The sequence below is a fragment of the Armigeres subalbatus genome, chromosome 1 (genome assembly GCF_024139115.2).
Source record: "Armigeres subalbatus isolate Guangzhou_Male chromosome 1, GZ_Asu_2, whole genome shotgun sequence".
Classification (NCBI taxonomy): Eukaryota; Metazoa; Arthropoda; class Insecta; order Diptera; family Culicidae; genus Armigeres; species Armigeres subalbatus.
The window spans coordinates 309,218,533-309,270,658 of NC_085139.1; the positions used below are offsets into that span (position 1 = coordinate 309,218,533).

Genomic DNA, 52,126 nt, shown 5'->3' on the forward strand with positions numbered 1-52,126 from the left:
AAATTTAGCTTGGAGTGGCTTGTTCAGAGCCGGGATAAAACGCATTACTCCTGTAATCTTTTTACCGTTTTTATTCATTGTAGTATGATTGAAGTTGGTCGTTCTTAACATTGAACACTATTTTCATGCAATATTTCATTTTATCATGTAATATTCCTTCGCTTCACTCATAAACAATCAATTCGTCCGAAAAGTAAATCTCCAAGGTGATGAAACATTAAACGATCAATTTATATTTAATTGCGTCTACGCCCGACCGGCGCATTTTGTTCCCTAATTCGATATGAAAGTATCCCTCGTTTATTTTGACAGTTATCCTTGAACAGACATCCTTTCCACTACCACAGTCTCACCCTCGCAGTCGCAAAACATCACCAGTTCTACCCCACGGACCGCACGAAATTTCCCACTGCGAAAGGGAAAAGCAACCCTTCGCAGCACATGCTCACGCACACAGCCAACCGCAAGCATAACCGCCGATGACACAATCACCACCAACAGCAAGTCGCAATACTTCCCACTGGCCGTACCGTGCGCATTCCACCCATTTCCCATACACTTTTCATACACAACCACAGGACAGGAGGAAAAACTTGAATTTCCTTCGAGCGACTCCATTTTCTCGTTTTCTCGCGACTCCTCACGTACGACGAGGCTCCTCCAGTGCGACGACGACGGTTCGGGGAGGAAAGAAAGTACCTGCAACACCGTTCGCGATTGTTCGGAGTCTGAATTTTCCAACCTCCCGCAAACTGGGAAAAGGAGTTCAGCGAAAAGTAATTGAACGACGATGGTGATGGTGATTGAGTGTTTTGGCAGCACCATCAGAAGCACTGGACGAAGAAACAGCAGCAGAGAACTTTGCACCCCCCTCGGTGACGGTCGGTTCTAGTGCCCGGAAGCAGGCGACGGAAGCAAGAAAATGAATCCAGGTAGGCCGAGTAGTGGCAGAATCGCCTCCACCGAAGTACAGTAGAGTGTGCACCCCGCTTGCTTGGTTTGCGACCGGACGAGCGAGCATTAAATGGTGGGAAGGAAATTATGGTGCGCATTCAATGGCCTCCAACGAGTGCAAAGACGGAGGGTCCTGCTCCCCCTCTCGAGTGAGCGAGTGTTTTCCAAGGGGTTGTGGTATCAATTTCGTGGAAAAAGAGGACGAAAAGTGGTGTTTTTGAATATGTGAAAAATGAAATGAAATTTTGTTTGCAAAAGTAGTCATCCAAGAAATCGGTGAATGATTTCAAGGTGATTTTTTTTTCTTCCTGCTTAAAATCCTACCCGGGGGAGTAAGATCAGTCGAAGGCAAATCCAGTGTGCGTGCGATTATGAGTGGAAAATTATGGCTCGCGAGTGGGGCATGGGGGAGGAAACAGGAAATTATGTAAATCCCAACAAGCACCGAACAGAGGGAGGACGAATCATCAACAATTCAATGCACCTGAGGAAAAGTTCATTGCTACAGTGTTACATTGCTTACTACCATCGTCAGGCAGGCGGGCGGGCAGGCAGACAGGCAGGCACACATGCAGGCAATCAGTCCTGGCAGTAATTCAGTGGTAGTGCAGTGCACCTTCGTAGTTCGTAAACCACCAGCACGGGGCAAAAATGGTGGCCAAAACAAGTTGATGAATGAAGTGCCTGCTTTGTGTGTGCGCTTGTAGCCCTTTTATGGGGGACGATTTTCGAAAAATGGTGACAAGTTTGTTTTTGTTTTCTTTTTTTTTGCGATTAGTGTCTTTCGGTAGTCGATGGCAGGATGGACGATAGTTTGGATACGCAATATCATACCGTTTCTCAAAATAGTTAATGGTTGTAGGATGAACGGAGAGAATGTCGGTGGGTAGTCTACTCATGTGTACTAAAGGAAGAAGAAGTGAAAATAAACTGCGGATTATGGGATTCTATTTGTACAGGATAAGCCTTTATTTAGGACATGTGTGGAAGAACGTGGTCTGCTGTATTGCTTATTATTACCGCATTTTAGTTCTATGTGTATAGGGCCTCCGATGAGACAAATATGCGGTGATAAGTGGTGAATGTTTTTCAAGTGAGGGATTTAATATTGGTAACTATGGAGAAAAATGATCAAAGCAAGCCTGGGCTTTTGTCATTCTTACGGTGTGCAGAAACGAACATCTTTTTATCAGAACGCGTTTTTTTACAGAACATATAAAGACAAAAATTATAATAAACTAATTGGTTTTCATATAAAATTACTTATGAATAACAAATAGTAAATAGTTGAAATTGAATCTGGGTATCTAAAGTTAACATGAATTTTATTCGAATTCTTCTCGGAGTTCATCAATTTGAAAACATCGTAGAGCGAATTTTCTTTGAAATTGGTTCTATTTTTTTTTTACTAAAAATCAACCAAAGCCCTTTCGTAGGTATACATTTGAAATCTGTTTGGAAAACCTCATCAAATAGCACATATTAGTAATTGCAAAAAGTTTGATCGTTTTCCAAAACTCGATCTGATTTATTTAAAGGCTTATTTGGTTCCCTTTTACTAAAATTCATCCAAATTGCACCTTTAACCCTATCTTCTTCTTCTTCAATGGCTCTACATTCCAACTGGAACTTGGCCTAGCTGTTCAACTTAGTATTCTATTAGCGAAAATTGCCTAGACCGGCACCGGGAGTCGAACCCAGCCACCCTCAGCATGGTCTTGCTTTGTAGCCGCGCGTCTTACCGCACGGCTAAGGAATCGTGTTGATAGTTGTGTTTTTTAACTTGTCTTTATTTTAGGGCTCAAGCGCCATTAGGCATAACGGAGCCGTTATATCTTTGATTTTTAGTTAAAATCATGATTTGCGTCTTAATATTAGTTTCGGGGAGCCGAGAAACACGCGGCTTGGTCGAGCTTGAGGGGTACAAGAAATAAAAAAAAGGGAATGGGATAGGGCCTAGGTAGCGTTGTTGCGATGTTCTCACTGCTGATTGACAGGGGACAAACTGTAATGATACAAACAAACTTTTTTTTCCTGGCGGAGCGGGTGGGGACGAGGTGGACATGACCTTACAATAGACAGGGGGGTCAGACAAAAACATTGATTCGTTTTAAGAAGTTATGCACGATGGCCATGTACTCTAGATCAAGCTTACCCAGCACATCTCTAAAGTCTCATCTGGTTTCCTTCGGGTCGGCAACGGAGTTGGGACAACTCCAACGTCGTAATTGGGACAGAGAGTCTATTCGCTCTAATGCATAGTGTATAACCGCTAACTCTGCGACATATACGGAACAAGGGTTTTGAAGTTTAAGAGCGGCGCTATGAAAATCATTGAAAACACCAAAACCTTGCAAAAATTGGCGGTATGCACTGCGATCGGTGCGGATCTGGTATTTCACAGATCTTTTGACTCATGGTTAGATCAAAAACTACAGAAGAATTGGAGGAATCTAAGAAGCAACCACGATTGGGAACATTCGCAGAATGGCCAATCTCCAGGCTCATGTAACAGCAGTACAATGTCATAAATTTGGAATGGAAGTTTCGTTCGATTAGCTTCTCAAAATTCTGAATTACCAATGGGTTTAAGACCTCAAACCGAATGAGGAGCCTGAACGACAATTCCGCGAATCGATCTGATAAAGGGAGTACTCCCGCAAGTACCTTCAAACTCATTGTATGCGTCGAGTTCATACAGCCTGAAGCGATACGGAGACAACGATATTTCGCGGCGGATTGGAAACAATACCACCGTATTCGATGACTGACAGGATCGTTGTACGATAAAGCTTTATCATTTATCTTCCGGGTGGGCTCCTCACCATGCTCCGGTTACAGTCCGCATGAAGTTGATTCGTTGTTGGCATTTCTGATACAGATGTCTAATGTGCTTTCCCCAGCTGCCTTTCGAGTTGAACCAGACCCCTAAATATTTATATGAAATGCCTTGAGTGATTTTCTTACCCTCAAGCTCCAATTTTGCCGGCTTATGCTTCCTAGAAAAGACAATCAGCTCAGTTTTCTCCGGAGAGAATTCGATACCTAGCTGAATAGCCCAAGTAGACAAATTGTATAAAGTATATTGCAACAGTCCTTGCCGCTGTTCCTGTAAAGGAGACGACGAAGTCATCCGCAAGCTGTCTAAGCGTGCAATTTGCCATGAGACCAGACATCCATCGATATATCTGACTAAAAAGTTGTAAAGAAGGGGGCTTAGGCATGAGCCCTGGTTGAGACCCATGTAACTAATTCTTGAAGCTGTCGAGTTTCCATGAGAAAAGCTCATATGTTTCTCAAACAACTAGTTATACAAATAGTTGTTCAATATTGGTGAAAGCCCACACTCGTGGAGTTTGTCTGAAAGGACATCAACGCAAACTGAGTCAAAAGCCCCCTTAATGTCCAAGAAAACTGAACCCATTTGCGCTTTTTGAGAATAGGCCATTTGGATCTCTGTAGTAAGCAACGCAAGACAGTCGTTCGTTCCCTTTGCCTCTGCGGAATCCAAATTGAGTATTTGATAAGCATATGCGGTATTTCGAAAAATTTCGTTTCAGGTGGTTCGAAACGAAATTCCGGAATTTTAGCATGGCGAAATCTGATTTCTTGATTTCGTTTCGTTTCGTAGAATTACAAAAATTTCGCTAGAAAAAACTAGCTTCTAACGAAATTTAACGGAATTCCGCGGAATTTCGAAACAAATTTAAACTTAAACCATACTTTATGTTATGAAAAATGTTGGCTGTGCCGCTGAACAAAATCGTAAAGTTGTTTTCAAAACTTTTAGGTTATACAATATTCCTACATAACTACTACATAACCCCATTTTTAGTCGACAAATTCGTATGTAGTTTTCTTCTATATGAATGCGGAAACGATCGTGTGGATGCTGGTCATGGGACGGCAGCTAGTCACGCGAAGTGAAAAAAATCTACCTCGTGTAGCTGAAATTTGTTTAACCAGTGTGCAATCGATCGTGTTGATGCTGATCACGCCAGCTAGTGTGGGAGAACGCGAAGTGATAAAACTAATGTCTGCATTGAAGTGCACAACACTATTTAGTGCGGAATCGATCGTGTTGTAGAAGATTATTAAACGAAGCACATTGATCTTGCGTTGGATTGATTTGAAACACAGTTTTCGTCTTCATGTTTTCAAAATAACTTCGTTTACAATAAATATTTTGTCGCTTACCAAGGGGTTTCACGCGAATTACCTTCTCAACTAACCAACGATTCCTTTCCCGTAGCGCTCACGGAGATGCAGAGCATTCATCGGTCTCTTATAACAATGAGTGTTAAACTAATTTTCCTCTCCAAATCCAAAATTGACTATAAGCACGTGACCAGCATCATTATTGGTCATGAATTGGAAACTCCGAAGTAAGCATACAATAAGAATAACTTTTTTATATCCCAAGAATATTATTTAATTGGTGAGCTGTGCATATTTGCTGTTTCTCGGCCAATCATGATTAGCAACTACGATGTGTACAGTTAATCAAGCTAATAAGCTCTTCTTTGACTATTTGCACTAAATGTAAGGAACATTGCAGATTTGTGGGCATTTCTAGATCTTCGCATGGAATTTGCAAAAAAAAATCCAGAACGGGTTCAAAGATCATTAAAATAGCTGAAAGTTCTTTATTTATTGTCGGCGTAGCACCAACTTAGAATTCGGAAGTCCGGACTTCCGAACCGAACTTTCTTCCGAAGTTTTATCTGTCAAACTAATGGATGCGTTGTTTAGCGCATCTTTAGGGGAATCCAGCGCACCACTTCCGAAGTTGGGAAAGTTGCCTGTATCTGGAGAAAAATCCAACTTCGGTATAAAAAGCGGTATAAATTTATTCCGGATACACAATAAGATTGCTTTCAGCTCATACTGACCATTACAGCTGTTCTTATATGCCAAGGACACACAGACAATAGCTCAGTTTATCGAGTTGATTGTATATAAGACTATGGGTCTTTTTTTTTTTTTTTTTTTTTTTTTTTTTTACAAGGGAGAATGCATTTACACACTAACCCAGTACACGTGCATTGTAGTTGCCTCGTTTCCCCCAGGAACTACCTCGCAGTACTACTTCTGGGGGGACGGCAGTACTAAGCGTACTCACTCATTATCGCTCACACAGGCACTCGTCCCATGCGAGACTGACTTGGGTGCTCGCACCCCATTCACTCCATTTGAGTCTTACTTGGATGCTCTCCCGGACGCTCCGCTGCCATGCCTCGAGGTGTCAATAGCGGTAACTGCCTGGGCCTACAGATATTGCGCTACGACACTCTGCCTCAGCACGAGCAGATCAATCACACCACTGCCGAAGCAGACCATACGCTACCCTGCCGAAGCAGGGACACTCCCCATGCACCACATGTGCACAACTGTAGGTGTGTGGGTACAACCCACTGCTACCCTGCCGCCGAAGCAGCTTCTCCAAAGACCATTCGCTCCATGTGACCCTTTTTCGGCTGCTCACTCTAACACTCCACTGCAATGCCTCGAGGTGTCGATGGGATACCTCGACTCCTGCCTCAGCATGTGCAGTCCATACTCAGACTTCTGCTGCGCTTTGAGGTGACAATAGCGGCGGAGACACGCTATGACACTCCTGCCTCAGCACAACCAGATCACTCACTCCCTGCCGAAGCAGCTCACGCGCTACCCTACCGAAGTAGGTACACTCCACAACTTATTCTAACACTCCACTGCCATGCCTCGAGGTGTCGATAGCGGTATGTGGGGACTAATCAACGATACTACGCTACGACACTCTTACCTTAGCATGTGCAGTCCATACTCAGACTTCTGCTGCGCTTCGAGGTGGCCATAGCGGCGGCGACTCGCTATGACACTCCTGCCTCAGCACAACAGATCACTCACTCCCTGCCGAAGCAGCTCACGCACTACCCTACCGAAGTAGGGACACTCCACATGCCAGTTGGCACTCCCTCCCTGGGCTTGTGCTTTTGAAGCGGCACACAGTCGCTTTGATAGAGTCCGCTTACGGGCACTTGTGGTTTTTTGGGAGGGATTTTAGCAGAGCCCACTGCTAAATCCCACCACGCCCTAGGCAGTTCTCCCTGACTCGCAGACAGCTGGGGAGGGGTCGTCAAGCCCTTGGACATGGTCCATGCTGTCCCTACTGTCCCTGCTGCCCCCAAGACTATGGGTCTGTGAAATTCAATCTGAAATACATATCTTTGTGCATTTTAGAAAGGTGTACAGGATTATTCTATTGAGCAAATGTATGCTACATTAGAGTGATTCAAATTTTAACTTTTTTGCTCCCCTATGCTTAAACGATGGCGTTTGCTATTTTAATAATCGTCCTAATTTGGATGTAATTTGACTGAGCACAAGCAGTTTGAAGCTTATATGAAAATTACTATGAAAACAGTAACTTTTGTAGAAAACCGTTCCCCATCATTGCCCATTAAGCTCTAAAAATGTATGAATACGTTAGCAACATAGGAAATTTAACAAGGGAAAATATCGTCGTTGTTGCTAAACGATTTGATGCTGGCAACAAAAGTTATTAGGGAAATACTGAATTGTGGGAAATTCAATTTAACACGTAAAAGAATAACATCAATAATAATAATGAGCATTTCTGTTTTCTTTATAATTTTGCTCAAAAAAGTCAGATTGCTTCGCAACAACAACTGACTTTCAGCTTAGGATCTATTCTACGATAGCGATGTGTTAAATATATTCAAATATATTCTGGGCTGCTTCACGAAACGATCCTTTACATAAGTGGCAATTCTCTTAGTAATTTTCATATAACCTTCAAATGGCACGTGCACAATCAAATTACATCCAAATCAGTTAAAAATTTGGGAGGACTATTGAAATAGCAAAAACAATCGTTTAAGCACAGGGGAGCGAAAAAGTCAAAATTTTAATCACTCTAATGCTACATATATACAGTATATGTGGACGAAGAATAAGAAGGAATACATTTTGGCTGATACGCTCTTTTCAAATGTAGGTCTTGTAAATTCTCTATCTGCGTATACGCCTGGCAGATGTGGATACATTGATGCATTCATTTTATAATTTTGACTAAGTCAGTACTTAGTCCACGCTGACAAGACAATATGAAGTATGCTTCAGCATAATTACATAATTCTTAAGTGAACTAAGGTTTTAAACGAAATTTGAATCCGTATATGAAAAATCCTTTCTTTATTTTCATATACTTACCGATATAAAACTGATATAAAATTGGACAAATTCGGGAGCACACACTCCACGATGAATTCCTTTGAAAGCGGCACAAATGCTGGGGTATTGTCTTATCGCCAATGGTATATACGGCGAGAATGTGGTGATTTATCACAGATTGCCTTTTCTGTTATTGTAACTCTTTTGGTCGCAAAACAGTTATTCGACTTCAAAAAGGGAAAGCAGAATTGCGTACATAATGTAAAACCAATTTAATAAAAATTCCGCGGAAAAAAAAATTTCGTTTCGTTTCGAAAAATTTCGAATTAAATGAACCTTGATTTCGTATCGTTTCGAAGTATCGAAAGAAATCTTTATTTTCGTTTCGTTTCGATCCGAATCAACATAGACATTTTAAATATCGTTTCGTTTCGTTAGGAAAAAGTGTGATATCGCATACCCTTAGTATTTGATAGAAAACCGTTCGATTCAACCCATTTGTCGAGCCGATTAAGAATCATCTTCTCAAACAGCTTCCGTATACACGACAACATCGCGATACGAATTGTGATCCGACACAGGTTTCTCCGGTTTCTTTAGGGCGATCACTCTTTCGTTTCACATTCTTTTCCCGACGGTCCAAAGAGTTGTCATCGACGTTTCTCGCGATAGGTCATCGACGAAATGGCGCCAGTACCCTCGTTTCTTGGCATTCACGAGGCTCTTGAATTTTCGTTCAAGAGAGATATACCGATCATAATTATCCCGTGATCCACGTCTCCGATAATCCTTAAACGCGTCGGATTTTTCGCGATATACTATAGTACACTCGTCATCCCACCAAAGAGGAGATGGAGGACGTCGACGAGCTTTGAAAGTTCGATGTTGGTTTACGGTTACGTACGAAATCGGTATTCCAACGGAGGGAGTACGTCGACCAGGTCTTCTCCATCGATGATCACTTCAGCATATTTTCCCACGTCAATGTGCTTCGTGAGGTCGTATGCATTGTCAATCTGATGAGTCTGTCGCCATCCATTAGTAATTGAGATTCCAATAGGCAAGTGATCACTACCATGGGGATCCTGAATTACTTTCCACGTGCAATGCAATATTAGTGAACTCGAACAGATTGAGAGGTCAATTCTACTTTCGAGTCCTGAAGGATCCACTCGTGTTGCTTCTCCGTTATTCAAATATGTCAAATTGAAGTAGTCACACATGTCATAAATAAAGGATGAACGGTTGTCATCGGTCAGTTTCCCCCAGGCTGTGGCGTGTGAGTTAAAATCTCCTAGGATCAACCGTGGCTCAGGCATTGCTAATCAAATTGCCGTAAGGTCTCTGTGTCGAACAGAAGCATTTTGTTTGATATACACAGAGGCTATGCTTAAGCTTTTGCCTCGTATGGTGACATGGCATGCGACTACTTCAGTGTCTGTCATCGGTGGAAGATCAATTCTATAAAAGGAGTGGAGCTTGTTGATCCCCAAGAGCACCCCTCTATATCCATCGCCTCGATCTCGGCGAATAATATTGAAATCGTGGAAAGAAAGATTTTTATCTGAAGTAAGCCATGTTCCACTAAGAGCAAATGTATCACAAGATAAAGTGTGAACTAAATATTCAAACGCAGCTAAATTTTTCATGATGCTCCTACAATTCCACTGCAGAACTTCAATCTTATGCCCGACCTCGTTGGTTGAATTAGCCATCGAGGGATAAAATCGAATCAAGAACAGGCCATTTTGATGCCAGTTGCTTCAATAAGGGCTACTACTAAAACAAAAGTTTAATGAAATGGACGCAGTGGTTCATCCCGAACAAAAAGGGCTTCACCAGTGAGATTTTCTTATTGATAATGTTTCTCACTCCAATGTATTGAAGATAAAATCCACAATCCCAGAGAGAGTCATTTTGTCTGAGACCTCAACTTGGTTATGTTGAGGTACTCGCTGACTTTTTTGTTGCTGTAAACTTTCTGGGCGAAAAACTGGAACAGCTGGGGTTTTAGATGTTCCTGGAAGTGACGGAAACCGATAACGAACAACGATAAAAGAGAGGCAAAAACTGTTCCGAATCATAACAAGCCATGATAACAAATTTATCAAACTTGTATACAAGTGCGAAAAAACAGAATCGGATAGGTAGCCCCCACAGAAAAATGGTGATTCTCGCTTTGTTTTCGCTCCTTTCGTGTTGGTTATTGCACAGGTGTGTAGAACAAGTTGAAATCGCCAGAGCCAGTTCTCCCCGTATTTTGGAGCTTTCTGAAAGAAATTTATCATGGGGTATAGCGTCCCGAATCAGTTCTCTATCATGACAGCTTGCGAAAAAAGTTTCTCGCGGTATGCTACATATCGTATATGTATACAGAGATGATAAGTGAGAGACTTGCTTTTTCTCTTTAGGGTTCAATCCTCGTATACGAATGCAAAAATGGTAACTTGGCTTCGAAACCTCGCAGTTAATAAATGTGGAAGTGCTTAATAAACACTAAGCTGCGAGGCGGATCTGTCCCAGTGTGGGGATGTAATGCCAATAAGAAGAAGAAGAAGTCTGGTCCTTGACAAGGGCATCAAAGAGAGCAAAAAAGCCTACACGCTTAAAATCAATAACACAGAGATGTGTTTGCTTCACACAAAACGGACCAAATGCAGAACAATCTAGGGGATGAGCGACAGTTACACAGGCACAAAAATGCCTCGTACGGTCGTGATAACGGTCCTTTTCAACATGTAAACGTTTGTACAGATTCCTTGTTTCATGAGGAACCAAATACTGTTGAAAATATTGAAATCCTAGCTTCAATAAACCCAAACGAGCTATTTTTGTGGCTGTGAAGCAAACATATCTCTGTGTTATTGATTTTAAGCGTGTACTTCAACAAACTGTGTCAAAATGCCAACGCGAACCCATGGGCAGGGCTGCCATATATACAGATTTATCTGTATTTTACAGATTTTTAAACGCCAATACAGACTTGATACAGATTACATATTTTATACAGATTTTTCAAAAAAAGTACAAATTTGTACAGATTTTTAGATATTTTAAATATCATTGTCCCTATAAAAATCACATACGAGATCTAATTAAACATTTTAAAATTCTAATTATTGTGAGAATAGGTAAGCGAGGTTTTCTGGAAAACTATTACCACTGTCTGCGATGATTCACCAAATGTATTTGACTGATGGCGAATTGCCACGATTGCATTGATTAATATTTTGGTAGTTCTCCGTTGTGCTTTATTTAAAGTCTACTTCGATACAGTACTGTTATATCTGATGAAATTGATTGGGCCTCACAAAAGAACTCTAAATATATGTTTAAGGAGTTTCGGATATGTGAGTTTTTAAGCTAGATAAATGTTTCTTGAGTACATTCCGTCACCATATCAGGCCAGGTATATCGAATTGACTGCTTGGTATCTATCAGTATTTTTCCAACTTCGCTAGTCCCCCATTTCGGTTTTCAACTTGACTAGCGATATAATTATTAAACAAATTAAGATGTTTCACAGTCACACTGGAAAATTGTATTGCCATTGTGATATATTCTTCTTTCATAATGTCACACAATTGGTAGAGGTAAATAGAAAGATTTAAAACATATGTATGTATGAAATACATAAGAAATTTATTCCTACCTGTGTTATGAACATCAGTTGATTGGGCATCCATAAATGGCAAAATATGGCAGTTGCGAAATCAAATTTGATAATCGTTATTAAGACATGGACAAAAAATCATTGTTTCCTAATTTCGGTAAAATTTTTGCAGAGGTCGAATGATAATTGAGATGTGAAATTCAAAAGACGACATGAATTTCGGAAAAGATTGTGCTGCTTCTACATGATAATGCAAGGACCCCCCTTAAAAGATTCCAACGGATTCCTGGGATATTCAATTTTGTTTACCTTCTTTTGAAGAACTCGATGAAAATGTTATCTAAATACAATCACCAGAATCGCTATTTCACATAATTTATTTAAAAAAAATCTATATTTCCCAAATACAGACAATACAGATTTTTTACACATGCCAATACAGATTTACGAAAAAATCATCTGACAGCCCTGGGTTGACACCTATCGGGTGGAAATAGCCAAAACAAGAGGAACTCTGGCACATCTCGAGCAATGTCTAACGATGCTGTAGGTGATGATTGAAGTTTTATTTCCGCACTCCAGCTTTACCCGCCGGCGGCCAGTGGTAAGGGCAAGCGCAGCCAAATCACACGACCCGAATAAAACATCTGGTCTAGACAAGATCCTGGAAATAGCGTGGAAGGAAACCATAATAGAAAATCCGGACATATTTAGGTCAGCGTTTGGTTCTCTTAACGGAGCCTGACAAGCCACAAATCTGTCTTAAATATAGGGTAGGGAAGCTACTGGAGAAGTTAAGGTTCCCCCAGACCTAAGCGATTTCATCGCCGCGACACGGCGACAACTAGATTCTATTGTTGGCTCGCTGCAGGGAATGATCCATTTACGCTTCCATACCAACGGCGACAGAATCGCAGTCGCCAAGCGATTGAATCGCGTTGCTATTAACGCCTGGCGTGTGTTTGTGGGTACATTTATTTTAAAACGGGCTATCGCCCTACGTCGAACATGCAAGCGGTTGCATACCAGCAATTCGACTTTCGTATAGGAAGATCCACACTGAACGCCGTTAAGTTAATGATTTCCACTGTCGAAGTCGCCATCGAAAGCAAGTGCATTGGTATACTGATTTGGTTCGTTGCTGTTAGTGTGCGGAGACAGCAGGGACTATGTCCAAGGGCTTGACGAACCTTCCTTAGGACAACTACGAGTTGTGGTGTCTGCCAAGGATGTGGTGGGGGTTGACAGTGGGCTCTGTTAAACTTCTATAAAAAGCTGCATGTATCCGTAAGTAGGCTCCGCCAAAGCGATCGTGTACCGCTCAAAGCGCACAAGCCCAAGTCCTGGTGTTAGGTGGGATGCTAAACAGACCTGACACGATGGCCCTCCGACGAGACAGGAGCTTTGCGCAAACTCAATAAGCCGCCTTTAAAAGCAATTATTACGAACGACATAGAAGATAATACGACTCGATACAATCGGCAACGACCTAGACGACGTATAAAGGATCCCGATTGGAAGCTTGGAACATGGAACTGCAAGTTGCTAGGTTTTGCAGTTTGCGACAGGATGATCTACGATGAATTACATCCCCGCAGCTTCGACGTCGTGGCGCTGCAAGAGATTTGCTGGACAGGACAGAAAGTGTTGAAAAGCGGTCATCGAGCGGCTACCTTCTACCAAAGCTGTGGCACCACCCAACGAGCTGGGAACGGGCTTCATAGTGCTGGGTAAGATGCGCCAACGCGTGAGTGGGTGGCAGCCAGTCAACGCAAGGATGTGCAAGCTGAGGATTAAAGGCCGTTTCTTCAACTATAGCATCATCAACGTACTGCACACACGAAGGAAGACCCAACGACGAGAAAGAAGCGTTCTACGCACAGCTGGAGCAGACATACGATGGATGCCCACTGCGGGACGTCAAAATCGTCATCGGTGATATGAACGCACAGGTAGGAAGGGAGGAAATGTATAGACCGGTCATCGGACCGGATAGTCTGCACACCGTATCGAATGATAACGGCTAACGATGCATAAACTTCGCAGCCTCCCGCGGAATGGTAGTCCGAAGCACTTTCTTCCATCGCAAGAATATCCACAAGGCCACATGGAAATCACCTAAGCAAGAAACGGAAAACCAATTCAACCACGTTCTAATCGACGGTAAATTCTTCTCCGACATCACGAACGTATGCACTTGCCGCAGTTCGAATATTGAATCCGACCACTACCTCGTTGCAGTATGTCTGCGCTCAAAACTCTCGACGGTGTACAATTGTTTGGTGATTCTGCTTTATAATTACATGAGTATGTATTTCTTGAGACAATTATACTGCATAAACAATGCCCAGGGTGCTGATAACACTAGTCAACATTGTTTTACTCCCTTCAACCATTCCTAGTGTACTTGAAAGATTTTTCTTCGCTGAATTCAGTCATGTATTCAGATTTTTTGTAACACGTCCAGTTTTTGAGAAAAACGGGTTTAAATTCACAAAACTACGTATTCTTATGGGAATTTGGTTTCTCTGTTCTGTAAAGCTGGTTTTCGGTTTATAACTTTGAAAAAAAGGTTTGAATTATATAGAAGAAATCGTACAAGATCTAAGCAAGTTGTTGAATCTTATTTGACACGTTCAATTGTTGTGGAAAACGGAATTCACAAAAGTACGTATTTTCATAGGAATTTATTATCTCTCCTATGCAAAGTTGAATTTCGGCTCCTCACTTTTAGAATAAAGTTTGAATTTTGTAGAATGGGCCTTGTAGAATGCATGTGGGTTGTTGGATTTCATTTGGCACGTACATTTGTTGTGAAAAACGGAATTTCATTCACAAAAGTACGTATTTTCATAGAAATTTGTTTTCTCTCCTCTACAAAGCTGAATTTCGGCTCCTCACTTTTAGAATAAAGTTTGAATTTTGTAGAATGGGCCTTGTAGAATGCATGTGGGTTGTTGGATTTCATTTGGCACGTACAATTGTTGTGAAAAACGGAATTGAATTCACTAAAGTACGTCTTTTCATAGAAATTTGTTTTCTCTCCTCTACAAAACTGAATTTCGGCTCCTCACTTTTAGAATAAAGTTTGAATTTTGTAGAATGGGCCTTGTAGAATGCATGTGGCTTGTTGGATTTCCAAATTACCAAATTTCTATGAAAATACGTACTTTTGTGAATGAAAATCCGTTTTTCACAACAAATGTACGTGCCAAAAGAAATCCAACAGCCCACATGCATTCTACAAGGCCCATTCTACAAAATTCAAACTTTATTCTAAAAGTGAGGAGCCGAAATTCAGCTTTGCAGAGGAGAGAAACCAAATTTCTATGAAAAGACGTACTTTTGTGAATGAAATTTCGTTTTTCACAACAAATGTACGTGCCAAATGAAATCCAACAACCCACATGCATTCTACAAGGCCCATTCTACAAAATTCAAACTTTATTCTAAAAGTGAGGAGCCAAAATTCAGCTTTGCAGGGGAGAGAAACCAAATTTCTATGAAAATACGTACTTTCATGAATTAAAATGCGTTTTTCTCAAAAACTGGACGTGTTACAGCAAATCTGAATACGTACCTGAATTCAGCGTAAAAAAATCTATTGAGTACATTAAAAATGGTCGAAGGGAGCGAAAAAAAGTTCAATTTTGTTGGATAGTGTAATATGTTACATCCGAAAATATCCTGGACAGGACCGAGAAGCAAACTCGCCATCTTCGGATTGGCAATGCGACGGTATTGTTCGCTAGGCCAACTGTATAAGGTGTTTATTTCCTATTTCCAATGCTTATTTCCCAAAATTGACCTTTCAACAAGTGCCCAAGTTCACCTGTCAACTAATTCCAATCATTTCAAATATGGACCAGGAAATACAAAACTACAAACTTAATTTTTTTTACCGGGATCTCAGCAAAATGTTGAACTTTTACCGAGATTCGCACAGCCGTTCCCCAGCAAACATGTTTTTTGCCGAGATTTCTGTCAAAGTTGCTGAAAATCAGCAAATAATTTGCCGAAAATCAGCTAACAAACGACATTTGTGTCGGAATATCAGTGTTTCATTTTGCTGGCGCACGGCTGTGCGGATTTTTGCCGAGCTGCAGAAATAAAAACTAAGTGTGTAGTATAAAAATGCCAATCATGAAGTTTGATATACCGCATGATAAAATTTGCGTATTTTCCAAAATTTATCCTCGAATAATTATCGATTCCAATCGGTTTAAATAGTACAAAATTACCGTAGAATGACATAATTTTTGAAATCATGAAGTTTGATACGCCGCATAATGGGGTTTGCTTATTTCCCAAAATTGACCCTTGAACCGGTTCATGGTAAAATCATTTACCGGTTCCAATCAGTTCAAAACAAAACTACTATAGAATGCTATTACTTTTGAAATCATGAAGTTTGATATGCCGCATGATGGGGTTTGCTTATTTTTCAAAATTGTCTCTCGAACCGGTATTCGGTAAATCAGTTTACCGGTTCCAATCGGTTTAAATACGGTCCAGGAAGTACAAAAGTACCATAGTATGTCATAACTTTTGAAATCATGAAGTTTAATGGGTCGCATGATGGTATTCGCCTATTTCCGTAAAGTGACCCCATAACAGGTTCCGATGGAACGTCCGGATTCCGGAATACAGGCCATATTTCGGACCGATCAAATTCCTGATCAAATTTAGTATAGCCGGAGACGAGCCAGCCTCGGGCTGAAAGTACAAAAGACAAAGAAAAAAAATAAGGAAAAAACTCAAAGGTGCAGCCCAATCGGGTTGTACGCAAAGGTGACGTAGGACTACGTAGCTATTCGAAATTGGTAGTATTTGCCATAATAATGTGAGTCGTTTTATTAACATTGAGCAAACTGCTCGGAGGCCAACTGATTCAAGAAGTCGAATAGTTGTTCCCAGTTGGATGGACTTTGAGTCTCTAACCGTGGAATTAACATGACTCATTGGCCGCTGAAGCCACTCGACTGGCTTTCAGTCGGGGACATCACAATTCTTAATTTGCCACGAACGCTTACATCGCGGGAGAAAACCAAACGTTATTATTATTATTTATTCAGACTAAGGCCGAAGTGGCCTGTGCGGTATATAAGAGTCTTCTCCATTCGGCTCGGTCCATGGCTACACGTCGCCAACCGCGCAGTCTACGGAGGGTCCGCAAGTCATCTTCCACCTGATCGATCCACCTTGCCCGCTGCGCACCTCGCCTTCTTGTGCCCGTCGGATCGTTGTCGAGAACCATTTTCACCGGGTTACTGTCCGACATTCTGGCTACGTGCCCGGCCCATCGCAGTCGTCCGATTTTCGCGGTGTGAACGATGGATGGTTCTCCCAACAGCTGATGCAATTCGTGGTTCATTCGCCTCCTCCACGTACCGTCCGCCATCTGCACCCCACCATAGATGGTACGCAGCACTTTCCTTTCGAAAACTCCAAGTGCGCGTTGGTCCTCCACGAGCATCGTCCAGGTCTCGTGTCCGTAGAGGACTACCGGTCTAATTAGCGTTTTGTAGATTGTCAGTTTGGTACGGCGGCGAACTCTATTCGATCGGAGCGTCTTGCGGAGTCCAAAGTACGTACGATTTCCAGCCACTATGCGTATCCGAATTTCTCTGCTGGTGTCATTTTCGGCAGTCACCAGTGAGCCCAAGTACACAAATTCTTCTACCACCTCGATTTCGTCACCACCGATGCAAACTCGCGGTGGGTGGCTCATTGTCTTCTCTTGAACCTCTGCCTATCATGTACTTCGTCTTCGACGTGTTGATGACTAGTCCGATCCGCTTAGCTTCCCTCTTCAGTCTGATGTAGGCTTCCTCCATCTTCTCAAAGTTACGTGCCATAATATCTATGTCGTCGGCGAAGCCAAATAGCTGGACGGACTTATTGAAAATTATACCACTCGTGTTAATCCCTGCTCTTCGTATTACCCCTTCCAAAGCGATGTTGAATAGCAAACACGAAAGACCATCACCTTGCCGTAACCCTCTGCGGGTTTCGAAGGGACTCGAGAATGCCCCTGAAACTCGAACTACGCACATCACCCGATCCATCGTCGCTTTGATCAACCGTGTCAGTTTATCCGGAAAACCGTGTTCGTGCATTAGCTGCCATAGCTGGTCCCGATCGATTGTATCATATGCGGCTTTGAAGTCGATGAATAGATGATGTGTGGGCACGTTGTTTTCGCGGCATTTCTGCAGTACTTGGCGAATGGCAAACACCTGGTCCGTGGTGGAGCGTTCGCCCAGAAAACCCGCCTGGTACTGCCCCACGAACTCCCTTGCAGTTGGTGCTAGTCGACGGCATAAAATTTGGGAGAGTACCTTATAGGCGGCGTTCAGCAATGTGATTGCGCGGTAGTTGCTACAATCCAGCTTATCGCCCTTTTTGTAGATGGGACACACGACACCTTCCATCCACTCCTGCGGCAAAACTTCCTCCTCCCAAATCTTGGTAATGACCCAGTGCAGCGCTCTAGCCAGTGTCTCACCACCGTGTTTAAATAGCTCTCCTGGTAGTTGGTCAACCCCAGGGCTTTGTTGTTCTTGAGCCGGCCAATCTCCTCCTGGATTTCCTGGAGATCCGGAGCCGGTAGAATTATGTCCTGCGCGCGTTCTCCCAGGTCCATCACCATACCGCCATCTTCGTCTGCCACATCGCCATTCAGGTGTTCTTCGTAGTGCTGCCGCCACCTTTGGATCACCTCACGCTCGTTCGTAAGAAGGTTCCCGTTTATGTCCTTACACATATCGGGCTGTGGCACGTGGCCCTTACGTGAACGGGTTAACTTCTCATAGAACTTTCGTGTGTTATTAGCGCGGTACAGTTGCTCCGTTTCTTCACGGTCTCGATCTTCCTGCTGGCGCTTTTTCCTCCGGAAAATCGAGTTTTGTCTGTTCCGCGCCTGTTTATATCGTGCCTCGTTCGCCCTCGTGCGGTGTTGCAGCAATCTCGCCCATGCTGCATTCTTCTCTTCCACTAACTGCTCACATTCGCCGTCATACCAGTCGTTTCTCTGATCCGGGGGCACCGTGCCAAGTGCAGCGGTTGCGGTGCTACCAATGGCGGATCGAATATCTCTCCAGCCATCTTCAAGAGATGCTGCGCCTAGCTGCTCTTCCGTTGGAAGTGCCACTTCCAGCTGCTGCGCGTATTCTTGGGCTAGTCTACCGTCTTGTAGCCGCCCAGTATTAAGCCGCGGCGTCCGACTTCGACGCGTGTTGTACACCGACGAGAGTTTTGAGCGCAGGCATACTGCAACGAGGTAGTGGTCGGATCCAATATTCGCACTGCGGTAAGTGCGGACGTTCGTGATGTCGGAGAAGAATTTACCGTCGATTAGAACGTGGTCGATTTGGTTTTCCGTTTCTTGGTTAGGTGATCTTCATGTGGCCTTGTGAATATTTTTGCGGGGAAAGAAGGTGCTTCGGACTACCATTCCGCGGGAGGCTGCGAAGTTTATGCATCGTTGGCCGTTGTCATTCGATACGGTGTGCAGACTACCCGGTCCGATGACCGGTCTATACATTTCCTCCCTTCCTACCTGTGCGTTCATGTTACCGATGACGATTTTAACGTCCCGCAGTGGGCATCCATCGTATGTCTGCTCCAGCTGTGCGTAGAACGCTTCTTTCTCGTCGTCGGGTCTCCCTTCGTGTGGGCAGTGCACGTTGATGATGCTATAGTTGAAGAAACGGCCTTTAATCCTCATCTTGCACATCCTTGCGTTGATTGGCTGCCACCCAATCACGCGTTGGCGCATCTTACCCAGCACTATGAAGCCGGTTCCCAGCTCGTTGGTGGTGCCACAGCTTTGGTAGAAGGTAGCCGCTCGATGCCCGCTTTTCCACACTTTCTGTTCTGTCCAGCAAATCTCCTGCAGCGCCACGACGTCGAAGTTGCGGGGATGTAATTCATCGTAGATCATCCTGTCGCAACCTGCGAAACCTAGCGACTTGCAATTCCATGTTCCAAGCTTCCAATCGTGATCCTGTATTCGTCGCCTAGGTCTTTGCCGATTATATCGAGTCGCATTATCTCTTATATTGTTCGTAATGATTGGTTTTCTAGGCGGCTTATTGGGCCTGCGCAAAGCTCCTGTCTCGTCGGAGGGCCGTCGTGTCAGGGCTGTTTAGCGTCCCACCTAACACCAGGACTTGGGCTTGTGCGCTTTGAGCGGCACACGGTCGCTTTGGTGGAGCCTACTTGCGGATACATGCAGCTTTTTATAGAGGTTTAACAGGGCCCACTGTCAAACCCCACCACATCCTAGGCAAGCCCCACAACTCGCAGATGGCCTGGGGAGGGATCGTCAAGCCCTTGGACATAGTCCCTGCTGCCCGCAAACGTTGCAAATAAATATATTTGCATTTGGTTTCACACCACTTCTGATTCTGCTTATTTCTCCTTTATTTCGTCCAGACCAAAAAGTTCTTCATACAAAAGAAGGTTGATCCGATTATCCGAAATAATCTTTCTTCAAAGTACAAAACTCAATCGTAAATAGCGAATTTGATAGCGCGTCGGAGGGAGATGATGCAGTAAATTTGAATGGATGGGATCACTAACAGCAACCAAGCTACCACGCCAAACCCGATGCCACCGAAACAGTCCATTAACGCAATTAACTCTTTCTTTCCATAAAATGTTGGTCCTGAGAAGAACCAATTTTCTTTTCCCAATGCGCCTTTCCAATAACTAACTGCATCCAATCGCTTGTCGACACCTTGCGTTGCAACTGTCCGACCGCCACTTGATGATTTTTCGCTCAGCCTCCAAAATTTTAAATACATTTTCAGCATTGCCACACTGCCACCCACTCCTTCGTGCTGCTGTGTCCGCTTCGCTTCGATCGGGATTCCGCAGACAACGGACCGTTCGGAGAATGACAAATTCTAAGAATCTTATGGAATTTTCTCGTAAGATTCTGATTTTGGTTATGAGATCAATAGTAAATAGCGAATTTTATAGCGCGTCGGAGGGAGATAATGCAGTTAATTTGAATGGATGGAATCACTAACAGCAACCAAACTACCACGCCAAACCCGATGCCACCGAAACAGTCCATTTTCGCAATTAACTCTTTCTTTTCATAAAATGTTGGTCCTGAGAAGAACCAATTTTCTTTTCCCAATGTTCATAAAATGTTTCCAACTAACTGACACCACAAAAAAATTTCAGCATCGGCACTGGCGGTGCGAGATTGCCACAGTGCTATTTTTATGGTTAACCTTTTCTTCATATGAAATTCCGGTTCGTTGAGGTTGAATGATCTGCAGCAACACATCGAGCACCACCACCAATGCCATGGATTTTCTTTGAAAATGTTATTAGCGCCTCCGTGATCCTGTGTTCGCTCCGCTGCGATCGCTTTGAAATCTGCTCTGCGTAAAATCTTGTTCTAACTGAGGATTAGATCCAAACCCGCAAGTGATTGAATTTTGATGTCTGTGCTAGTGATTCATGTACGTGATTGGTTAGTTTACCTATTTTTAAACTTTTCATCAATTATCGATAATAAATAGTTAAAAATCAGTATATTCAAATAAATACAAAGAAGCGTTGACTCATCCTTGATCGAATGGTCCAAAAAAATTGAAAATCCATCGAGAAACGGCTTAGATATTGAAGTTTAAAGTCTATCATATTTTTGTGACGGAAATTTCCGAAAGAATTAATTTTCTTTTGGAAGTTTTCCCATATACAAATTATGTAAGTATTTCCGAAGAAATTTCCGTAGGAATTCCGACCAAATTTACAAAAGATTTTTCTTTGGAATTTCTGAAATTCCTAAAATTTCCTATAAATATATTTGAAGGAATATCTTGATGCATTTTCAAAAGAATTTCTGGAGGAAATTACGAAGGAATTGACCTTTCCCGTCGAAAAAAATTATTCGCTCAATCGATTCATCAATCGAACAAAAACCAAAGAAGCGCTGCACGTGTGAACCGGCCTGAAAAATTCACCCGATGTTCGTTCAAAATCAGGCCAATTAAAAAAAAGGTAATTTTTCGATTTTAAAAATCATTAGAAGCTTCAAAAAATATGGTTTCCTTGGGAAAGTTAACCGTAAATAAGCCAAATAATCGACTGAGACAATAAAACGAGATACAATTCTTGGAGGCATGTACAATGAATTTCGAAAACTTCTTAAGGAATTCGTTTGCAAATTCCTGAACGAATTCCGTCGGTAATTCGGGATCCGAGGGAATAGAATATCTGGAAGAATTTCTGAAAGTATTGCTTAAGAAATCTCTGAAGGAAATTCCGGAGGAGTTTCTAAAAGAATTCTTGGACAAATTTTTGAAGAAATTTTCGAAAGAATTTCTTAAAGAATTTCTGAAGGTATTTCTTTGTTGCGGAGTATTTTTGAAGAAATTCCCTGAGGATCCCTATGGACTGCAATTTCGATATTTTTGGGTTTTTTGTATTTAGCATGAAGTCTTAATTTCAGATTTCCGATACGGTTGTTTAAAAAGATTCATAAAAGAATGCTTAAGTGAAATTCCGTATAAATTTCTAAAGAAATCTCCGCAGGTCTACATGAATTTCTGTATGAGTTGCTTAAAAAGATCCGGAAGCATGACCGAAGAATTTACTATAAGAATTTTTGAAGGAATTCCAAGAATTTCTTCCTAAAGTTTCTGAAGGGATTTTTTGAGAAAGTTCTGAAGGAATTCTTGAAATATATTGCGAAGAAATTCTTAAATCAATTTCCGAAGAAATTTCTAAAGGAATTTTCAAAGGTATTCCTGTAGAAATTTTGGTAAGATTTCTCCTAAAAGAATTTCCTGAAACAATTTCTAATTTCTGAAGGAACTTCCTAATAAATTTCCAAAGAATTTATTAAAAAATTATAGAAAGAATTCGTAAAGGTATTTTCGAACGAGTTTTTGAAATTTTCTTATCGTAATCCTTCAATTAACTTTTGGAATTCCAATTTATTTTCCAAGTAATTTACGGAAATACCTGTAGAGAAAAAACCTTTAGCAATTCCTTTGTAAGTTTTTCGGAATTCCTACAGAAAACCTGTCAGCATTTTTTCATAAATACCTATCATTCGTTAAGAAAATTGTTTCAGGAAAACTTTCCAAAATTCCTTTAGGAGAATTCCTTTTATGAATTTTTTTATGAATTCCTTTGAAAACTGCTTAAGAAATTCCTGCGGAAATTGCATCAAGAACTCCTTCATTTGTTAAAGAATTGCATCGGAAACTATTTCAGGATTTTCACAAACAAATCCTTCCAATAATTTCTTAAGAAATCCCTTCCAAAGCTCTGGGAAGAAAATCTTGGAAATTAATTCAAAAACTTTTGGGGATCATTCGGAATTACTTCAAGAGTTCCTTCGAAAGTTTCTTCATGAAATTCCTTGGATATACCATTAGAAAACACTTCTGAAAATTCTTTTAGGATTTCATATTTCTTTTTTACATAAATTTCTATAGAAAATCTTCCAACAAAACTCCGGAATTATTCCAGCAGGAATTTTGTATAGTTTTGCCAGAAGCCAAAGGAAGTTTCGTAGGACGATGTATTTCCGGACAAATTTACGAAGGCCTTTCTAGAGGATAATCCGAAAGAATCCCAGGATGAATGTCAAAAGGAATTAATCGCGCAATTTGGAGTGGAAAGAATATCTGAAGAATTTACAGAAGAAATAAAAAAGGAGAAACCTCAGAATGAATTCTCGAAGAAATTTCCGAAGGGAAAATCTGACATAGTCCACAAAGATTTTTTAAAGGAATTTCTGAAGGAATTCTTATAGGAATTTACGATGGAATTACGAGAAATGCCTATTGAAATTTATAAAAAAAAAGGTAAAAAAAAATCTTTCGAAAATAACTCCAAGAATTCCTTGGGAAGTTTTCTTCTCCAGGATTAATCAAAATTGGTGGAAAATTAGTTTTTTTGACAGAACAATTTTGGCGTTTTTGAAAAAAAATCAGGGAATATCTGATTTGGTGGGTCACGTGCCCCATCGTAGCTCAGTTTAACTCCGCCAGTGCCTATATTCGAGCCTCCCCTTAGACGTTGTTTACTTTAAAAAAATATATTAGAGGCCAACTAATAACCAACCGACTAGTCCAAAGGTCTATGGATATTTTTGATCTGGAGCAAACCTAGAATATTTCTTCATTTTCACGTCAACATATCAAAGGATTTGTCCCAGCTTTGACCTTTTCCAGTTTATCAGGGACTTCGGGAACCAAAAAAATATTCCAAAATCATGAAATTAAATTCTCATATAACGTGGATCGGATTAGTTCCACAGTCACCGAGGGACTTGCGGAACCGCAATGTTTTACAGTGGTCAGGACCATCTACATTTCAAATCGATGGTTTTGAGTAATTTAGCTTTTCGCAGTGGATGGTTCAGGTACTACATCCATAAACAACTGGTTGACCGAACTCCGAAGGGCCCCCTAATCTAATGATTTTTTCTTTTTTTTCTGTGGCTCTACATTTCCACTGGAACTTGCCCTGTTTGTCAACTGTAACTGGAGACTGGAGTGATGCAAGCAGTTACATACGTAGATACGTTACATACGCCCTAGTTTAACATTGTTGTATTTAATCACAACCATATTTGGATACTTTTCTTGACCCTCATGAGCTACAAATGGTGAGACGACATCCGAAAAGGAGCGTCAAACATAACTCTGGCTAATAACTCACATGTTTCAATACTCATCACGCTTTCATGGCTCTGCCATATCAAAACGACCTTGTGCTGCTCAAAGCGCTTCAGCCCAAGTCCTGGTGTTGGGTGGGACTTCAAACAAATTTGACCCGACTGATCGAGCGTCATGCTAATCCAACGAATGTCTGTTCTGGAATCTAGCGGCTGAGTATGAAATGATACTCCCGGAAACTATATCTGATGCGGCAGCTGACACTGTTCCCGAATCATCAATTTTTTTTTTCGAGAATCCGACAATGAAAGAATACGGACTGATTTTACGGCAACGAATCTTAGCGAGAAGCCCCTGGCGATGACGATTTCGATTATCGTTACTTCAGAAGTGGATTTTATTGACCATAATAGTTATGTCCAGAATAGCCTTCAAATACCGACAGACCCACCAGAGTTCTTGATCCGAGTAGGTCCAAAAGTAATTTCCAATATTGACCAATTCAGTCAAAATTTCGCTACTATTGAGAATTTTACCCTATGTCAAGTCATTCCTTAAACCACGGATGATAGATTTGGGCGGTTTCAAATCGATAGATCAATTTCATGGTTGGAGTTGGTTGGAGTGGTTGGAGTGTGCGTAGACCCATGAAAAAATCCTCTTTGTTTTTCACGTAAATTTGTGGGAGCACAGATTCGTAAAATTTCAAGAGTTTCTTGTACACCGCTGAATATTAATTTTTATTCGATGTATTTTAAAACCACTAAACATTTTAATTTTTTTTCGTTTATGTAAAATTCAAATTGTTCTGTGAAATATTGTTAACAATTTGAAATACTTTACGTTTGATTTTTCTTGGCAAGAAAAGAGCGCTCCATGGAAGTTTTGCCAAGGGCACTGAGAATCTTTGATATGACTCGACATCCGCCATTGGAGCATGGTTGTTAAAGTAAATAACAATAAACGATAATTGGTGGTTCAAATTATGAAGGGCTCTAAAATATTGATGCGTCTGTATTTGGCTAATACAATCCCAACAATCTCAGAGACATTTATTCATTACTAATTTCCCTTTTCTCTTTATTGCAGAAACATGAAAAACTAGTCAAAACAGAAGCATCAGCGATCTACCAAAAATAAAATAAGCGAAACAAACCAAAAAACAAGAAGACATAGCGAGTGAGACCGAGCTCGGTGTCGCAATCGACCAAAAACGTGTAACATGGAGCAATGCAATAATGATCGTCCCTGTGTGATCAGCAGCGGGAACTTTTTCCCCAATGGAGCGCCGAATCAGCAGAATACCCACAACAATAACAACAACAATAACAACATCAACCAACACAAGCAACGGCAGCATCAGCACCAGCACCCGCACCACTCTCCGCCTCCGATCAGCAAGCATCTGACGCAAAAGCATGACCCGAACCTGCACAGTCCGGCCAACGATCAGTCGTCGCTGGGTGAGATCGAGGTGATTCTGGTCCAGCAGCACAAGCAGGATGCCCTCTCGGTGATCATCCACCCGCAGGAGGGCATGCAGCAGATCAACATGTGCTTGAGTGGGTCCGGCAATCCCGGCTCGGTGGACTCGATCATGTCGTCGGACTTCCAGACCCTGTCGCCGATGCACGACCGGGACTCGCCGGTCAGCATCAGTGCGAACACGTCGTACGCCACGTTGACCCCGTTGCAACCCCTGCCACCCATATCGACCATGTCGGACAAGTTCGCCTACTCCATAGGGGGTAACATCTGCGAGCCGTTTCCCGGCATGAACAGCAGTTCCGTCGGGGTGAACATCGAGATTAACTCCTGCTACAATCTGGAAAAGCTGGGCGTGATCCATTCGCCCGTGCACATCAACTCGGTTCAGGAACTCTCTCCGACGGATCTCCATCATCACGGGTTAGACAAAAATCACGTCCTAAAGGACGCAAAGCTGGATCACCATTTGGATAAGGACGTGGATGTGGCGGACGGTAAGAACGAGTGTATCCTGGTACGTGCCTCTCCGATTCCTTCGAATCTCAGCTCAGTGGACGATCGCTTTCTGACGTCGGCGGCGAAGCCGGATCTTGGCCGACATAAGGACGACACCGACCATTTCGCCAGTACAGTGCAATATCTGGACCATCCGAGTGATTCGGATGTCCTCCACGGTGGGGGCGTGAGTGGACCCGGCGGGGCCGGGTCCGGCGTCAAAGACCACCACCATTCGACCGTTTTTCTCAACAAGTCTTTCAGTTCAAAAGCAAACATAAGCGACCTTAATCTGTGTAAAGAAATTGTTATAGATGATGTTTACGAAGAGTCCGACCTGGACCACGTCAAGCTGGAGGAGAAAAAGTTAGAAGATTCGCTAACCGGGGGCCACCACTCGTCGCTGTCGAACGGGGGCGGCAAGTGCGGCAGCGGTTCGATGGGGGACGTGGGCTGCATGAACGGTGACGTCGAGGAGATCAACACCAAGGAGCTGGCCCATCGGATCAGTTCGGAGCTCAAACGGTACAGCATCCCGCAGGCAATCTTCGCACAGCGAGTCCTCTGTCGGTCGCAGGGCACGCTCTCCGATCTGCTCCGGAATCCGAAACCGTGGTCGAAGCTCAAGTCCGGCCGGGAGACGTTTCGGCGCATGTACAAATGGATCCAGGAGCCCGAGTACCAGAGGATGTCCGCCCTCAGGCTAGCAGGTATTGCGAGCGTTCCTTGATTACGGTCTTTTTCGATGTCGTGAAGTAGTGATACCGCACTCCCGATTTTGGCACACCGTTTTATTTATTTTTTTGTTCTAGAGCAAGCTATTCTGTGATTTCAATACTGTGATTAAAGAATTGATTTTATAATTTATTTTGTTGTTTTTATTTTAGATGCTAAGTTTAATTATAAGTAGGACTAGGCGAGAGTTTTATGTTTTCGTTGCTTTTCGTGTAAGTAGATATCTGTGTTGTTTCTGATTTCACATTGAACTGAAGCCATCTAACCCAAGTAATGTTTCCTTGTCTCTTTTCTCTTTTCAAGCAACTCAATCGGCAAAACCAGGTTAATTGATACTCGAATTCCTTCATAAAACAAATATCATCTCATAACTAACAAACTAACCATACTAACATCAAAACATATTTTTTCTACATTTTCACGCATCCAAATCGCGACTAACCTAAAGCAGTGAACGCTAAGAAGCACGAGGAACCGGAACCAAGTGTAATGATGGGACACTCGAAGAAACCGCGGCTAGTATTTACGGATCTGCAAAGAAGGACGCTTCAGGCGATATTCAAAGTATGCTTTACTAATGCTAGTGCCTAAAACATTTACTAATTTCGGTTTATGGTCTTTTTAATGTGATTTGTTTTGTGTTAAATGGGATGCGTAAAGTTCCAATCAAATAGGGGAACAGACGGCTTTGGCAGGTTTTGTTCTATTATTGGCAGGGGGTTTTTATCGACCGAATTTTATTAAATTTGGCCACAATATGCTTTGATATGCAAAGAATGTTTAGGCCAAATTTGAACAAAATCAGTCATAAAAAACCCCCCTGAAAATAATAGAACAAAACCAGCCAAAGCCGTTATTCCCCCTACACTATAAGAGCTTGTTTGATTTTCTTCGCAAATTTTTCCAAGAGAAAAATAGGCTTGTTATGTAGATTTTTTGATATAGGGGGAATGATTGTATTGAACCGGTATCGGATAAATTCTTGGTGAAGGATCTCCGGTTATCAATGTGTTTGGAGCGTCGTGATGTTCTTCAAAAATCGACACATACTTTATGGAAAAATCCATGTATTTTGAAATATGCATATCATGTGTCGGCACATACCAAATTGCATACAAATTCACACATGGATACGATGACCCACATAGATACTATGTATGAACGCTCATGTAATGCATGCGGGCGCATGAAATATATGTGTCGAAAATATGGAATGCATTTGGCAACCCCCATTGCAAAAATCCATGTGTAAACTCATGAATATAATGCGGAGTTTTTTGTGAGTGTATATTAAATTAATGTACCTCGAATTGGTTCAACCCGAAGGCTTCCAGAGTCTTCCATATACACAGTAACTGTCTGCAGGCCCCTGCACGCAAAAAAAGCGTTCCCGAATTCGTGAACCAGCAAAAATACATTCATTTCATTTATTCAGACTAAGGCCGAAGTGGCCTGTGCGCTATATAAGAGTCTTCTCCATTCGGCTCGGTCCATGGCTACACGTCGCCAACCACGCGTAATCTACGGAGGGTCCGCAAGTCATCTTCCACCTGATCGATCCACCTTGCCCGCTGCGCACCTCGCCTTCTTGTGCCCGTCGGATCGTTGTCGAGAACCATTTTCACCGGGTTACTGTCCGACATTCTGGCTACGTGCCCAGACCACCGCAGTCTTCCGATTTTCGCGGTGTGAACGATGGATGGTTCTCCCAGCAGCTGATGCAACTCGTGGTTCTTTCGCCTCCTCCACGTACCGTTCGCCATCTGCACCCCACCATAGATGGTACACAGCACTTTCCTTTCGAAAACTCCAAGTGCGCGTTGATCCTCCACAAGCATCGTTCAGTCGTGTCCGTAGAGAACTACCGGTCTAATAAGCATTTTGTAGATAGTCAATTTGGTACGGCGGCGAACTATATTCGATCGTCTTGCAGAGTCTAAAGTATGTACGATTTCCAGCCACTATGCGTCTCCGAATTTCTCTGCTGGTATCATTTTCGGTAGTCACCAGTGAGCCCAAGTACACAAATTCTTCTACCACCTCGATTTCGTCACCACCGATGCAAACTCGAGGTGAGTGGCTCACATTGTCTTCTCTTGAACCTCTTCCTATCATGTACTTCGTCTTCAGCGTGTTGATGACTAGTCCGATCCGCTTGGCTTCCTTCTTCAGTCTGATGTAAGCTTCCTCCATCTTCTCAAAGTTACGTGCCATAATATCTATGTCGGCGTCGAAGCCAAATAGCTGGACCGACTTATTGAAATTTGTACCACTCGTGTTAATCCATGCTCTTCGTATTACCCCTTCCAAAGCGATGTTGAATAGTAGACACGGAAGACCATCACCTTGCTGTAGCCCTCTGCGGGTTTCGAAGGGACTCGAGAATGCCCCTGAAACTCGAACTACGCACATCACCCAATCCATCGTCGCTTTGGTCAACCGTGTCAGTTTATCCTGAATTCCGTATTCGTGCATTAGTTGCCATAGATGGTCCCGATCGATTGTATCCAATGGGGCTTTGAAGTCGATGAATAGATGATGTGTTGGCACGTTGTATTCGTGGCATTTCTGCAGTACTTGGCGAATGGCGAACACCTGATCCGTGGTGGAGCGTTCGCCCATAAAACCCGCCTGGTACTGCCCCACGGACTCCCTTGCAATTGGTGCTAGTCGACGGCATAAAATTTGGGAGAATACCTTGTAGGCGGCGTTCAGCAATGTGATTGCGCGGTAGTTGCTACAATCTAGCTTATCGCTCTTTTTGTAGATGGGACACACTACACCTTCCATCCACTTCTGCGGCAAAACTTCCTCCTCCCAAATCTTGGTAATGACCCAGTTCAGCGCTCTAGCCAGTGCCTCACCACCGTGTTTAAATAGCTCTCCTGCTAGTTGGTCAACCCCAGGGGCTTTGTTGTTCTTCAGCCGGCCAATCTCCTCCTGGATTTCCTGGAGATCCAGAGCCGGTAGAATTATGTCCTGCGCGCGTTCCCCCAGGTCCATCACCATACCGCCGTTCCCCCAGGTCCGTCTGCCACATCGCCATTCAAGTGCTCTTCGTAGTGCTGCCGTCACCTTTGGATCACCTCACGCTCGTTCGTAAGAAGGTTCCCGTTTATGTCCTTACAGACCTCGGGCTGTGGCACGTGGTCCTTACGTGAACGGTTCAACTTCTCATAGAACTTTCGTGCGTTATTAGCGCGGTACAGTTTCTCCGTCTCTTCACGGTCTCAATCTTCCTGCTGGCGCTTTTTCCTCCGGAAAATCGAGTTTTGTCTGTTCCGCGCCCGTTTGTATCGTACCTCGTTCGCCCTCGTGTGGTGTTGCAGCAATCTCGCCCATGCTGCATTCTTCTCCTCAACTAACTGCTCACATTCGCCGTCATACCAGTCGTTTCTCTGATCCTGAGCCACCGTGCCTAGTGCAGCGGTTGCGGTGCTTCCAATGGCGGATCGAATATCTCTCCAGCCATCTTCAAGAGATGCTGCGCCTAGCTGCTCTTCCGTTGGGTGTGCCACTTCCAGCTGCTGCGCGTAGTCTTGGGCTAGTCTACCGTCTTGTAGCCGCCCAATGTTAAGCCGCGGCGGACGACTCCGACGCGTGTTGATCACCGTCGGGAGTTTTGAGCGCAGACATACTGCGACGAGGTAGTGGTCGGATTCAATATTCGCACTGCGGTAAGTGCGGACGTTCGTGATGTCGGAGAAGAATTTACCGTCGATTAGAACGTGGTCGATTTGGTTTTCCGTTTCTTGGCTAGGTGATCTCCATGTGGCCTTGTGGATATTTTTGCTGGGAAAGAAGGTGCTTCGGACTACCATTTCGCGAGAGTCTGAGAAGTTTATGCATCGTTGGCCGTTGTCGTTCGATACGGTATGCAGTCTATCCGGTCCGATGGCCGGTCTATACATTTCCTCCCTTCCTACCTGAGCGTTCATGTCACCGATGACGATTTTGACTTCCCGCAGTGGGCATCCATCGTATGTCTGCTCCAGCTGTGCATAGAACGCTTTTTTCTCGTCGTCGGGTCTCCCTTCGTGTGGGCTGTGCACGTTGATAATGCTATAGTTGAAGAATCGGACTTTTATCCACAGCTTGCACATCGTTGGTTTGATTGGCGGCCACCCAAATCACGCTTTGGCGCATCTTGGTGGTGCCACAGCTTTGATAGAAGGTAGCCGCTCGATGCATGCTTTTCCACACTTTCTGTCCTGTACAGCAGATTTCCGTATCATGGCTGTTTAGCGTTCCACTTAACACCAGGACTTGAGCTTGTGCGCTTTGAGCGGCACATGGTCGCTTTGGCGAAACCTGCTTTCGGATACATGTAGCTTTTTATAGTGGTTTAACAGGGCCCACTGTCAAATCACACCACATCTTTGGCAGGCCCTGCAAATGTATTTGTTTAAAATGCATTTTTTCCTACAATTTTCAAAATTTTGATTTTGCTTAATTTTGTAACTACCAATGACGCCCATGCGTCTGTGGCATGGACGTCCTCACGTCCCGAGCCAACTCACCTCTTTTAATCTCTCAGGGTCGGCACAACGTGCTGGGGAAAACTCACCTGTTTCACTTTCTGTTCTCAACCTGGAAAAACTCTCTTTTAGCGCTCGCAATAAACTATGAACAAATAAGATCATGCAACAAACCCAGCAAATAAACTAAATTCTATTCAGTAAGCAATTGCTAATTTTTTGATCAATTTCACGATTTATTTAAGCAAAAACTGTAGGTTCACTCACTGCTTAACCGATTCTAGATTTCTTGCTGTCCTGAACCTGCCTGTCACGGAACTCGTTCTGATGGCTGTTTTCCATAGAATTGCTCGAGCGCTTCACCCTCGTCATGGCTGCAATCTTTCCGATCACGGAATGTGGTTTTCTGGTCGTATGGTGACGTACGACCTGGCCGTATGGTAACGGACGACCTTTTCGACTTCGCTATGAGCGACATCACTTTCGGCAGCACTAGTCACTGTAGTCTTTATTGAAAGAAATTGAATCTAGCTCGCGAATCACGACACCTTGCCTAGCCGGTTCTAGAACGAATTTTAATTCGTGTCGATTTAAGCTTCTAACCGGGAGGCGACCTTTCAATCACTTTCTGGCCTCACGTTGGCGATATTAGGAGAGCCAGTATGCCACTAAGTGGCCACTAGAAGCACTTATTACACTCTTAGCATCCTTGCGAGTTAGATTGGGAATTGACACTCCAAAAAGATTTTATAACACAGGCGATAATTTCACCGATGGTATCCTATTTCACAGGTTCAACCACTGTTTATTATAAGACTTATGCTGCCGATTCCAAGAATCCAAAAGAGACACGATTTTGGGGGGTTGGATCCTTATATAGGCGATAGGTAACAGCTTTCGATATATCGCAGGTTAACAGATTTTCCTATCTCATTCCACCCATTACATCGCATGGTGTGCCACGTGATTCTGTGGCTAACACATACCTTCGCGCCTTTCCGTTGGGCAGATGTGCTGGTAATGTCGTGCAGTGGAGCCAGTTGCCTTCGTAATGGTGTTCCGAATGCCCTATTGGCGGCAGAGAATCTAGTACTTCCTTCAAAATTTGAATTAGGGTTATGCCCGGTAAAAATCGTTTACTCATTAATGGGTACTTTTTGTCTGCTATCTCTTTCTCTCTGCTGAAAAATTTACCCATTTCGGGAGAATAAGTGGATTTACTCATTTAAATGAGTAGATCCACTTATACTACCAAAACGGGTAAATTTTCCAGCAGAGTGAAAGAGATAGCAAAGATAAAATACCCATTAATGAGTAAACGTGTTTCTCCGTATGGATGCTTTTAGCAAAAATTTAATTAGGCTATATAATTCAAATAAAGTTTTTGCGTAACATTTACATTTACATGAAACATTTCATTGGCAAAACTCTCACCAAAATTAAGTTCAAACAGTTGGAACACGCTTCAAGTGTTACAATTTTTGACGTCCTTTGCACCAGTTGTCGCACTAGTGGTCCTTATTTGGCCAGTCCCATAAGAAAACAATGCGATTTGTCAAATAAGGAACCAAAATTAAGAATAGTGCCACAACTGGTGCATGCGTTCCCTAGCGGCATACATGTTCCACATAGGTTACTGCAACTCATATGTGACCGGGATCAGTCACAATCAAGTTGCTGTAACCATTTTTGTCTGACTTGTGCTGCTCGGGTTCCTATTATGAGTTAATAAATTTTGATGATTATAACAAATTTTATTGTTGTTTTTACAGCTGTTCTAAGGAGCAGGAAGTAAAACCTTTCGCTTTACATATAAAGTCCACCCACACGCCTTTTACTTATTTAAAAAAAAAATAGTTGTTCTTATGTATGGCGACAATTGGTACACACACCCTATATGTTTTCTTTCTCCAACGTTTCGAAATTACAAACATAGTAGAACATTAACACATTACCGAAATTTTGGTTGTTTTTGCCTTTCTCGTACAACAAAGTTGTACCAGAAGGCTATAATTTCACTCCAAAAATGTGTATGTGTGTAGCCCATAGGGTAAGACGGTATAATGCGCCCCACCTGGCCAAAACGCCCCCCTTTGATTTCCAGAAAACTATAACTAACCAAAGGTCAAATTCAGTTGGTACCTATAAATATTTGTAAAACCATCATCCTATGTGAATATGGGAATATTTTTGTATTACATATTGAAAATATTTGCAAAATACAAAAAGTCACAGTTTTGATGTAACTTTTAATGTTTGTTTGCTGAACATTCTGGAGCGATGCTAGTCTACTGTCCGCAAAACTTGCACTGGAACACTTAGTTGGGCAACAAAATAACTTTTCTCAGTAGTTAATATAATATAAAATTGCTTCCATCTTCAAAAATGTAACGTTTTCCAAAAACATGTATCACTGGTCAAAACGCCCCAGTGTAGGCAGTACAGTATGCCCTTACGAACTGGACACTAGCGCGGCGAGCTTGCATCAGTTGCTTCCAAATTATATGGAAACTATTGAAATGTAATTCCAACCTGCTTAAGGTGAAGGTGGGTTGAGTACCAAAACAATGCTTTGATAGTATTGGTACAGTAAAAACTTTCATATACTGTAGTAGTATTGGTGTCGTATTTATAAAAAACAAAGAATATTAGTAGGGTGGTTCAAAAAACGACCCAGCACCATCACGCTCACTCGATTCCGTCCCATGTTCCGAGTGTCCTAAAAAAACCGATTTGAACAAAAACTGGTTGAGCGCAAGCCGGTTCAAGTTTGTATGAAAACTAGAATGGGAAACTAAACCTTTTATTACACTGATTACGGCGCTTTCCCTCCAAACGCTGGCGAAAAGAGAACCCACATTGCTGAAAGCAACATTCCAGAGACTTCAGTGAACGAAAACCGCACCGCAGGAAAGATCCATTGATTACGAAACGCAAATATAGCATTTTATACTCACCCTTATGTCACACTTTTTGTATGAAGTATCTGCCCCTGGTACGATAGTGTAGACTAGACTAGACTAGAAGTATCTGCTCCTGGTGCGATAGATATCACAGACAAATTCTGGATATTTTGTTGAATTGCACGTTTCACTGATGCCTTCTGAGAAGCCTAATTATCATGCGAAAGAATCGCAACCTCGATTAAAATCGACTCCCAACTATTGGAACGACCATTCAATATGGAATGTCTATGGAGTTGAAGCTCTTAAATATTTCATCCCGTCATATGGTCTCCCCCCTCGCCATCGCCCAATGACGGAGTGCCAGAATCAGAATAATGTTAAATTCAACCTCGCCATATCAACTGTCATACAAACCTGAAACGACCTGCGCACGGTAAGCCTATTCAAACCAGCCCAAACCCAAATTATAAATCATAATAAACTGAGCGTGGCGAAGCAAAATTATTTTTTGAGCCACCCTACTTATTAGTTTGCTGCTGCCGGTGCCGGTGCACCGCGGTGTTTACATTCGCTCCGCGATCAGTTTTTAATCGTTTTTTTCGGGCAAATCTAGCAGTTTATACTAAGTTTTCTGTTCAAATAAGTGACTGATTTCAAAAAGTGGTGTTTAATTTGCATTCTATCAACATTTCGGGCTGCTCATGTGCGGAGAAGTGAGTAAAAACTTGATTTTTCCAATGCCCTTTGAGAAGAAGTGAAGTGCAGTGATGAACCCAACAAATCGCGGACGGCTATTAAATTGGCACGAAACTGCTAATTTTTGCTATAATTCGAGCCGGAATACATAGGATTCATTGAAGAAACATGTTCATTATCACGGGAAGTAAGGAAATATGCTGTGAACAGGTTAGTAATTTGAATAATTAACTTTTGTTCGATGCTGTTCGATGCATTCGAATGTTGGTGGGAGAGGAGTGCGGGAGGTGTGGGGTTGGCCCGTGGAAGGTCCGGTGCCATATTGGCTGCCATCGTGGTACTCTTCCAACTATGTCCTTAAATGGACTTATGTTGGTTTTTTAATGTCAAGCGCATAAGAATTTGTAACCTTTTTATTATGTGATTGATAAAATACTAATGAAGGGCTATGAAACGTCTTTGGTTAAGGTGGGGCGCATTACCCAGGCACTTTTTAAAATCAATTTTTTACGAGTTTTCAAAAAAGTTTTATTACGTGTTATCTGTAATATTTTTAAATGACTACTCACGAGCAATGCATTTGCGACTTCCTGGACTACCAAATAACACAAAGTTTGCATGAATTGCGTTGAAAAGTAAAAAGTTATCAAGGAGTTGCTTTAGGGGGGGCATATTATACCGTCTTACCCTAAATATTTTTTTTGTTAAACGCGTTTCATATAGAAGGGCTTGACAGATTCGAGAGCAACTGGTTTCATTCGACGGAGCAAATTTCCTAGTTGGACACTATTGTTTTTGTTTTAAAATAAATCATGCAGTTTGGATTATATTTTTATTTTTTTATCAATGAAAACACAAATGCACATTGAATCATTAATCATTTTAGCCGTGGCGCAACCCACGGTAGCCCACGGTAAGTAATTTTTAAGCAACGTACTAGAATTGCACCAAATCTTTTTACCGCCGAGATGTGGGCAATAAGCACTGCATTTACAACATTAATTCGAATTCAACATATTGAATCGAGAAAGGCATCATCAATTTGGGTTTTTGGGATAAATTTGGGTTTTTCGTCAAGTATAGTTTTATAACTTTTAACCGTCATTCCTTGTTTCGTCTATAAATATTGATTATTAGTTTTTAGATAAATATTTTCTTATAATTTAACTCACTTTTCGTCCTTTTTTCCGAAAAACTTTGAAATAAAATTTTAAATTTGTTAGAATTTGGACCGCTAATTACTATTATTGCGCGCTGCAAATCTCTCAACTTCATCGGGAGCACACGCATACTCGCCGATGTGCTCAAGGATCGTGGATTCGGCATCGTAGCGCTGCAGGAGGTTTGTTGGAAGGGATCAATGGTGCGAACGTTTAGAGGTAATCATACTATCTACCAGAGCTGCGGCAAAACACACGAGCTGGGAACAGCTTTCATAGTGATGGGCGATATGCAAAGGCGCGTGATCGGGTGGTGGCCGATCAATGAAAGAATGTACAGGTTGAGGATCAAAGGCCGGTTCTTCAACTTCAGCATAATCAACGTCCATAGCCCACACTCCGGAAGCACTGATGATGATAAGGACGCATTCTACGCGCAGCGTGGAACGTACAACAGCTGCCCAAGCCACGACGTCAAAATCATCATAGGAGATTTGAACGCTCAGGTTGACCAAGAGGAGGAGTTAAGACCGACTATTGGAAAGTTCAGCGCTCACCGGCTGACGAACGAAAACGGCCTACGACTAATTGATTCCGCCGCCTCCAAGAATATGGCCATTCGCAGCACCTACTTCCAAAACAGCGTTCCGTATCGGTACACCTAGAGTTCACCACTGCCGACAGAATCACAAATCGACCACGTTCTGATTGATGAACGGCACTTCTCCGACATCATCGACGTTAGGACATATTGGTGCGCTAATATCGACTTTGACCACTATCTGGTGATGGTTAATTTACGCCCAAAACTATCCGTCATCAACAATGTTCGGTACCGACGACCGCCGCGGTACGACCTAGAGCGACTGAAGCAACCTGATGTCGCCACTGCATACGCGCAGCATCTCGAGGCAGCGTTGTCGGAAGAGGGTGAGTTCGATGGGCCCCTCTTGAGGACTGCTGGAATATAGTTAAAGTGGCCATTAACGACGCAGCGGAGAACGACGTCGGGTATATGGGACGAAGTCGACGGATGCCATCCAACAGCTAAACACTAATATATCAGCTGGTAAGGATGGTGTCGGAGCTGAGCTCATTAAGATGGGCCCGGAAAAGCTAGCCACTTGCCTGCACAAATTGATTGTCAGAATCTGGGAAAACGAACAGCTACCGGAGGAGTGGAAGAAAGGGGTTATATGCCCCATCTACAAGAAAGACGACAAGCTGGAGTGTGAGAACTTTCGAGCGATCACCATCCTTAATGCCGCCTACAAAGTGATATCCCAGATCATCTTCCGTCGTCTGTCACCAATAGTGAATGAGTTCGTGGGAAGTTATCAAGCCGGCTTCGTTGACGGCCGCTCGACAACAGACCAGATGTTTACTGTAAGGCAAATCCTTCAAAAATGCCGTGAATACCAGGTCCCAACGCATCATCTGTTCGTTGATTTCAAAGCGGCATATGACAGTATAGACCGGGTAGAGCTATGGAAAATTATGGACGAGAACAGCTTCCCTGGGAGCTTACCAGACTGATCAAAGCAACGGTGGATGGTGTGCAAAACTGTGTGAAGATTTCTGGCGAACACCGCGTCGGGAACTAAGACAAGGTGATGGACTTTCGTGCCTGTTGTTCAACATTGCGCTGCGCTAGAAGGTGTCGTGCGGAGAGCCGGGTGTAACAGCCGGGGTACGATTTTCAACAGATCCAGTCAATTTATTTGTTTCGCGGATGACATGGACATTGTCGGCCGAATATTTGCAAAGGTAGACCCGCCTGAAACGTGAAGCAACAAAAGTTGGACTGGCGTTGAATGCTTTAAAGACAAAGTACATGCTTGTGGGCGGAACCGAGCGCGACAGGGCCCGCCTGGGAAGCAGTGTTACGATAGACGGGGATACCTTCGAGGTGGTCGAGGAATTCGTCTACTCGGATCCTTGGTAACGGCTGATAACAATGTTAGTCGTGAAATACGAAGGCGCATCACCTGTGAAAGTCGGCCTACTACGGGCTCCAGAAGAAACTGCGGTCAAAAAAGATTCGCCACCGCACCAAATGTGTCATGTTCTTCTTCTTCTTTCTTCTTATTGGCATTACATCCCCACACTGGGACAGAGCCGCCCTGCAGCTTAGTGTTCATTAAGCTCTTCCACAGTTATTAACTGCGAGGTTTCTAAGCCAGGTTACCATTTTTGCATTCGTATATCATGAGGCTAGCACGATGATACTTTTATGCCCAGAGAAGTCGAGACAATTTCCAATCCGAAAATTGCCTAGACTGGCACCGGGAAACGAACCCAGCCACCCTCAGCATGGTCTTGCTTTGTAGCCGCGCGTCTTACAGCGTGGCTAAGGAAGGCCCCTAAATGTGTCATGTACAAGACGCAAATAAGATCGGTTGTCCTCTACGGAAATGAAACATGGACAATGCTCGAGGAGGAATTGCAAGCACTCGGAGTATTCGAGAGACGGGTGCTTAGGACCATCTTTGGCGGTGTGCAAGAAGACTGTGTGTGACGGCGAAGAATGAACCACGAGCTCGCCCAACTCTACGGCCAGTATCCAGAAGGTAGCTAAAGCCGGAAGAGTACGATGGGCAGGACATGTTGCAAGAATGTCGGACAGCAACCCAGCAAAGATGGTGTTCGCTTCCGATTCCGATTGGCGAGCGTGGGGCGTATTCGAGGATGGAGAGATGGAGAGATTGTGGCGTCAAATTGTTGATTCAGTGTTATCTGTTTAGATGTAGACTAAATAAATGAATGAATGAATAAATGATTATTCTTTATCATACAACTTCATAACTTGATTATCATAAAATGATAAGATGTGAGAACAAAGGAACTTGCGGTTGATTTGATACAGGCATACCTCGATAGTACGTACACCTCCGTAATTTTAGTGTACGTACTATCGAAGCAAAAAAACACCGAACAAAAAAAAATTTGTTTGTCTTTCTCTTTATTTGGAAGTGGTATAATGTTTATAAAACCGCTCGGAAGCCAAAATTTGGATAGACGGCTCTGTATTCTAAGCAAATTTATATTTGATATAGCACACGACGGACCAGCATTACTCAGCATTACTTACTTATTCTTGAAATGGTGCCTGTGAGGCTATTGTTCTTATGAAATATTGTATGTTAATACTTCGGGACATTCATAAATTACGTGATATTCGTGACGTTTTAAAGATATGTTACACATCATGCATAATTATGCATGTTATTACAAAAAGTGACGATTGGGGCTGGATCACAACATTTTTACGTGACGTATTTTATGGATTCCACCTATAGATTTTATGTAAATGAAAAGCTTTAAGGTTGTCCTGAACTGTCACTGTCATTGCGATTCTATTGGCTTTCTTACCAAAGCGACAAACTGTCAGCTATAGCAACAAATGCATCGCGTTGATTTGGAGGAACCTTCATTATAATTCGTAATTATATGGGGGAACGGTTCGGCACTTCATCCCATAGCTCCTATTTCCATCCCATCACAAACAAAGCAAAGAAAAGGAATTTGGTTTGGTACTTATTTTTGTGATTTTTTTCACCAGTGAGCACGCATGTTTGCAAAAAGAAGCGACGAGATTGGTTCTGTATTTCTTTGTTTTGCGATGAGATGAATATATGTTCAGTGAGATAGAAAACGGAACAGTTCCCCTACATAAGTACATTACACTAAGATGAGTATAAAGATAACAAAAAAACTGATTTCTAACTTTCTAAGTTATTTTAATTTTCTCGTCTGTAGAATCTTTTATGCCTTTCTCGTATAACAATGTGTAACGAAAAAGCTAAAAACTTTTTTTTTATAGGAGGTCTCGAGGGCCGACTTTTTATATACTTGATCGGTATCGGCTTGATAAATTGAGGTGCTGTCTGTCGATAAAGTATTTAAATCTAAATCATTGGATGTTGATCTACTCATAAACTGCAACTAGCGTGGATCTCTGGACAAAAAGTGCGGCATTGGATAATTTTTGGCAACATGGCCACTATTCAACACATTCTCGGCCAAACATAAAGATACCTTTTTCTGAAAATGTGGGGTTGTTCTTTGAAAACTAAGGAATTACTCCAAGAACATCCTCTGAAATTCTACTAGAATTTTTTTCGTATTTCAGATTGAAATTATTTTAAAACTTTATTTGAAATTTGTTTTGGCATTCATAAATATTTTCCTCTGAAAATTCCTTAGGAAATTCATTATTTTCAAATTTCTCCTAGATTTGTTTTAGATATTCTGCCAGGATTTTTTTTCCGAGAATATCTCCAGGAAATCGAAACTCAAACTCAAACCAAGAAATCCATCGTGAATTTTTTTTTTCAAAAATAACTTTAGGAAATTTTTTAGGAAATTCTTTCGGATACTCCTATTCTTCCCGAAAAAAAAACTTCCCGGAGCACTTCTTGAAGGAAATTTCTGCAGAATAATTTGAGAAAATTCTGTGGGAATTTTAAAAGAGATTCCTGAAAAAGTTCTTGAAGTAATTTCCGGGGAAATTATTGGCGGATTTTTTGGGAGAATACATGGAGGAATTTCTGGAATAAAAAGTTGCAGAGTTTCTCGAAGAATTTTCGGAGTTATTGTTTTAAGATTTTGCTGCGAATTCCTGGAAAAAATTCTCAGAAGATACTGAAGGGCATTATGGATGATTTTTCATAGAAATTTTAAGCGAAGTATCGTAAAAATTTTGAGAATGGCTGCAGGATCTTCCGGGAGAATCCCTTAAATAATTTCGAGAGGAATTTCAAGGTGAATTTTTGTAAGTAATTCCGAAAGAGTTTTGACCAGTAGTGGAAATCTGTAAACCTTGATCACAAAACAAGAGTAGGGCATGCAAAATACTCGCGAACACTTGTTTTGCCTTTTCTTGTCTACCTACTACTCGCAGAGGAAACAGAAAAGCGAACCCCGAAAAATGTTCGTGGAGCTTCGTGAGTCATTCGGGTTAATTTGCAAAATGTCATAAACCAACCTCGGAACATGATTCTCACGGATGTTCGAGCAAGAACACATTTGTTCATTGTTATTGTGTTTATGTTAAGTGAAATTTATCCATTTTATTCGAAGTAACCACAAATACTCGCGATCGTGATTTTTACTCGCGAAAAAAATACTGCCCTGCTTTTTGTCTTTGCTCTGCCCGTACTCGCGAACAAAGCAAGCGCTAGAAAAAATGCAGGCAGTAGGTTCGCGCGAGTATGGCATTTCTGGTAGGCCCAATTACACTCTTTTCTTACTCGTGAAGCGAGTATTTCCAGCACTGGTTTTGACGAAATTTATATTTTGTAGCCAGATGAATTGCAAGGAATTTCCAAAAGAATTCCCGGAGAAAAAAAACGGGAACAATTTTCCGGGAGAGTTCTTGGAGGAATTTCCGGAAGAATTCCTGGAGCGTGAGTATCAAGGGCTTCCACGTGAGTTTCTGAAGAAATCAATGACAATTTCCGGAAACACCTCGAAGTAATTAATGGAGAGATCTTGATGGAATTTCTGGAGTAACTCCAGAGAGAATACCCGGAGGAGTTTACATGGAAATTTCTGAATGATTTTCTGGTGGAAGTTCTGGTAAAGGGGATGTGGAAATTTCTAAGAGAATTCCTAAGAGAATTTCTGAAGAAATTACCAAGAAAATATTGGAATTTAGTGGGTATTTTTAGAAGGATTAACGGAGAAATATTTGGCTATAACTTAAGATGGATGTTCATAAAAATTCGCGAAGAAAATCCTAGAGGAACTTCCGGAGGAATTTCTGGAGGAACTTCCAAAGGAATTCCTGGAAAAACTTACAGAGAAGTATCTGGAAAAACTCCCGTAGGAATTCCCGGAGAAACTTTCGGAGGAATTCCTGGAGGAACATGCAGATAAATTCTGGAAAACTTGTAATACACGAAATTGATTTACGCTGACTTACGCCGCCGCCAATCACCACCACGCCACTGCCACTGGCAGAAAATGATCTATCACGCCTCACCGTCGATAAAATTTTAATCGACGCACAGGTCTAGATGATGATGATGATGATGATGGTCCCGCCACATACCCCTACAAAGGTTTGAGCTGGACGAGTTATCTTTAAGATAATTAAATAAGATCAATGTAATCGGTTTTGCAAACAAACGATCCGATTGTATATACAGATATAAAATCCAAAATAAAATTCCATACTGTACAGCAAAAATAAATTGGTAAAATGAACTAAAGAACTACACCTAGAATTTTTGTAAACAACAGTAGTGATACATGGAGCTCATCAAAAGCTAAACTTGTGAAACCTCTCGCACAGATTTCAAAAGCTCCGCCAAACATCGCGTTCTTTTCACAAACCAATATCGCAATCTAAAACTCACATGTATCTGAACATGGATCATTAGGTTCGACAACCAAACGCCAAAACCTGTGTAATCGCTCCATCGATAACAAATGTTTCGGGACATTCGCGAGTACAAAATAATCTACCAGAAGGCTTACTACTAATTCAAGAGCATGATTCAACAGTTCGAAATATGCAAGTTTTAAATAAATTCAAAATCATTCATATCTGTAATCCGCGCGCGATGCTCAAACTTTTGTAGACTACACAAAGAAAGGTTCAAAAATAAACTACGTCAATAAATTAAAATCCATCATCATCATCGAGGCGAACGTTATAGCTTATTAATGCCTCAATAAATAATAAAAATAAAAATGGTCCATAAAAATCATCCGTTGTTAAAAACTTCGTCAAGATACATGTGCTAACGGGTAAAAATTGCCGGGTAGCTGTTCAAAAGGCAGCTTTGACGTGTGAAATACATTGTCTCTTAAACTGTGTTAGCGTGACTGCACGTTTGATGTGTGAAGGCATCGAATTGAAAACATTTATACCTTTAAAAACAAAGAGTTTTGTGAAGCGCCATACAGAAAATAGGGTGTTCTCACATTATCCGCGTGTCTAGTATTATAACTATGAATATCACTTCCTCTTTCAATTCGATCACACAAATATCGAGGCAGTAAACCGTTTATTACTTTAAAAATGAACACCATAGTCAAGTACACTATTCTTTGCTTCACTGACAGCCATTGTAAGGCGTCCAACAGGAAAGTTGAGGAAGTGATAGAATATCAAGTTAAATAATGTGTGGAATTTTCGACCAAGGTATCCCAGGAAGAACCCTTGGGAGAAACTACTGTTCCAGGATAAACTTCTTCGGAAATCCCAGTAAGACGTCCCAGAAGAAATTTTCGACCAAAAATTTTCCTCGTTTTAGTAACGCTGCTAACTTGTTTCTCAAAAAAAATTGTTACCGACAAGTGGACAGAATGGAACGAAACTTAATGTAAACTTAATTAAATAATAAAATATCTTACCGAAAATTCAATTTTATGAATCACCATTCCCATGATGGAATTAATTTACTCATCGTGAAATATTTTTTGGTCTATCAGGTGAACTAATGCAGGGGGACTAACGAACTGGAACTAATTTCCTTGATAGATAAAATAATTCGTAAAAATAATAATTGAGCAAGTGGATAGCTATAGCTATTATAATCTGCTTTCTAAGAAAATAATACCCATAAAATTTCAATTATTGCTGATACCAGTCTTATGCCGATGACATACTCACGCGAGTGCGTGTGCGAACGCGTACAAGACAAAAGAATTCCTCTTGCTGATATTCTGCTTTATGAGGATTTGGACGCGCTCAGCATCGCTCAGCTGTTTCAAATGTCCATTAAATTTTTTAAAATGATAGTATAATATGTGTTACGTAAGACTGGCAAACATTTATGACACGCTGCTTTTTCAAAGTCTTGCTACTAATTTCGTTATAAGCTCACGATGGTGTTTGAATCAGTTGTGAAATTATTACGTAACATATGAAGGACCCCCACATGTGCCATGATCAGAAAATTGAGCATGTGCCATGATACAGAAAATTTACGAAAAAAAAAAGTTTTTTGTACGTACTAGGTAAAATGTACGTATAATCGAGGGTACGCACTATCGAGGTATGCCTGTACTACCATCATGACTAGGTGGTTTCTTTTTTAAAACACACGTAATGGTTCAAATTTGGATCAGAATAAAACGTGGTTATTTTCTTAACGAAGGATTGTTTTGTAGAATATTTAAATCGATGTGCCGTTTTAATTAAATAAATAACCCATACAGTTTATTTTCACTGCACGTAATGATTTATGGGTTTAACGGGTTTGTTAACTGCAGAAAATCGACGATGCATATTCTTAAAGTAACCTCGGTACGATAATTTCAACTGCAACATCATTTTGCGTGAGGGAAGTCGAGAAACTTTCCAACACAAAGTTTCATATTACGGTAGCCTCACACCTCGGGAATTTGGTTCGCGGTTTTTTTTTTCTCGCGTGTTTTACATATTATACTATGTTGGGCACGAATTATTCGAAATTTAGCACGGATAATCACAATCCCGGACCCATTTAAGATACACGGGCCGCGAGGACTAAAATCCGGCGGAAAGTTTTCCCAAGATGTAAGGTTATTTTTACCTCAAAGAAAGCCTCTCGTTAGTCCGGCTAATTCAGATTTTTCCAGAATAAAAAGTACAAACACTCATTTAAATATATTATCCTGTCTGTTTTCAAATGGCTGTGGGTTTATTTTGGTTCATTTGTATTGATTTGACAATCGGATTAACTAGAGAAATATTTCGCGGGGGTTTACTATAAATTAAAAATAATAAGGATGAATGACCCATTTTGCATTAGATTTTTATAAGCTATTTTGAAAAGCAACATCTCCCGTGCCCATTTATCCAATAACGTTGCTTTCCTCCTCTGTATTTCCAGCCCAGTTCACCCATTAATACTTCACATAACATATTCTATCTGCGAAATCCTTATAAATTTCCAAGTTATACGACATTTAAGCGCTATCGATGAAAATGAACCGTCGGTAAAATTTCCGCCATTTGATTTGTTTTGGCAATCGCTCCTTCAACCTTCCTTCAGTCGATCATCTTAGAGTTATTAGCATCTTTCCTAATACTAATTCTAGTTTGGGACGATTTTTGTCACGGTATTTAGTTCTGGGCATTACCTTCGTTATCGCTTTTTTCATGAAATGATTCAGATAATCACAAGTTTGGTAGAACCAATTAAACTTATTAAACCAAAATTTCGGGGTATAGTGGTATCGTACTACAGATGTCAAGTTGTTCCCGGGTTGGTACCCCTAAAAATACTTGTTTCGAATAATCCAGCAACAAACCGCGTTGTAGTTTTAGCATCCAGCCCCGTAGTGCTTGAATATATACGAGCCTATACCAAAATAACTAATGAGTAATGCAATTGTGTTATAATAAATAATAAAAACCCAGATTAATCCACCTAGCGGTGATGGTGCCTTTCTCGTTTCTTTCGAGTGAGAAATTTCTACGCACTTTCGGTGAAAAAAAAATCATAAGGGTTGTGTACAAGACACGACCGCCCGACGTAAACCTGAGCTCGAGCTGAGCGAGCATGATTCAAGGTCAGATCTATCTATACTATATGTAAACAGTAGAGTAGAAAGCGAAAGGGACCAAGCCTTAATCACTTTAGAGGAAGGAAGTTTTTGATGGGTGGGATTAGTGGATTTTTGGGTATTTTGGAGGGATTTCGCGTGCTTTGCCGTTTGGGTGGAAAATTGTGGTCGGATAGGTCGGACTCGCTTTTAATATTTCCGCGTGTTTTGATGGACTCGCCCTGAGTCTCGCCGGGCATACAAATATTGCTGCTTCACAAGCAAACGATTTAATCGTCTGCTTGGCGCTAAAGTGAAGTCAGTCGAAGGAAACCAGAATCGAATCCAACCGATCTTGAACCGTTTCAACCGTCACACACTCACCAAAGGGCGTGGCTACAGGTTCAACTTTATTGATTACAAAAAGCAGCTCTTCCGCGCGCGCGAGCCATTTCGTTCGAGATGTCGCGAAGAGCAGACCGTGGTACCACCTTCAGCATTGGCGGAGCTGCTACCGGAAATTTTATTCCCGGCGATGGTGTGGCTCGCGTGGTCGTCGTCATTAACATTAGCAGCGCTCAGATTAAATTTTCTTGTATGAAGTAGGACGAATGACCGCTTTGGCAGGTTTTGTTCTTTTAATGGGGGGGCGCAATATTCTTTGATATGCAAAGAATGTTTAGGCCAAATTTGAGCATAATAACCTGGTAACAGAAAAACCCTTGACAATAATAGAACAAAACCTGCCAAAGCCGTAATTTCCCCTACTAACGATTGGCTACCATCAATGAAAGTAGCTCTTATGTCACAACTTGAGGCGAGATGAATTTTGATCAAAGTAAAATTAATTGCTTGGTAATGGCAGATTGTTTTCCGTCCGTAGTAGAATCACGAGATCACGATTCAGAGAAAGACATAATTTTGACGCGCGCTCGCGATTCTACATACATACAGAAAACATACGATGATTCAACTCATCCATGAGTTTTTAGGTGCTGAGTTGGGCTTGATTTGAATAGTCCATCCATGAGTTTTTACCACAACAGACCAAACCACAGGCGTTATCGCTGGAACCGCGCTGGTCCGTTCTCCGTGACATCCAGAATGAAAATGACGCGCGCACGCGAAACATGGGGCTTTTTATACACAGGGAAAACGAAGCAGTGGATCAAAAGGCCCGTACCATACTGCAATCTGATGTCCGTGTTGGGGATTTATGAACGGAATTGAATATTTCACCCGTTTTGGAAAGAAATAACATTTTCAATAGTATAACGTTTGTAATCAATAGTATCAATAGAATTGGCAAATTGCTGGAGAGTTTCCGAATCTATTGATAAGCAAATCTTTAAAATCCATAGAAAGATAAAGACGCTATTAGCGTTTGAAATCTATCCTAATTTCGTGACGGTCTCGAATTTGGAAATTTCGGTTTTACACCCTGTATCTGAGTCTTCCCCTTAGACGTAGTTTACGTCAGAAGTATTTTGACCATAACTTTTGAGCCTATAGTCCGATCCGGCCAATTTTCAACAGGAAACAATGGGACCGAATTCTGCATCGAATGGAACTTCTTGCGAGCAAATCGGCTGAGGGCAGGCTTGTAAAATGTCATCTGCATGTCATTTGACTAATTTGGTAATAACTTTCTTCAGAAGTAAAATTCACATCATAATTTTAGCTGTACTCATAACGGTTGAGTAGGGCTATATTTTTGTTCAAGGGTACGTGGCTCTAAATATAACATCTAATGCTGGAGACTGAAAACTGTCCAAAATGTCACGTGTCATTCGACATAATGTCATTTGAATGACATTTTGCCTCCCACGCCCCAGATTACATATTTACAGCAATGTCTTGTCAGACAAAGTTGTAGGCACATTTAAGCGCTATAAGTTCGTCATACATCAATAATCAACAGCTAACTTCTGAAAAAAGGTCTAGAAAAATTATACAAACGATTGCAAATGACATTTTACAACACTGTGAGGGTACATATGTGACTAAAATGAGTGAGATTTTGAAAAATGTATTTTGGCCATAACTCCGAATCCCATAGTCCGATTCCGCCAATTTTCAACACGAAACAATGGGACAAGATTCGTCGAATGCAATTTGTTGCGAGAAAATCCCTTAAAGAAAAGTGCCTTAAAAATGAGTGAGAATTTTGTACGTGTTTCTCATGTAAAAAAATGAATTTTGGCCGTAACTTCGAAACCCATAGTCCGATTGGGCAAATTTTCAATACGAAACAATTGGGCAAGATTCTACGTTGAATGAAACTTGTTGCAAGTAAATCAGCTAAAAGTAAGTGCCTAAAAAGTGAGTGAGAATTTTTCTTATAAAAATACATATTTTGGTCAGAATTCCGAAGCCCATAGTCCGATTCGGCCAATTTTCAATACGAAACAATGGGACAAGATTCCGCGTCGAATGCAATTTATTGTGAGAAAATCCGTTAAAGATAAGAGCCTGAAAAATGAGTGACATTATTTTGCGCACACACATACACACACACGCACACACAGACATCACCTAAATTCGTCAAGCTGAGTCGATCGGTATATAACACTATGGGTCTCCGGGACTCCTATCAAAAGTTCGTTTTTGGAGTGAACATATAGCCTTTACGTATACTTTGTATACGAGAAAGGCAAAAAGGCAAAAAAATAAACTTTGGCCATATCTGTTTAATACCGATCTGTTTGATTTTCAATACGAAATAATGGAACAAGATTCTGCGTCGAATGCAACTTGTTGCAGGCAAATCGGCTAAAAGTAAGTGCCTAAAAAATGAGTGAGAATTTTTCTTGTCAACAAATGTATTTTGGCCATTACTTCGAATCCCATTGTTCGATTCGGCCAATTTTCAATACGAAACAATGGGATGAGATTTCGCGTCGAACGAAACTTAATGCGAGCAAATCGGTTAAGCATAAGTGCCTAAAAAATGAGTGAGAATTTTGTACGTGTTTCTCATGTGAAAAAGTGGATTTTGGCCATAACTTCGAAACCCATAGTCCGATCTGTCCAATTTTCAATACGAAACAATGGGACAAGATTCTGCGTTGAATGAAACTTGTTGCGAGTAAATCAGCTAAGAGTAAGTGTTTAAAAGTGAGTGAGAATTTTGTTGTAAAAATATATTTTGGCCATAACTCCGAAGCCCATAGTCCGATTCGGCCAATTTTCAATACGAAACAATGGGACAAGATTCCGCGTCGAATGCAACTTGTTGCGAGCAAATCGGTTAATGATAAGTGCCTGAAAAATGAGTGAGATTATTTTGCGCACACACATACACACACACATACACACACACATACACACACACACATACACACACACATACACACACACATACACACACACATACACACACACATACACACACACATACACACAGACATCACTTCAATTCGTCGAGCTGAGTCGATCGGTATATAACACTATGGGTCTCCGGGACTCCTATAAAAAGTTCGTTTTTGGAGCGATCATATAGCCTTTACGTATACTTTGTATACGAGAAAGGCAAAAAATAGGTTTATCTCTAACCTTTTACGCCATAAGATATTGAATCAGTCTTAACAAAAATGCTTTGGACACGCGTTGTTTTCCCGTTTCTGAATCATCATGTATATGGTGTTGGCGTCGTTCAAAACAATCAGTCGCTTACCAAGGCGATTTCCAATAGATTTCCATTTGTACAAGACGAGTCAGCCTTGAGCTGAAAGTTTCCTAATAAAGACATAAAAAAAGATTTCTGTTCCACCTATTCCTTTTTAGTACGCTCATAAAGATGCAGAGGATTCCTCGGTTTCTTGTAGCACTAAGTGTCGAATTAATGTTGGCCGGCATCGTTATTAATCTTGAATTAAAGATACTCCGAATCATGTACAGTGAGAATAGCTTTTTAGTCCCGAGAAAACTATTCAATTGATGAGCTGCGCATTATTTGTTGTTTCTCAGCCAATCACGACTAGCAACTACGATGTGTACAGGCAATCCTGCTAAGCTAAGTTATTCCGAATCAAATGTAAGGAAAAAAGATACTAGTGAAATCTCTTATTTTATATTTTTTGATTTCTTATTTTTATTTTTATTACGAGATTTGAAGTGTATAATTCGAACGTTGCCACCCTGATTTCTTCTGAGTTTTCATGGGAAGCACTGTAAGTTAATGTTTGAATACTAATAGATGGTAGAGCATGGACTTTATTGTGTCCCAACCCAGAAGCACTTAGCCTGATAGGCTGGCCCACACCCTTATAAGCCGTTATAAGCGCGCCTTATTTAAAACCCGTATGGCGTTGAGAGCAATTGAATATGGGAGATGGCTTGGACACTGTTTTACACTTCGTTGTTTGCATTCATTAGGTTCGCTTCACTTGTACACTAGCGGGGATAGTTTCAAGTGCCAATAAGATGCATAGTTGATTAATTAACTACAGTGGAATTCACGTCTAGCTAAAAAATACTTGAATATAGATATAAAAGAAAAGAAAAACCACGTCTAGCTTACTGGGAACGTTTCATCAATATTCAATATAGGGGAAATAGTCCGTTTTCCATCTCACTAACATTTATTCATCTCATCGCGAAACAAAGTACAACACCGATTTCATCGTTTCTTTTTCCTAACATGCTGAAAAAAATCTTAAAAATGAGAAACTAATCAAATTCCTTTCCATTGCTTTGTTTTTTGTGGGATGAATATCGGAGCTATGAGATAAAGTCCAGGAGCAGTAACCCTATAACTATCCGATAGGATATCTAATCACTCAGCACACGAAGGTTCTAGCCCTGACAAAACACTTTCCCTCCTCCTCCATTCCAGGAAACTAAGAGACCTTCGAAGGAGATGCAGGTGACGATCGCCCGGCAGCTCGGGCTGGAGCCGACCACGGTGGGAAACTTCTTCATGAACGCCCGGCGCCGATCGATGGACAAGTGGAAGGACGAATCGATGAAGGCGGCCCGGAACGGTGGCGGTGGCGGCGGTGTCGGAAGCAGCGGGCTCGGTCTCGGCATGATCGGCGGCGGCGGTAGCAACAGCAGCAGCAACGATAACCTTATCCTGGAGCACCTGAAGGACGACTCGTCGGACGACGCACTCGGCGGCTACGATAGTTCGTTTGCGTCCGACGGCGGGCCCATGGAACATAACTATCAGCAGCACGTTCTCAACTAATAAATTAATTTAATTTAAATTCAATATGGACGCCCTGTCGCGACTCACACATAGACCCACACACAGTCACAAAGCAGCAAGGCAAGCAAGTGTAGAACAAATGGAAGCGAGGTCGAAACGATCGACGGGGGAGAATTAAATGAATTCACACGCGAAAAAAAAACAAATAAGGAAATGCAAACGCTAGCTAAATATAAACAAAATCACAACAATATGAGGAAAAAGAAAACACATTTAGTAGGATTAATCAGAGTACTACAAAACACAAAACAAGAAAAAAAAGTAACAAAAAATCGTAGGTGTGTGGCTATTCACGAAAGCTTGTGAGAAACAGAACAAAAGTAAATAATGAAAATACAAGTAACTGAGTAAGGATTAGTAGGTTTTCTTTGCATTTTAAACCAAATTTAATTTAATTTAAATTATTAACTGAAGAAGTAAAGGAAAACAAAATCTAGTCTGTTCTTTCAAAAAACAAAATAAGTACTAAGACAAACACTGTACATGTACTGTAAAGTTGAACCCTATCATTAAATGATTTCAAATACTGAAAAAGAAACTAAATATGGTTGTGTTTCATTTGCTTTGTTTATTTGACCTTGGATGGATTCTTGAAGACTTATTTACCGAAGCATGCTATTGATTGACGTGCAAAAAATAGGTGAAATTGTACAATAATTGAGGACGAAAGACCAACAGACTGAGTGGGGAAGCCATGCGGATGAACCATATCAATTGTAGTAGGGTGGTGCCATTGGCCTGTGCATATCTTATTTTACCGTAACGTGGAGTTATGAATCCAACTCCATTTGAATTTTCTAGAAATTTGACCTAGCACAGGCCATTTTCTGTCTAATTTGAGATGCTCCGAGTGAAGATATTGATGGACTAAGTACAAAAACAGGGTTGACTGGGGTAAAATGAGATTGATATCTCCACTGTAAGCTTTGTGCGGTGATTGAAACCATCTGAGACTATTCGACTCTCCAAAGATTTTTACTTTAGAAAATGTATAGGTTTTCAAATTTATCTCACTCCGAACTGAGAGACTTAATTCTATTACGATTCGAATCGTTTTTTCCCACAGTGCACTGT

At 41.6% G+C, this 52,126-nt stretch overlaps 1 protein-coding gene across 3 annotated transcripts; it reads left to right on the forward strand.

Annotated features, from left to right (window-relative positions):
* Positions 1-554: 554 nt before the first annotated feature.
* Positions 555-51,595, forward strand: LOC134207903 (uncharacterized). 3 transcript variants are annotated; one of them, XM_062683946.1, is made up of 5 exons: positions 555-932; positions 25,489-27,092; positions 27,421-27,441; positions 27,569-27,681; positions 50,678-51,595. In XM_062683946.1, exons 2-5 carry the CDS (start codon positions 25,622-25,624, stop codon positions 51,029-51,031), a joined length of 1,959 nt encoding a protein of 652 aa, XP_062539930.1. In that variant the 5' UTR covers positions 555-932; positions 25,489-25,621; the 3' UTR covers positions 51,032-51,595. The 3 variants fall into 3 exon arrangements, with proteins under 3 accessions (XP_062539930.1, XP_062539928.1, XP_062539929.1); XM_062683944.1 differs by having other exon boundaries at positions 556-932; positions 27,566-27,681; XM_062683945.1 differs by lacking the exon at positions 555-932 and adding an exon at positions 1,115-1,245 and having other exon boundaries at positions 27,566-27,681.
* The last annotated feature ends 531 nt before the right edge of the window (positions 51,596-52,126 follow it).

Coding starts and splice junctions, on each gene's coding strand:
- LOC134207903 (XM_062683944.1), top strand. CDS start 25,622: ATGGAGCAATGCAATAATGATCGTCCCTGTGTGATCAGCAGCGGGAAC. Junction 27,442..27,565: donor AACTCAATCGGCAAAACCAG/GTTAATTGATAC, acceptor ACTAACCTAAAG/CAGTGAACGCTAAGAAGCAC. Junction 27,682..50,677: donor CGCTTCAGGCGATATTCAAA/GTATGCTTTACT, acceptor CCTCCATTCCAG/GAAACTAAGAGACCTTCGAA.